At 45.7% G+C, this 65,671-nt stretch overlaps 1 protein-coding gene across 1 annotated transcript; it reads left to right on the forward strand.

The window, feature by feature from the left end:
- Window positions 1–14,803: 14,803 nt before the first annotated feature.
- Window positions 14,804–54,950, forward strand: UBTD2 (ubiquitin domain containing 2). Its single transcript, XM_080353114.1, has 3 exons — window positions 14,804–14,910; window positions 38,006–38,242; window positions 54,386–54,950. The coding sequence occupies exons 1-3, from the start codon at window positions 14,841–14,843 to the stop codon at window positions 54,781–54,783; spliced, it is 705 nt and encodes a 234-aa protein (XP_080209240.1). The 5' UTR covers window positions 14,804–14,840; the 3' UTR covers window positions 54,784–54,950.
- The last annotated feature ends 10,721 nt before the right edge of the window (window positions 54,951–65,671 follow it).

The following is a 65,671-nucleotide window of genomic DNA, read 5'->3' on the forward strand; positions in this document are numbered from 1 at the left end:
TCTGACCAATCCCACACAGGGCTTGGAGACTCTTCCTCCCCACCCGAAGCAGAAGCAGACTCCATCCCTTGAGGTCCACCTCAATGCATAGGAGCAACCACAGCGCTGGAACCACAAAGCTGCTGATCCAAACCAAAACGGGAGAGAGGGCAGCTGGGTTGCAGAGGTCTACCTGCATCAAGTCAGCTTTCATTTGATGTCTTTTTCACATGAACATGTGTGTGCATTTGTACTCAAGCTCAGCATAGCCACAACTCACACCAGCAAACATGACACCATCCAACGGGGGCTGCAAAGCTCATTCCTCCCTGGGGCTGGGATGAGAGAGCAGCTGTTGATGTTAGTGTTTGGAGTTGGAAGGACACTTGGGAAGTGCTTGGGAAGCCTGTCAGCTGGAGGACAGTGGAGATACCAAACTGACAAGCTGCTGGACCACGGGAGGCCGTGCTGTCTCAGGTTGGACACGCACTCGGTGAGCTGCTGAGATCCTGTCCCGCAGAGGCACTGGTGCTATGGCCAAGATGCTGGGAGAGCACAGCACAAGGTCCTGCAGAGCACGAGGGCCACAGACCCAGCAAGCATTCCAGAAGTGTTGGCTGGAATGAAGATAAGCCCAGGAGCTTTCTCATGTTTTTCTTTTAGGCACCTCCAAAACACCCACAACTTGTTCTCTCTGGCCAGCTCTCACTGTATGGGACTTGCTGTAGAAGATTTTAGTTTCTCATCATTCTCTGCAGCCAAGTGGGGAAAAGTGGTTAAAAGCTTGATTTGGGAGAAGGGCTGGAGCTGAAGTGGAGTGTGGGCAGCGTGCTGTGATGCCCCTGCTCCTCTTGGGATGTCGGGGAGCCCCGGCCCTGAGCCACAGAGCCCACGCTGCTGAATGGGCTTCTAAAGCGAAAAGAAACAGAGGAGCTGGTAGACTGGGACACACACACACACTCCCTGGCCATGCTTTACTCCTTTTTAGGAGGACAGCTACTAATCTGGGTTCCAGCACTGAGAAAAAGGCTGCCCATGCACAGAAATCAGCTGCATTGCTCTGCATGGTGCTCCTGGCCTTCGTACCCAAAGCTTGCTCCTATCTCTGCGTCCCCAGAGTCCCCGAGGCACCAAAGTCCCCAGGACATGTTTCCCTTTACCTTGTGTCACATCTCCAGCCGAGCGTCAAGCCAAGTGGCCCCCGCCTACACGTACACATGCAATCCTGATGCAGCAAACTCCAGCTTGGAACAAATCTAAGCATTGCAGCTCATGACAGCATTTGCATGGTCTTGCACCGTGACCCCAGAGAAATAGGTGCCGCTCCACAGAAAGGCAGGGTTGCAGCCTCCCACCCCGCGGGTGACACCTCATGTCAGTCAAGGGACAGAAGTGACCCAGCGATTCCTCATTCTGCTGCCAGTGCTGCGCGGATGGGCTCAGTGCAGAGCTGATGGGAGCACAGGCGGGGAGAAGCCTGTGCCACATGGAAAAGGCTGGATGTTAGAAACTGCAGAAAGAGAAACAGCACCAAAAAAGGTCTCACAGACTTTATCTATTAAGGAAATGTATTGTGAGCTCTCCAGATCCAGGCTGTGTGTAGCTTAGGGCATTTTCACAGTATAGCAGCTCTGCTAGTAAAGAAGACTTATTCACTCTGGTGTATTGTCCAAAACTGGTGAGGAGAGGAAAAGGTTAACTCAGACAGAGGGTTTCTTCCCTGAATATTGTAGGATGCCACATACTGTCACCTGCACCATTTTCAATTTATGCTTTTACTAAGGGTGGGTGGATTGCACAAACATGGGATGAAGATGAGAATAATTTTCTCACCAATAGCAGCAAATTGTAGTTTATGGCCAGAACTGGAGGAAAGGGGGAAAAAGAGATTTGCAAGAAATAAATAGCATCACAAAAAGCAGAGCTGGGAGAGACTGCAAGAGGCCAGCTGGGCTTTGCCCCTGCTCTGAGGCAGGTTCAGCTTCTAATGAAACAGTCCCAAAGGACACATGCTGCACAGGCTCCCCAGGCACCCCCAGCTCATGACAGTCTTCCAAACAGAGTCACTGCCTTGTGAGCACAGAAACGCCATTGAAAACACTGCACACAAGGTGCAGGATTGCTCCTCGAAGGGCAGGCACGGAGGGGATAACGGCATGAGGATGGCAGAGGACGTCACCTAAAGCATCTGATGGGCTTTGCTGCTTCACTCAAAGGAGGAGATGGGGTTTGCAGGGTGTCTTGCTTTCTTGTGTGTTTTAGCCCTCATTTTGCTTCCCTCTGAGAATGGCCACATCAGTCAAAGCATTTGGGACCTGTCAGCCCCAGGACAAAAAGATGTGTAACTTGTAACTTTTCCTTTATTAGTACTGAACATTTCAGTGTTTCCAGTGCATCTCTGATACTCTCATTCCCTCAGACAGAAAAGAGGAAACTTGTCCCATGGTGCTTGTTTGACATCGCAGCTTAGTAAGACAATGAAGTTACTTTGCTGCTGGTGATCTGCTTTCAAACCCCCTAGACTGGTAATAATGTTGTAGTTGTGCCTACAGTTATAAAAGGTATTGCCCTCTATTCCTATAAATATTTCTCTGTCTTGTACAAGAGAGCAAAAGCGAGCACAGTTTCTGGTTTTCTGCAGGAAATACAGAGCTGAAACACATCGATACGACTGATGTGTGTTGGGAAACATACAGTCCCTGGAAAAACCCACTTTAATAGAGGGGCTAACCACTTTGCAGTGCTATAAATGAACCTGAATTTGTTATTGTTTTTAATAAAGAAAACATTCACATCGCGAAGAATTTAAAGTTGTAATATAATTGCATAATCAGGTCTAAAATTATATATTCTAAAGAGAAACGGATAGGGTAATGCTGATCATCACTGGAAAAAATAGCAGCGCATGCTTGGGGCGCTAAAGCAAAGAAAAACAGAGCCCCCAAAATAGCACCTATGAACCAGGTTATATTTTTAGCCTCCTGTGAGTTGAGGAGCTGGGGGGGTGGGACAGGAACAAGAGCCAGGCGGGATCTGCACTTGGGCAAGGCTGTGCTCGGAGCCTCCCGCCCAACAGCACAGGACGAGCAGATGTTGTCCACAGCACAGACGCTGAGCCAGCAGAAGCTCTGCTCCGTTTATCTCTGCTTACCACCCAGCTTTACGGGCACTGCAAGCCAAGCCGGCTGGTCAGCAGGATGGGACAGAGGATGCCTGGTCCAAGACAGGGGAAAAAAAGAGAAGAAATATGAGCCAGTGAGTTCTCACCTCCTTTTGATTTGGAAATGCCACGTAATTGTTAATGGTCTATATTATCACAAAGTGTTTCACTCAGAACATGAAATCTCTTACTAAGGAGGGAACAATCTTGGCTAAGGTTTCCAGAATCCCTGTGGTGCAGTAACAAAAAAGATGCATGCAGGGACGAGGGAGCCTGGCGTACAACTGAGTGTAGATGCTGAAGTGCAGATATCTTGATTGCTTCCAAGCAGGCAGGCAATGCCTGTGGTTTAGGTGTATGAGCAACCCTATAAAACCAAGGGAGCAGCAGTGTTAACCCCGAAAGCCTGACGGCATCAGCATCAACACAGAGAAACATCTTGAAAACTCTGTCAGTTCTAAGCAGAAGGTAGGACCTGGCCACACATGTGAGTGCCACAGATAAAAAAGTATCTATTGATCGCCAGAGGCACAAAGAAATACACAGACCATTCTTGTTATTCTGCTTTAAAGGCAATGAAATGGCGTTATGGATCTGTAGCACTGTGGAGCTGAGGCTAAGCGATGTAAAATGCATCCCTGAAATCGAACGACACTGCAAGGGAGGAACAGGGTTAGGAACTTGGCTGTGCTGCTGGTAGACAGCGAGGGAAATAAGTTTGAGTACATTGGGCATCACTGACTGCAGACACCAGTGATGGACAGTGAGTTACAAAGCCTGCATCCTAACAGACACCTTAAGGTGTTCTCAAGGTCCAAAATGTGTCTTAGCATATGTGTTGTGTAAAAGTCTTTTGCTTATTGAAAAATTTAGTCTACAGCTTGTTTTCTGGAGCTCTGGAAACGCTGAACCAGAGCTGGAACACAAAATCAGGTGTATAGTGTATCCCAGACTCCAAGCTTGAACTTGAACATCCCCTGGTCATGTTTGCTCCAAAGGCAGTCCTAAAAGTCAAACTCAGATACATTTGGACCAAAATGACCCATCTTCTCCCAAGCCTCCATTTACGTCCAGAAGGTTTCCAGAGCTCTGCCAGCACCCACGACGTGCCTGTTTGTAGCTTTGCATCCTCTGACAACACTTTGTCTTTATTCACCTTCTCGGAGTGAAGCATTTTCAGCCTAGGGATAGATGTGTCCAGTAGCTGATGACTAATGGAGTTTCACTCCCATTAAGCCGGTACATTAATCTGCCGAAGATCACCAGAGAGAGCAGGGACTCGGTGCCTCCGTAGGCTCTGTGAGTGCCTGCCAGTCCATATCCCGCTGCCCGAGCTCTGCACACAGGCAATTGCCTCCAAGAAAGCCTCCAGCATGCAGGAGGACAGATGGCTCTGATAAGAAGCAGAGGGATGGATCAGCACAATGTGGTTGGTGGAAGAAGGGGTCTCCTGCAGTGAGACTGCTGTCGGCCTGAAGGACAGGCAGGGAAAGGGGATGTCAGCAAAGACCAAGGTGCAAAAAGCCAAAAGCAGCTCAGGTCACCCTGCCTTTGTGCATTAGGGCTGAATGTCTCGGCACGGGGCACCGTGGATCACGCCTGGGAGACCAGCCTTGCCAGAGACATTAAGTTTGCTCTTTCTCTTCCGAACTTCCACTACACATCCAAGACTTCATCTGCCTTTCTTTCCCTGTGATATCAACCTAATAGAAGTTATTATTTTTCTCTGCCAACTTTGTCTCACTCATACCCTTAGATCATCAGTGTTTCCTCTACAGACTTTACTACTAAGCATTCATGCCTTGACTTTCTTAGTACCATTGAGTCCCTCCATTTATTTCTGTGATAAGCTGTGATTTAGCACAGTTTACCCTGCCGGTGGACACGGCTGATTCTTTATTAGGCTGCCAGGTGTGTGCTCCCACTGGCCAAAGGCAGGCTGTGTACAGTCTGATTCAGCATCAGCTCAGCACCATAACCAAGTCCCAAATTGGAGCTGGCCCAGAGCTGGGTGCCTCAGATCACAGGCAAACCAGGCTCCTTGCACCAGCCACAAAAACATGCCCTTAATCGGGGCAGTTGACACTAAATCCAAACTGAAATGTTCTTCATTTGCTCTTCACATTAACCCCTCCAGCACAGCACCTTGTATCCACTCCCGAGTGAGGTGACAAAGGGGACACTTTGGTGGGCACCATTTTTTCCCTTGTATAAGTCAGGCAACATTAACTTCTCTTAGTTAAGAAATGTGTGAAAACCTTTTAAAATAGTTTTTCTGGCACAGTTGCATAGGCAATGAGAGAGCTGCCTAGACATAGAATGAAATTCGGCGCCTTGGAGCCCCAGGACAAGAAATGGGTGACGTTGGGCAGCCAACGTGCCTCATGCATGAAGAGGGTGGAACTTCCAAAGCACTTGCAGGAGCCGTTTCAACCACCACAGAAGGAGACAGACTTTCAAAGGGCAGGGGAAAGGTGAAGTACCTTAGTTCTAATATGAGGGGCATGAGCTCTAATCACACATTTTGACTTATTGGTTCTGAATGTCACGATCTGATTATGTCATTTCCATTTCACACCACACAACAGTTGGCATTGGCTATGGTTTGGCTCACCCTAGTGGTCTGCAGCTTAATGAGATGTACGTAATGCCCTGTAATTGCTTTGGGTGATTTAAGTATTAATGAAAAGTCATCTAGTCACTTTTGAGCAGTTAAATTAAAAGCAAACTGGATTTTTTAACTATGGTGTGTTTCCAGGTGATAAATGCTCTTTAACAAATCTCATAAAACCTCCTCTTTCTGTTGCACTGAATATAATTTGGATTTTTATGGTTCTTTTTAATAATTCCTCAAATAATTTGATCAGCATAAAATCTCCTCCTGGGTAGAAATTTAATAAAAAGCCGAATTGTTGTGAAAGATATGGGCATGATTTAATCTTGCCCACTTTTATTCCCAGACCTTGTAAATGTATTTTTAACAGTCTGAGAGTTAATAATTAATAAATGTAATAAATTACTTGGAAATTTCAAGCTTACACGCTGCTCTCCCCACCTACCTGGCCAACGATAATTAACACTTTCATGTTTAAGTCAGATGTCCTGATGCCTCTGGCGCAGTGTAACCAGCTACGCTACCCAAAAATGTCCCATGTGTTCATATCATGACTGTGCCAGTGCCTTGGGCACCCACAGGATCTCTCATATTTGTAAAGCTGCACTGGTGTGAATTTGCTGGGTTCAGACCTGGGCAAAAATGCACTGAAATAAAGATGCAGAAGATGCCTCGTCCTTCTTGCAGGTCACGACGTGGCAAAACAGCAGCCCGAGGACATGAACCATCATCTGGACCATGGCTGAATAAGCAAGAGAAGAGCGGCAAAGTTCCAAGAGCAGCGAATGGACTGTGCTCGATATTCCAACTCCTTTTCAAAGTTGCAGTTGCAAGTTCAGAACTTCCAGAAACCCCTTGAATGCATCCACATCCATCTCTGGGCCACAGGTGTCCTCACAGACCACTTTGGGTATATAACCAACATTTTAGAGAGTTTCACAATTCGCTTGGTAATTCAGTAGCACTACAATAGCGTTCTGTATCTCGCATGAATAAACCCATGATCAGGAAACAATCCCTGTTCAGTAGCTTGAGCTTTGGGGATAATTGCTGCAAAACCACTGCCTCATTTTTCCTGCAGATCTGCACGAGAGGCACCATTTATTGAAATGAGCAGGTGTGGGTAAAGCAGCTCGGAGCTCCGTTATGATCGGACAGTCCACGCCTGCTGGGGGACCAGGACTCCCCAGCTCCTGGCCTGGGCACTTGCCCGTCTGTATCTGGGCTTTGTTTTGGAGAGATGCTGCTTCGCTCCATCACGACATCCTCCCTCACATGAAGCATCACCTGGTGCCTGGGCTGGAAAGGAGCTGCACATGCAGGCGAGAATTAGGGGAGAGCACATGTGGAAGTGTGGGGATGTCCTTAAGTTGGCAGAGCTAAAGGAATTCATCCTAGAGCGCTTGGGAACCAGCCAAGGACATTTTTAAAGCATCAGTGGTTATCTCTGAGAAGTGATGGTGGCAGGTCCCAAGGGACAAGAGAAACAAACAGTGCCCTGGCTTTAAAAAAGGGAAAAAGAGCCCCCAGGAGGTATCCACCAGCCCGCCTAACTCTGTTTCTTGGAAAGATACTGGAACAAATTATTAAATAATCAATATAAACACCTAGAAGATAATAAAATGACAAGAAAGAGCCAGCATGGATCTCTCGAGAACAAATCACATCAAATCAATCTAATTTCCTCCTCTGGCAGAATAACAGGCCTGGTGGACAAGAGAGAAGCACACGTGATATATCCTGACCGTAAAAAGGCTGTGTACTCAGTATTACACGACAATCTCACGAGTAGATTAGGGGCATATGAGCAAAACAGGAACATAAACAAAATTGCTATAATTTAAGTGTATAAGCAGGAGAAAAAAGCACTTCCCAAACAGGCCATTTCAAGTGAGGACAGAGGTGTCTGGTTTGTTCATCATGTCCATTAATATCTGATTTGTATGATAGTGAAGATAATACAATTTCATAAGCTGGAAGGCATTGTAAACAATACAGAGGACAGGATCTGAATTCAAATTGATCTAGATAATGGGACGAAATCTGTAAGCTGAAACTCAATGAGGACAAATGCAAAAGAGCGTGCTCAGGCAAGAGAAATAGAATGTACCAATACAAAATGAGAAATAACTAACAAAGCATCTCTGAAAGGATGATGATATCAATTACTTTATCACTCGTCTGCGTGTGGAGGATTTCTTTTCTGATTACAATGGTTGACCTAGAATTTACTGCTATGTACAGATACTGTTGATGTTGACAGAGCTGGTGGAAGTTCATGCTTTTTATTTTTGTCCAAGAAAATTTCTTTTTCCAAGGTTTATTCATTAAAAAGTAACTATTTTGAGGGGAGCTTAGGTGAAGGAAAATAGCTAATGTTGCACAATAGAAGCGATCCCCTTCCTACTGTCCTTTGTAGAGCAGCTTTCAGGTGTGATGTGAGGTGACATGAATCCAGGCTGCGGTGTTAATCATAACACAATGGAGGAAGTTTCCTGGTAGAAATACTGGAGGTCGTTCCTTAGCATCACTTCAGCTGAACTGGCTTCCTCCGAGGTTCCCAACCCTGCCAGAACCGCTCCGATCCCTGTGTCACTTCTGTTTAGACTGCAGAGTACACAGTGCTGAACTGCAAATTAAAGCAACGCTTACTCGTCTGAATTGATGGGTTTTTAAACTTGGCTCTGTGTGTCCCTCCCTGGCTTCCCTGCACGTGCTGGAGGCCACGTCTCCAGCAGAACAGGCCAAGGAGGGTCGTTCACACCGTGCTCCATCACACACAGACGTGTTATTTTCCTCAGTTCACAGAAAGACTATCTAATAACGCAGGAGGAGAAACTGCCTCTTTGTTTATTGGAAATATAACAATAGGATCTTATTCTAAATCCTGAGGCCATACACAGTATAGGGGACAAACAAGAGCTGTCATGAGCCAAGATCTCTTGTTGTCATTATTGGGTTTTTTAATACGCTTATCAAAAGTTCAAAACAGATTTTCAGCCAAGTGTATCATCCCTGATGCAATTCCACCAACTCAATAGAGTTACAGTATATACGAAATAAGCTTCTCCTCTGAGACAATTGTGATAAGAAGAGACAAGCATTTGACGTACATCCAGGCAAAGCCGTCCAACAATTCAGTGTAAGTGTATCCTGCTATGCCAGGGATCTGGTTCAGGGTTTTATTTTCCCTTTCCATGCAAAGCTCAGTCATACAAAAGAAAACAAAATATATCACCTCTGAATACTACATGTCACTATTGGGAACTAAGAGCTGGCAAGAGTCTGAGAGATGTGAAGTTGTATCATTTCTCCTCTTGGTAGCGCCTGGCCAGCGATAGCTACTGTTGTCACTGTTTTGATTTCTGGTTTTACCTCTATGACTGATAGAAATGAATGGGTCTGGAGCTTGTGCTCATTCACCCCTTGCCCTTTTCCTCTCCTTCCGCTCCGTTGTTGCAGGGACGGTGTGGGACATCATGACCCGCATGGCTGTGGCCGGTGGTGCCTCTTTTCTGACGTCCTGCCAATCCACAGAATGGGGAGCAACTGGCGGTGCTGGCGGCCCTGACCTGCCCAGGTGTGCAGCGAGCCCTTGTCCTTTTCTGTGCCCCTGTGTCCCTTCTGGGCCCAGACACACATACTGCTGTGCTGTGCTCCCAGCATGGAGCCGGGAGAGCAACGCAACAGCTCGGCCAGATGTTTCCTACTGCTGAAGAAAGTGGAGGAGGAAGGAATATCCCACTCCCACTGGAGTACGTCTGCAGCCCAAGTGAACACTTCCTGAGCACGTGCATCTTCTTCCAGCTCTGCAGCCCATGAGAATGCCCAAGACACAAAGCTCAAATATTTGGAATATTAACATCTCTCAATTTCACACGTTCCTTAAAGCAGCATATTTCTTGCATGACTGATCCTGCCATATGGTAACATTAGCCTGTACCATTACCATCTGGCTCAGCTTCAATTTTATCAAAAGCACTTTGACAGGAGGTAGTATCTTTCCTTTTCTATTCCCCCTTCTCCTCCCACCAAAGACTGTGTGATTTCTCCTTAAATGAACCCAGGTTTTGGTCCTGTGTGAGAAGTTTGTCTGTATAGTCTGTCTAGGAAGTAGCTTTAATTTCAAATGTTTTGCCTTTGGGAAGCAGAGCTAAAAATCAAGGAACGAGGGAACTCTCAAAATTCTTCGCAAAGGAATTTCTGGTGTTCGTTAACGCTAAGCCAAAAGAGAAGCAATGGGTCATAAATCAGCCACTGCAAAGCTTCTCCTCATCGTCTCCTTTCCTCCACCCCACCGGGCAGTGAGCAGCTTTACCTACACACCTGTTACTCTACCGGTACAATTCTTCCTTCCCAATATGGAGAAGACCCCTCTGTCCACGGACTAACAGCAATTGGGAGGCCACTTTGCACCTGGGGTCTCTCTCATTCCAGCATCCAGCTTTCAGCACCAGCTGCATCCCGAGGAGGTGCAGCCAGCCCCACAGCAGGTACAGTCGAGCCAGGACACCCCTGAGGTGCCTCCAGCTCCACGTATGGACCTCTGCGAGCTTTGCAGAGTCCTGGGTCCTTACGCATTTCTTCCATTCTTTACTCAGTTACCTGTTCCTGAATCAGCTCTGACTTCCCCTGTTCCCATTGCTAGTATATGCTTTCATTCTTGCACAACAACAACAACAACAAAAGGAAATCCAGATCTCTTACCCTGTTTCCTCTCACTTATTCATGGCCACATATATTTCTATCATGCCCCCTGCTATGTTAAACCACATTCTACACCCCCATGTCTTCCCTTTGAAACCTCGGTGTCCTTTCGGGTAGAGAAACAGGATCCTGGGTGAGCCGTCCAGATACCAAATGCAATATTGATAATTGTAGTACATGCAGAAAGGGTAACAACATAACCCACTTGTGTGGCCTCTCCTGCGCTGGTTCAGTGACCCAGCAGCCCATAAAACAGCTCCTGCTGCATCAGTTTGCAGGTGGGGTCGGACCCACATCCACGCTTGATCTTTGTCCTGCTGCCACTAATCCACTTCATTATTTAGCACCCGGACACATAACACTCCCGCACCCACCCAGGTAGAGAATCAATTCAAATGCGGCTGAAAGAGGAGGAGAACTTGTCCACAAACAGCAGGTCGTAACGAGATACGGTTCTCACGGCTCCCATCGCAGCCGATTAGCACTTCACATGCTACAAGAGTACGGTTCGCTCAGCTTTGAAAAGCAAACTTAAATCCAATGCTGCAGCAATAACAGCAGGATGTGAACAACTGCTTGGCTGCAGATTAGCAAGAGAGCGATACTCTTTGAATGTTGTCGGAATAATGAGAACCAAAAATCACTTAAAACGTGCAATTAATTTCTTTTGTCTGTACGGAGCGGCTCGGTGTGCAGTCAGGAAGGTCGCCACAAGAGGGAAGCAGCGTTTCACTTTTGTTTCTTTCGTTTTCAAGGCGATTTTTTATCTTTTGACCATTAGGAAAAGCTCCCTGAAGTGACAAAGCAATAAATATCAACCAGGAAGATTCAGAGAATTTAGGTTGACAGGAGCTGGTTGAGACAGTGGGTTAAAACACCCTGCTTTCAGAACAGCTTGCAGAATTCAGCATTTATTGAAAATGAGAAGCATCTTTAAAGGCAGGAGCAGCAATAAAGCTGTCATGAATCAGAAAATGAAAGCGGACAGCTCAATTGCCAGCTGCCTGCGTGCTTGTCAGCACAGCACCTGCCGGTCAACACCTCGTACTTTCAGATATATGGTCCCTCTACCCAGTTAAAAACCGAATTTGTAAATTCCTGATTTCCAGTGCAGACAAAAAATTGAACTTGTAGTGGAATTGCTTATACACCTTTCGCCTGAAGTTAGAGCAACTCTTTTCCCACAGAAATTAAGTGTTTGAGAGACACAACAAAATTCTGGTTTTAAAGATGTGAATGAAGGGAGAAATATCTGACTAAACTCTGGACTGATTCATTTGTCCATTTTCAAGGTTTCAGGCTAAAAAGGAAAATATTTGCACAGTTGCTGTAAAGTCACATCAGTACTGAACTGCCCAAGGAAAAATGAGCCTTTCCCCACCAGGCCGTTGGCAGAGGGTGGTGCCACTGGTACCTTCTGGCCTCTGGGACTCCTGCAAAGTGAAACTGCCAGCAAGGAATATTTGGGGGAATTTCGTGGGTTCCTGCAGCAGAACCCACCACCCCTGGAGATTCCAACCATTATCTGTGATGCTTCACCATTAAATAGCAATTTTTAGCCTTTCCAGTGATGCCTTTTCTACAGCAATCGAGGAGAGAAACCACAGAGCTTTGCAGAAACGTCCAAAGGAAAGCTGAAGCATCACCATTCCTCCTGTTATTAACAGAGAAGACATACAGAAGCTGCCAAAGCAGTCCACAGGAGCAGGCGTTGGGCTTTGCAGAGGTCCTGATGCCTGATGGGGTCACCTCTCTGTGCAGTAGATTTCTTTCCCTTGGTCATTCCAGGAAAACTCCGCTCAGTTTAACATCGTTCCCACACAGCTTTGCAGTCTCTAGGTGGTGGAGATTGATCCAAGTCGCTTTGGTGTGGCTTTCTAAGGGATGGATTACATTAGCTTGCAATCGGCCTAAAAAAAAATCACTGGTGGGAATTTTGGAATGGCAGGCAGCGCTCCTCAGAACCGCATCTGACTGTGAGTGCTGCGCATCACACGGGGCAGGGAAACCTCCACCACGTCGCCTGTGAAAATGGGGCTACAGCCTCATTAGCTTTCAGGGAGAGCCATGCAGAAGTACATCTGAAAATAGCAACTTGCTGAATTTCTTCAGACTCTCTGAGGAGGAAGATGGGCTCAGCATCACACAGCGGATGGACTCCACGGTCCTTTCCTGCTTCTGCTTCCTGTAGGATCTTTGGCAAATAGCATCATCTCTCGTGTCTCCCTTTCTCATCTGTCAAAAGAAGATGAAAGAGATCTGGGTAGACTTTCACTGTAAGTGATAAGACTTTGATACTACACTTCTGGGTAGCACTGATAAAAAATCCAAATGTTGATGCCTGAGACAGAAGTTTCAGCCTTGGTGCAATTTGTCAGCATCTCATACTAGTTCCCACGCAAGGATGAATCATCAGAGAACAGGGATGTATCATACCGTATCATCATGTGATGGCAAAACCCACCACCATTGACTGCAAGCAAACTGTGAGATCCCAGTTGGAGAGAAAAACTGGTGAAGAACACAAAATATTTGAATATATAGGAATACAAATGTAGATCCACTTAGGGATTTTCTACATGCTGCATTCCTTGGGCCACAAACCCACCACTCTGGCCCTTCTAGCACAACATGCAGTCCAGCACCTTGTGCCCAAACAAAATCCTTCAGCTGTTTGCACCGTTGGGTTTATGACCCACAAAGAATAATTTCCAACCATAGAGGGTAGTTGTACCTATATGGAACAGTCAATTCACTGCACCATTTAATTTGTGAAATGACATTTCTGATCTTCAAAGTGTTTTACATCCCACATATTGCAGGCAGTTAACAAGTAATAAAGAGTAAGAATTAATTAATCCTAGCCATACACCCAAGAGATATGTAGACAAACATTAAGCTACTGATAGAAATAGAGCAACCGAGGTTATGTGACTTGTCCAAGGCCACAGTGGGCGTCTAGGGCAGAGCCGAGATTAGAGCACAGAAACTCTGATTGCAAAGCCCAGTCCTTGCCTCCTCTGAAGCTTATTTTGAGAAGGAATATAATTTTCAAAAGAGATAATACATTTAGAAAAAGTCTTGGTTTGTCTTTTGCACTTTATTAGCACCTCGCAAGTGCTTCCTCTTACCTGGGGTCAGACAGTAAATATTGACTTCGGCCCATCTCGAGTGTTTATATACACACGAGCACATATATGTATATGTATGTTTTATAAACAGTGTGTGTGGAGAGCAAAAATGTATCTAATGAAAGAGTTCAGTACCAAATACGCAGAATAACAAGTGCTGATGTGCTATTGCAAGGCTCAGTTTGGTTTTCTGCTCTTTTACTCATCAGAGCACTGAGCTCTGTGTGTATCAGAGCTTGTGTGGAGCCCAGAGCTGTTACTATGCTTTATTTTTTGCACTGTTTCTCAGTGTTCTGACTTACTGCTGGTTGGTTCAAAGATCTACAATACATCTAAGAGTGCATGAACCCTAACTCCCTGAACCCATGTCAAGATTGCTACTGAAATAATATAACCCGTTGCAGCCCTAAGTGCACAGAAGTCATTTTTTTCTTCTCAGAGGATTGAAGTCAGGTGCTGATTGACCAAGCAGCAGTTTGTTTAGTTTTTATTTTAACAGGCACTGTGAACGCAAGAGGTGGTTGGATTATTAGGATACAGATTTCTCTCTGGGTGCGTGGGTACTTTATTTCCATGTGCAGATGAAATGCGGGAGAGCACGGGAAAACCCGAAACGGCACAGTAAGGAGAAATAAACACATCTCGCCGCCTAAGGCCCAGCGACCCAGCCGGGGGTCCCTGCTCCCCGACCCTTGCGCCCTCCGAGCCGCCCGGGGCCGCTCGGCAGCGCTGCCCGCAGCCGGGGCCGCCGGACCCCGCAGCCCCAGACGAAGCCCGCGGCCCCCGCCCTCCCCTCCCGGCCGCCCTGCGCCAGCGGCCCGATCCCTGCGGCGGGGCCGGTCGCGACGCCCCAGGGCCGTCCGACAACTTGTACCGGGGCTTCGCCCCGTCCCGCGGGGCCGCCGACCCCGCCCGGGGGATGAGGAGCGGCCGCGGGCTCGGCGGGCTCGGGGCCGCGTTCAGGCCCGGCCCGGCCCGGCCCGCGGGGCGCCGCAGCACAGGGCCAGGCGGACCGGCGGGCCTACCCGGTGCGCGCCGGGACCAGGGCGAGCCCGAAGCCGGGGCGGGCCCCGGCGGGGCGGAGGCGGAGCCGGGCGGCGGGAGGAGGCCGCGCCTCGGGGGCGGTGTTGCAGACCGAGGAGGCGGCTCCGAAGCCACCGCGCCTGCCCGGCCGGCGGCGGAGCTCGGCTACAGGGGGAGGGGGGTGGGGGGGCGGCTCGGCGGCGGGTCTGCGGGCCGGGCGGGCCCCATGGGCGGGTGTGTGGGCTCCCACCACGACTCCTCGGGCAGCCTCAACGAGAACTCGGACGGCACCGGAGGTGAGTGCCGGACTCCGGGGCTGGGCGGGGGGAGCCGGGCGGGCCGCCCCCGGCGCCGCGGGGGGACCCCGGGGCGGGCGCTGCGGGCCGGGGCCTGCGGCGGGGCCGAGCCGGGCGGCGGGCGGGGGAACCGCGCTGGCCTCGCTGGGCTCGGGGCGCCGCACCCGCCTCCTCCCCCTCCCCGCGCCCGGCCCCGGGGCGGCTGCCCGGGCCGTAACTTTCCCGGGGCGGCGGGAGTGCGCGGGGGCCGCGCTGGGCTCCCCCGGCCGGCACGCACCGCCGGCGCTCGGCGGGGCCGGGCGGGCGCAGCCCCGCGGGCAGGGCGGCCCCGCTGTGGCTGCGGCTCCGCGGAGCGGCCTCTCGGCCGGCCTGGGCGGCTGCTGACATAGAGACCGGCCGGGGAAAGGGCCCGCCTGGGGCTCCCAAACTTTGTTTTCCTTGGGCTCAGCTCCTTGTGGTGTGCGGAAAAGAATTGTTCAGACAACTTAGATCCTGGCACTGCTGCGGGCTGGTTTGTTTGTTTCTTTTTATTCTCTCCGAGTAACATGGATGCTTTCCTCCAGCCCAAGTTAACCATGCTAAATAATCAATTTCCAGCGACTTCAGATGCTGGAGCAGCCGAGTGTTGAGGTGCACACCTACTGACCGAGTGTGGCTTATGTGGAAACTGCTGCAGTGGAAGCAGCTTTTACCCTTGTGTTTTTCTCTCTGCCTAAATGTGTGAATGATTGCTTTTTCAACGGCCTTGGGTTTGTGGACCCCTGATGTTCTCCTGCTGAGCTGTATATGCTTTATAGTCATTTAAAGGCAGCCTACCAACGGGAAACTTGACTTCTAAGTAGTCCTCACGCATGCAGGGTCCATAGATTTCAGGTTGAAAATTGCTGACCTAGGTCTACGTTTTCCCATGTGCCTTATGCAATATTATTTATCAGCCTGGTTTCATTTCAGATGCCCTAGCTGGTGGGTGTTCTGTCATATCAGTGACTTTGCTGTCATTCCATAATGTAAAAAAATGCAGCACTTACAATTATATCTGAAGCAGCCACCTGCTGATTAATACCAGGTAGAAATGTCAGAAAGTCCAGCTGCTAAGAAGTGTGTAGGATGTAGTCACATCATTGTCATTAAAAGGACAAAGAGTCTTCCTTACTCTTTTCCTTTATTGAAAAAAAAAAAGGGGGGTGGGGGGGAAGAAGTGGGTTATCTAAAATGCATCTGTACTAAGAGGACATATCAACCAGTAAAAAAATGCAAGAGTTTGAGTGTGGAAAGGATCAGAGCATATTAGAAGTCAAAGAAAAAGAATGGCAGGAGTCATCACATACCCAAGAAATCTTGATCAGAAAATACCGTGAAAAGCCACACCGACATTTGTTCCCAAACCTGCTTCAGCAGCTAGGTGTTACGAGGTGAGATCATGTCACAGAAATAACCTCGCTTTAATTTCCTCACTCTTATCTTGCCTGTGCTGCCGAATGAATGAGATGATAGGAGGGAAGAATTATCAAGAGTTTGGCTGATATTGTAGAATAGTCTTTTGCCACAAGCGGTAGCAGCGCATGAGGTGGGCAGTGTCCATCCAAGGGTCGTCGGGTGCTGTCCTGGATGGACCAACTGGGAGCACGTTTCTGCTTGGTGTTTACGCGCCAGGACACGCTGCTGTTTTGGGGTTAAATAACCTATTGTGCTTAGTGCGTTGGAACAGCAGCTGGCTTTTTCGAGACGTAAGAGATGCGAAATGCATGTCAGCTGGCTCGTGTTGATTCATGCTCTAAGGATAATGTTCCTTAAGGTTGTCTCGCTGAAGTGAGAAGTGATGAAATTTCAGTTGAATTATGGGCTTCTTAGGACTGTCTTAAACAATCAGCTCCAGCGTGCAATAGCCTGTTTTGTAACATTACGTATCTGTTCCTGCCTTTCAACAAGAAAAGGGGGTGTAGGTTAAGCTGAAAGAACCTCAGAATATCTTTTATAAACCCAGCACCTGAGATGACAAAGTCCAGTCTGCACTAATTCTCTTGGCTTTACAAATTCTGCAAACGTGCCTGTGCCAAGTATGAAATGGAACTTGCTCTCTCAAGAGAGAGCGCGTGTCTTGAGGCATCAGCAAGTGAACCAGCTGAAGCACAAGCACACACGATGTGGTGGTGACTGGACCTGTGCAGAAAGGTGATTTATTCCTGTTTCCCATATAAGGCTCATTTCCTCCAGCTCCTGAGCCGTGACCTGCCTTGGTGTGTTCACTTTCAGGTTGCTGTCAATGAGCAAGGCCAGATCATTTCTAAATCTCAGGAAGGTATTTTGGAACAGGAACATCTCACTTCTAACCAGAGTGTTCCCAGTGGTGGACTGATTTGGGGAGGCTTCATCTTTTCCCCGGACTGGAAAAGTTTTTGGAGAATTACAAGTGGTCAAGCAATTGATTAGATGGTAATAGCTGCACTTGATGCTGTGTCAAAGTGGGAGCTGCGTCTCCAGTCTGATTCATACCAGTCTCAATCTATTAGAGTCCTCTGAGGAGCTGGTGGAATCTTGCTCAGTTGTGTCACTGGAGTTGAGATGAGGATTTGTCACATCCCCATATTCTCCTCGGTCCTTTTGTCAATCAGTGGCACTTCCCATTAGTTCTGTGCTGCTCGGCAGAGCTGACAGTGTGTCCTGACCGCCTGGGCTTCCTTTGTCTTTTACTGGGGGTATTTTTCAAGGTCAAGATGCTCGTGTGTATCCAGAGAGTCTTTTCATATACTCGGGTGTGTCTCTGTGTGTAAGTTTGAGTTAATAAAAAATACTAGCTCTCCTACATGTATACCAGCTTATTGCACATTTCTGTTTGCATTGACCGAAGCAGGAGGAGTCTGTTCCTTAACAAGAATTAAACAGATGCTTCTCTGCCCATCCTGCTGGAAGTGAAATGGGCTTTGCAGATTGGTACCAGCTGTTTCCTTATAGCTGCTCTTTTTAGCAAGTTTGCATTTTGACAGAACACTGTTTGTTCTAATTGGGAAAAAGTTCCTGTCTCGATGCTTGGTGCATTGTAGTCCAGCGCAGCTCTCTTGTGGTGGGTGGGAGTCGTGGACGGTGAGATTGATTTATTGGTGACACTTTAAAGGAGATAGGAAGAAGAATAAATGATGATCGTTAAGTGCTTTATAGACACAGTGTGTTGTTTGGGATCCCTTTAGCTCAGCTGTCTCCCATCAGATATTCCAAGCTTTCAGGAGCCCAGCACTACACTTTTTTGCGGTGTCTCACCAAAGGTGACCGAGTTTCTGCAGGATGGTGAGACTGGGGGAGAAATAGCTGTTCTCTGGCCGCTTACAAGTTGAATTCTTCTGTTGTGTGTTCAGAAGAGCATCGAGTTTGGAGTTAAGTGCTGGAAAACTCTGCGTTTGTGCCTATAAGAAAGGTTTAAGAGCTAATCAGGTATGTTCAGACCAGCACAAACAGGAGACCTTGCATTGCCAGCTTGCCATCCCCACACACAAGTCCTTTTCGGAGGGTCGTCTGAAATGTGTTTTCTTTCTTTGGAGGGGAACAACAGGAAGGAAAAGGAGAAACATGAACAGGTTCATTTTCTGGCAAACTCTTACCCCTTTTAGAAGTTGCATATTACTTTGTTTTGGTAAATTTCAGCAAGACAGTTATTTGTGTGGAATAAGGAAAGGGCAGGAGATCCTGTTTCTAGGAGTATGGGCATGACAAGTCATTACAGATTAAGCCTTTTGGCTGCCGCTGTCCGATTGCCGCTGCGCTCTCCTTGATGTGATGTTCGCCTGCCTGCCGGTGTTCTTATCGCCCTTCTTTCTTAGAAAAGATGGTGATTCTGGTTGAAATCTGTCGTCTTTACTGCTGCCCCATCATCCAGCAGTGATAACAGGGACGAGCGGAAATAGGGCTGCTCATTTGACTGATGTGCCAGAACAGGAGTTTATTAAAAATACAAGTTCCTCCCGCAGTATTTGATGAAGCGCTAGAGCTTCATTGACTTCGAGAAACCAAATATTGTGCTCAACCGCTGCGTTTGGTAGTTGGACAGCAACTTCTTAAATAATTCCTTTGCAGTGCTGCACATCACATGTCCAATTTGAAGTTACAATAACTGCTTTCATGGTGCTTCCATGGAAGAGTGACCAAGGGAATTTGCATATTAAGCAGTCAGATTTGTTGCTCACAATTGGACTAATACACTAGGGCTATGCACAGCTTGCACAGGGGCTTAAACAAGCGTCTCACGACCAAGCAGTTAAGACATTTGGTGCCTAGCCCGGCTATGGGGGCACACAAAGGATCTCCCGCGCCCACATCGCCTTTTGCAGCGTTTTGTGTTGGTTGGTTGTGGTTGACGATGTGCATGTCCATGCTGGGCTTTCATTCCCATCTGAAAGAGGTGGCTCTGGACTTCAGGTGGTCCCTGCTGAGTCCCTGAAATGCTGCGCTAGATAATGTAATATTACATTAGAGCTGGTGTGACCCCTCGAGGTTATTAGGGTCTGTGTGTGGATCTTCTGCTGGGAACACCTGGTAGTTCAGTCCCAGGTATTTTTGTACTGAATGGTATGATGCTTTTAATTTATAAACTAATAGACTTTGTTTTATTTTCAGGTGATAACAAGTAACTCCTAGAAAATGAAAGAAAGTGTTATTTTTAGTGTTAATAAGGGCTGACAAACGCAGCTGTTGAGTTTCCTTTTTGGCGTTGTTCCTCCATGTAATTGTTTGTTTGGTTTCTAGACTAAGTGATTTGTTTTAATTTCTTTATTTGGGATTTCAGTGTTGAAAGCAACAACATCCTCCTTCGCTGAATATTAAATATAATAATGGAACATTCATTCTGCTTTGGAGATTTTTGATAAATGGAAAATATTATTAGTTGCCTATTTGAATAAACTCTAAAAAGTAATCATCCACTCTTATTGCAGCAGGTAATAGGATAGCTATTATTTTTCATGTTGAATAGTATAATTCATGAATCACAAATTATAATACAGTTGAAGCCAGAACAAAGCTTTGTCTGCTAGTTAAGTTGTGTCAGTTCCTGTAAGTCTTCTTGCAGGTACAGAGAAGGACCAGGTTGGCTACAGCTGGTGCGGTCACCCAGCTCTTGGGGGGAAGAAAAGGAAGAAAATAAATATGTGAAAAACTTCTGTGTTTGAGAAATGAATACAACTGTTCCTTTGGTTTCTAAGCAAAAAATGACTGTAAATCTTACAGGGTTTGATGTAAAAAGCGCTTTCACCCTGTCCTGCAGACAAATGCTGTGTATAAAAATCAGGCACGTCTTTAGGCAGTTGTTTCCAATTTGCTACCTCTGCTTCGCCGCCTTAAAACTCAGACTCTTTTGGTGCAAATACTGGCCTTCATGATCCTTTCAGTTCTTTCTCATCAGATTAAAACTGACTTTGTGAGCGTGGCCAGGGGGTTGTGTCCGTCCTCCCCTGCAGAGAGTCCATCCAGCGGGCTTGCCCAGGCGCTGCTGTGCAGGAGAACGTGGGGTGCAGCTGGATGTTTGGTCCTGCGCTTTCCCCTCGCAGAGCTGCCGGCATCCCCGTCTGGCAAGGGAAGAGTGTTCGTGCCACCCAACAGCCAGGGTGAAGCAGGGCGGGCTGCGTGCAGCCTCTCACGGATTTGCAGTGTCTAAGTGGCAGCTTAAAAGCAAGAGCCATCAGTTCACCTTCATCTTTTCCACATACAGGTGCTTCGGGTGCAGTTTATGTGGTTTATTGTCCCCAGCTGGAAGCTCTTTCCTTTGCAAAAGTCACGTTATGAAATCGAGCCTTTTAAATCTTGCGAATTCTAGTTTTAAACACTACTGCACTTAGCTGTAGTCATCATAATTGTAGTAAAAATAGAAAAAGCAAGCGGATGAGGTGGATGTCCTGCCTCTTTGGGATGCTGAAAGGCGCCGACCTTGGGTGATGAATGTTGCACGTGTACAGTGGGGCTTCCAGTGGTGTCTGCTTGCTTTGTTTGGCACAAACCTGTGGGCTCTGGTTGCTCTCAGCGATGCGAAGCCTTTGGCACTTGAATTGCGACTTGGCAGGGCTGGTGAATCCTCATTGGGAGTGAGTGCGTGGGACATGTCGGATCCACTCACCGGGCCAGCATCTGTGCCACACTCGGCATGGGAGTGTGGAGAGAGCAACAGGGCTCGGTTATCCGGAATCAGAAGGGAAAGGCTGGGAAGTGACCCCTTCTGTGAAGCAGGTGGAGCACAAGGAAGAAGGAGAAAGCTGGAGTCAGTAACCTGGTTTCTGGCCGTTGACTGGAATGCTTTACTTGCACCCTGAGGTTTTCACTTACAACTTAATCTGCTGCCTATATGTTGTTTGGCTGAAATCTGGGGTTTGAAGAAAGAGAATTGTTTTGCTACTTGGGAAGCAAAAGAAGTGCAGGTTTAGGTTTTTTAAGAAGAAAAAACACCCATAACTTTTTGCTCACATCATGATTGTGTTTCCAATGTGAAAAGTGCAGAATCTAATTCAGTGTTTCATACTGGGTTGGCACATCCAAAAGCAGCGAGTGCTCATTGCGCTGCTTGTACGGTCAATGGACAACACCCATAGCATAGGATGTAACTTGGTATCTTACCATCTTGACCTGTGTGCAGTAAAATAAGCAGGCTGCCTAATGCAGTTTATTTAAGGCTCAGCTGGAACGTGAATTTTGCATTTGCTGCCTTCTGCTGACCCTGGGCAGGTCTTTCACTCTTGGGCAGGTAGGAGGTTTCTCCTTGCACACTCAGATTAGGTTTGTGCAAATGAGAGGTGGATAAAAGAAGGGGCAATGCAAACTGTCTAAAGGGGTTTTATTCTGTTTTCCCACCATTGAAGTAAATTAAAAGCTACATCTTAAGTGCTGAAGGAGGCTGGAGTTTCTTAGGCTACCTTAAATATTTAAAATGACATAAGTAGCCTGTCATCCTGAGACTTTGCAGTGCTGAGAGATGCAGGTTCTGCAGGTGATAAGTGCATGAGCAATTCTTATGTGCTATCAATTTCCAGGAGCTGTTCTACATCCATTTTACCTGTTAGGACCTATTAAGTAAAGCATTTGAAAATTATACTTTGTAAAGCAGAAATAGTGGTGGAGATGGGGATCCTTGCTGCCGTGCTTGCATATTAAATCACTTAAACAGCTCCTCCCTTCATCCTTTTCTCAATGTCTGCTTCTCATCTCCCCCTTCCTTAGCAAACATGGTTTAAAAGGAAAAATTCAAAGCCCTGCTTGAAAGCCATTTGTGGGAGGAGATGGGCACAGCTCTGAAGAAATGATTCTTCACTTCTGTAGATACTCAGATGTGCTGTAGGATTTTATATATGTGGATATATAAAAAGACATCCTTGTGCTGAAGGTTAGGTAGAAGGGAGGGGGTTTGGGGAGTTTCTGATCCATCCCGTGGTTTTACCGCATCTCAAACGTGAAAGAAAAGGTGCTTTACAAATGGCAGTGAATGTTTCAGTAGTTTTCAGCAAGAACAGGAACTGCCCCGGGGGAAAAGATTAGAGACTAAAATGTATCATATGATGCTGTCGATTGCGTGTTATCTTTGCATGTGTTTTATAGGGAAAGTTCACCCTTAAAACATACAGCTATCCAATCTACTGTTATTGACACTTCTCTATAAATAACTAAACATTTATAGTTCATAACAACTTACAGTTTATAATAACTTATAATAAATGCAGCAACTATAAATAATTCTCTTGCCTGGGATGGCATCGGGAGCAGAGTACAGTGGCTTGGGGTTGGAAGCTTCTTACATTTTTAGTGTTAAAATTCAGCCATGTAGCTCAATTTCTGCTTCCACGCTGTGATCAAGGGCACTCTGGATTCATGAGCACGTTCTCTCATGGCATTTACTTTGTCGTTTTACTTTTCCGCCACGGAACTATCATCTCCTGTGATTTCTTGTCTGTTTAGGTAAATACCATCTTTTTGTAAAAGAGCACCTTCGAAATAGCAGGTAGATCTGCAGCTGCTGAATGCCATTTGCTTCTGCCAATTTTTTTCTTGGCAACACGCTGCTGCTGGAGCACCTGAAGCTCCTGTAGAGCATCAGCAATCACAGCGTAATGGTTGGCTGGCGAAAAGGTAAATGGTTTGAGTAAAAATTGCTAATTCGCACACTTCATATGTACTGCACAAAGTATTTCTTGGCAAAGGGGGGAAACATTGTAAATGTCATAAATGCAGGACTTCTCAATTCCTTTGGGGTGGTTTCAAATGCATTCGCTTCATCTCTGATGCAAGTTAAAGCTGTGGATGTCAAAATAACGTCTTTGATACAGGATGTTTAGCTTTCAGTTGGGCTCGCACCCGATAAGAGCATATGAACCTCTATTGCATGGGTCACTGTGTTGCATATACGTACCCCATGGGGGACAAAAGGACCTGTCCTGTGTGCAGGAACGTGCTGGAAGTGGAGAGGGGACACTCGGAGTCTCTGAACGTGGAAGCACATTTTAGATGGTTTTTTGGTACGGGACCACAGTGCAGGTACAAGTCCCAGATCTACTGATCGCCAGCTCTAGTTGCTCCAAGCTCGTTAACACACGGGCTGAAGCGAGGGTGAGAAGACACAAGCAATAAGCAGTTTGGAAGTGTTAATGGGAGGCAAAGTGTAGCACACGTGTTAAATAGTTTGGAAAGCATAAACGTTATGTGAAGCTTGGACTAACAATTTCCCCAGCTCTCGCTGGATGCATTCGCAAGCAGGCTATATTTGGTAGTTAAACATACGTTCAGATGAAGCTCAGCGCTCCAGTCCTTCACACCTCCACGTTGCAGCATCCTTCGCTGTGCCCGGATCCGGTTTGGAGTCTGTTTGGGACGTGATGCGAACACCCCACGGGTGAGCAAATCCCTTCCTTTGCCCCAGCATTCTATACATCCCGTGCATGTGATGAGCAGACCCGTTGAGCGCTGGAAGTCCCAGGTCCCAGCTGAGAGTTGGCGCTTCGAGGGGTGAAGAAGGGGAAAGCTGTCAGATATCTAGTTAAACTTCTTTTTAAGATTTGGAACTTGCTTGTGAATTGCATGTTGATGACTTGGCTCAGTAAAATACAGAACAGACTGATTTTTTTTTTCGCTATGTGCCTACAGAAGTACATTAAAAGAACATGGGTTGCTATAAATATAAGCAATTATCGAATAAAAATATGTGCTGTAAAGTGCTTATCAGTATCAGATATTATTCTAAGACAGGTTTAAATGCTCATTTGAGATAAGTTTTTCACATCTGTAGACCTCCATTGTATCTTCATCCAAACCTAAAACTCGTTCTGGTGCCAAAACAGCTTGAATTGCAACAGAAACCCACATGAGTATTGAAACCACGTTGCTCGATGAAAGTCCCATGCTTTAAATCAGACGTGTATTGTATAGACTTATGCTGATGGTACTCAATGCAACTTCCCATCGCTGCCTTAGTAATACGACAGAAACAAGCAGATTCGTTGTACATATCCAGGACACTCCAGCTGCTGCAATGATATTACAGCACAAAAAATACCTCCAGAAACACTATAGGTGCGGGTTTTTGCTTTAACCAAAGGTCCTTCGGAGTGGAACAAGGGAAAATGCATAATTTTAGTCTCTCTGGGAGAAAAAAAAAAGGAGCAGCAGTGTTGTCAGGACAAGTGGGCATGAGTATTGTGGTTTGGTATTGTAAAGCAATACCAGAATGAGAGTCCTTTAGGTTTAAATAATCCTCTACCTCTTGAACTGTGGCTCATGATACAGACTTTCTAAACCAGTGTGAATGGGAAACAACAATCCAGCATGCAGAAAGATTGGCTGTAAACCTTGAAAAACAGTTTAACTGTAGTTGGATGTTCTTTTTTTAATGGTGTGAATCCTTAGGAAACAGCAGGTGTTTCAGAGCTGCCTGGGCCACCAACACCTTGGAGAGGTCGTGACATAAATAACGGCACGTGTCCACATCCAGGTTTCCATCACCTTTTCTACCTGTTGTTTCTTATGGAAAGAAATGTGACCAAAATACACCTTTAAAGGAAAACTTCACAGTTTCATGACCTTGCATATCTGTTATGGATTCTGGTCTCTTCTTAAAACCTCGTTTCTTTGGGGGAGATGCTCTTACAGCTGGAATTGTGCAATACCCGAGTACAAGTTGTAGTCGGGGTCTCTGTTGTGCCAGCTCATGAACACAATAAATTGAACCTGGTCTGTTGTACACCTAATTCTCCTAAATACCATTTTTCTAGTCATTAGCTTTAAGTTGGGGAGGAGGATGAGAAGTCATGGTTTGTGATTGAATTACCACTCCAGTTCTTTAGACATCTTGGAAAGTGAAATACTCCACTGGTTTTTGGAGAGTCAGTGCCCAGCAGTGGGGAAAACACAGGGTTTGGATTCTTCGTTCATCTTTAACACTATGGGTGTCATGTAGTGTGTTTAGTTTAGCCCATCGCTTCACCTTGGAGAGGCGATTACAGGACATGGTCCGTCATGGTCTGTTCCCAGAGAGCAACTTGTTCTCAAGAATTTCTAAGTGATCATATTTAAAGCAGCGTTTACCACAGCTTCCTCAAAACACTGCATTGGAAAATAAGCAAGTATTTCTTCTGCATTCCATATAACTGTTCATTTATGGAATTCACTTTTTTCTGGCTTTATCCATCCCAAAGAAGACAGGTCTTTTATCTTAGGAATGTAAGTACTATTCTTTTACTCCAATTATGTTCTTTCTGATGATTATATTCAGAGAAAATCGTATAAATGGTATGCCGCAGGACTATGGAAGAAATGACATTAGCATTGTATCTTACTGCAGTGGGAAACTTATTAGCAAGAGTTAATAATTTGCATTGAGCTCAACTTTAGTTAGGAAAATATTACAGATGCTTGGGGGTGGGGAGGCAGCGTTTCGGTCCTGCCGGTGTCCTGCATTGTCATCATCTCTCGGCAGGTGACATCCAGAGAGATGCCAAGAGCGCCGCTATCCAACAGTCACACCTGTTGAAGAAATTGTCTTATTAAGCGGTGACAATTCATCTTAAAACAAGGTTGTGCAAAGTTCAAGGTGACGGTGCCGGCAGAGGCTTCTGTATTTGCTAGTTCAGTGCTGTGTCAAAAAGGATATTCTGTCTTAGAAATTCTACCGACTGATCTAATCTTGTCCTAAAGCTCTTTGAGGGCTGCCTGCTCGGGTGTGCTGTTGCTATCTGATCCCTCTGCCTGCCAAATTTCCAAGCTGAATTCATCTCCTGTTGATAAAGTGAACTTGTAGCTGCTCAGGGCACTCACCTCCCTTCCTTCACATGTCTCACTTCACTATTAGAAATTAACGTGAGGGTTTTCTACAGCTGAAGGATCTTTCGCCATGCAATTCAGATTTAGGTGTCCACACCGTTTATTTTCGTGTTCTTATTTTGAAACTTTGTTCTTCTGGTTCCTCACTGTTTGGGAGCACCTGGAGGCTCATTTAGCTGCTGTGGTCATAACTGGTTTGTTAATGTGGCAAATTGCTGTTAACTGATGGGAAACCAGGGACAGCAGGGGAGGAGAATGAGTCCTGTGAGGTAAAATATTGTAGCATGTGGAAAAATTCTCTGGGGACGAAGAGCCGTTTGTGCTAAGGGCAGCTGAAATATAGAGGGGATCTTGTTAGATTGAGGGGTTTTAATGTTTGTTTTTAATCAACCTGCTGCAGAAATGAAGTTTTCCCCTTGCAAGGCTTTGGTTTGTTTTTGGTTTTTTATCCTCTGGCTGTAAACTTGCCAGGAGGGTCAAATATTCCAAAAAGATAGGCTTGTTGGTAGGTGGCAAACCAGGTCCACATTCTGGAGGAGTCTCGAGTGATGCTGTGGTGTCGTGACTTGTGCTGTGTGACCCTAAAGGATGAACCTCAACAAGTGAGGTATGTTAATTTCTGCTCCTAAATAGCTCTGTGTGCTGGGCATGGCAGGATTGACTTGGCAGCTACTACAGAAGGTGTTAACACCTGCTGTTAAGAGCTGGGTGAGAGGCTGCTTTGCAGAGAGAAGCTTGACATCTGAGGAGCATCGAGGGTGCGTTATCCTACGTTACACATCTGTCTGCAGCTGCAGGTGCTCAGCACAGCCATGTGCCCCAGGTCTGCCTGCTCAGCTCACACTGCCAGAAACATTTCTCAGAAATTACCAGGGAAAATGAGTAGTAGGTGTTAGACAGCAAGATAAAACGCTTCTTTCAACACCAGGTTGAAAGCATCTAAAAATTGATACAGAAGTCGTTTATAATGGGTGTGAAATGGTAATTTTATCATGAAAAACCACCTTGTAAAATAGAGCTTATCAAAGCAGCAAGTATCGTTCCAAGGAATACAATTTCTTAGATTAAATCTTTAAATGTTTGCTTAGGCGTCTTTCACCTGTTCCTTCAACTGAGCAGTTGCCTTCCAGTTTTCCAACTGGCACCTGTGAAACATAATACAGAACTGTAAAATTAAATCATTAAGATAATGTATGTTTGGTATGTGTGTCAGGTAAGATTCCTATTTTCAGCTTATACTGATCTCTTAATTAACTGATGAGCTTAAGTAGCTGAGATACAGTAATAGTGCATTTAGTTAATTGGCTAATGTGAAACTTTATCCCTGCCAAGAACTGTGACACTGGAATAAATTCAAGACATGGTGTTAGATCCTGTAACTAAGCTCATTTAATCACTGGTCATTGTGAAAACAGTTACTGACTTGGAGGCTTTTTTTGTTCACTCTCTTGTGGAATTTGTGCCTGCTGTGAATGGGAGAAGTGACATGGCAAAGTAATGCCGTGTTCACCTGGTATTCATTAGAAACATCACACTGCCCACCTGGCTTGTACGTTATACCTTATATTACACAGACCGTGTTCAAGTTCAAATTTTGGTGGAAGGATTTAATGCAACAGAGCCCGGTGCAAATGAACAGTGTGGTGAGATGGGATCTGAAGTCGTGCTGACTTCTGCAGCTTCTCCTAAGCAATTTGACTTTAGGGGAACTCTGGATTTCTAGGGTCTCTGTTGGTTTTAAATTTTTGCCCAGGTAGCACTGAGCTGTAGCGGTGACCTGAAGAGGTTTAAATGATATCGAAACTAGTTGTGAATCTCTGTGGTGCTGACAGAGCTTGTTTCTTTCTGTCTTCCCTTTCGGTCCTTCCTCCCAACCCGGTGAAGAGCTGCACAAGTCTGGGTTTACTTGGTGTAATGACCTAAATTCACTGGTAGCGTCGTTCAGAAGTTGCAGCACCATGCGCACACGGTGCACGTGGCCGTGCCGAGGAGGCTGCTCCAGCCGACTGGGTGGAGCCGCTGCATTGTTTAAAGAAAATTATCACTTCAATATTTTTGAATGTTTTGGCAGGATGAAAGATAAGGCTGCCTTTTTTTTTTTAATGGAAATTGTGCTAGAGTTGGGAGCACTCGTGGTGTGTTAAACATAGACCAGATGTACAGCAGATGTCCCCGTCTGTCACTTACCAAACCCGGAGAATTTGTGCTGACCTTGTGTGGTCCGGCTGCGTGACAGGCTGGCACTGGCTGCCTTGCTCTCGCAGTTTAAGCCAACAAAAAAGCAAAGCTTTAGTTTTAACGCCGCTCAGCCAGACTCTGATTTGTGTTCTGCTCAGACCGCACAGAACTTGGCTGTTGACGTGCAGAGCAGCACTTGCAGTTGTGTTTCGGCAGGAGGAATGTCAGCCTTTAGTAAATGTCTTTAAACCTTTCCTTAGCAGTTCATATAGACGCTTGTTATGCAGTGGACAGAGGGAGAATGTTATCAAGGAGGACGGGGCCTTCCGAGCCAGGACAGTGTTCATTTGCAGCTGGGAATGCTAGATGTTGTGTTAAACCTGCGCTGGCAGCCCAGGCAGGTGCCCGGGTGAGGGTGAGACACCGGGAACTCACTGCTTCATGTTTTTATCTGATGTGTCTCAAGTTTCCCTGTTAACTGAATCGAGAGGAAGACATGAGGGGGTTCTCATACTTCAGAAGTGAAGTTGCTGAGTTGCATTTGTCCTCATGGTGGGAGATAGAAAGCACCAGGGGTGTTTTTTTTGGGTTTTGTTGTTTGAGGTGGTGGTGGTGTTGGTTTTTGTTTGGTTTTTGTTGTTTTTGGTTTTTTAATAGGTAAGTTCTACACAGCTTCCCGTTGCCCTCCCACAACCGTTGCCAGCTCCGCTGTGCTGCGTACCGCGCTTGCTTTGGTTTGCATGCTGCATTCATGCCAAGCTCTTGGCTGTAATCACGTCTTAGCTTAAACAGAGCTTTACACAAGTCAAAAGAATCGTGCACATTATGCAGCCTATCTCAAATAGAATATTTTTCATGTTGCTGACAGCGTCCTTAATGTTGCTTGTCATAGGCTTCTGAAAAGCTAGTCTGGTTGTGCACTGTAGATGGTACAGAAGTCTTGGTGCTTGCACACCGTGTTTCATGAATAGGTAAATCTTCATCCTGTTCTGAATCCAACTGAAAACATGCATCTACCAGAGATAGGAACACCTTAAATTCTAATGTAAGCAGTGCTGAGAGGTAATTGCATTGATAATGTGTGTCCCTTGAAGCGGTTCCACTGTGGCACTACCAGAGCTTTCTTGTGAGGCTGAAGCTAATGCCGAGCAGCCAGTGTGGCCACTGCTCCTCTGACCAGCTGAGGAAGCAGGATTTGTGGCTCCAGGACTCCTCTCATGGGTGATACCAGGACAGATGGACAGTCTGGCATGTTCCTGCTTCACCCGTGGTCACCCTGTGACTGAGGTGCTAAGGATTTGAGGTGGTGATTGTAACAAAGGGGTTTGCTCCATTCCGTGTTCTCAGTGGTTAGGAGAAGAGCTGTTGCATCATGAGCTTAATTGAGGTGATTGGAAAACATTATGTTTGTGCTTCCAGCGGGAAGCTGGTGGGTGTGCAGGGCTTGGGAGGAACCATGGAGCTTTTGTGAGCTAATAACAAACCCATAGACCTGATGCTAGAAAATAGTGCTGAGCTTTTGGTGGGAGACCAGTGTGAAAAATTACCTTTGAAAAGCTGTTTGAAATGTTGAGGCAATAACTGTAGAAACTTCACAGTGGCTTTGTTTGAATTATTGCTTTATCCAACACCGTTTACTCAGAGTGTTTGTAACCACTTGGCTTTGCCGTCCTGCTCTGACAGCCCTGGGAGCAGAGGAATCATCCTCATGAAAGCTGCGTGAACAGACGGGAGGCTGAAGTTCATCTCTTGAATTGCACCTCAGGTTAGACAGAATACACTGGTGTGGCGACCTGTGTTATCACAGGGTGTCCCAGCACAGTGTGTGCATCGCGGCTGGGCCGTCTGGATAGATCCGCGTGTGCTGGGGTGAGGGGTGACGCTGGGATCTGGTTGTACCATCAGGGAGCAGGTCTAACATGTGAAGCTTTTCTTCCTCACTGCAATACTATTGGCTGCTTTGAAATGAAAGGAGTGATTAGTGACGAGCTACCTGGGAATACCAAGCTCTCTCAATTTCTTCCGTACCTCCTGTTGAAAATGGTGGGAGAAATGGAAGAGACAGTGTAATAACTGGTAATTAGGGCCAATTTTGCTCTTTGTCCAGCACATTCATATGCCCTCATCCTCTCACGTGTGTTATGTCTCATGCTGTGAAACCTCTGGATGGACTCGGCAAAGCTTTAGTGCACTGTGTACACGGAGAGGCAGGGAAGCGGTGAGCACGGGTGACTTGTCCAAAGCTGCCTGTAATTACCAGTGTAACTCGCATTTTATTCACTACAGTTTCTCCTGTGTCATTAACTCCTTTTGGAGGAAGGTATTGGGCAAGAGTTGAGGAGAAAACAAAGCCTCACACCACAAGTTCACTTCATGCCTGGCTCAAAATCAACTGCTTTGCCTAGAACACCATAACATGCATTTGAGTCTATAGCCTGATGTTTTATTATAGATCTGTTTAAAGACATAACTTGAATTTCTATCAGGAACTGTTTTTCTTGCAGCGTTCATTTTGCCCTTCCCAGTCTCCCTTCACAAAAAAAGCCTAAAAGAATTCAGTTTCAAGCATTGTCTTTATATCTGTCCATCTGCATCAGTCTGTCTGTCTACACACAGAACTGGGAAAGCTCCCGTCTTTCTCAGACCACAGGACCACCAGAAATATCACTGTGCTCTGAATTCCTCCACACTGCACTAATAGAGATTTCCTTTGGTCTTCATATGAAAAAATCAGTGCTGCTTCATTTCCTTGTTAGGAAAATTTAATTATTCAGTGAAGTATTTCATTTGTAAGGCTGGAAATCTTTTACTGCTATCCAGGGATGCTTCCTTTCAAAACGACTCTTCTTGCCTTGCAAAAATGTAACCTTCTTAAGAAAGAAAAATGCCAAAACCTAGCAATAAACAGATAAGATTCTGCCATCTTCCTGTTGTTGTGTAAGGCTGTTCTACTTAATGTAATTTAAATTGTGTAAGCCAATGCTACTTAATGTAATTCAAATTGTCTGCCTCTTAGATGCCGTATTTCCCCATCCCCTCCCCAGTTTCGCTGTTGTTCTGCACCCATCCTTGGTACTGACTCTTCCTGTTGTAATTCAGCGATTGAAAGGATTACACTAGAGAATGAGGCAGAGAAAATTATGGAGATGAATTGGATCTAGATATTGATAGCAAATTACAAGATACCTTATGAGGAAATTGGAGCAAAATAGATTTAAATTGAGACTCATTTGATAAAGTAGAGTATAACTTGCTGATTGCAGGGAGGGGAAACCCTTGGGACTATTACTAAAAGAAACTTTATGGGTAATAAACCGTTACCGTGCATTTAATTTGTCTTAGAAAAATACTTTGTTAGCAGCTGATCCTCAACAGGGAGGCAATTTTGTAAAGAAAATATTTTTGATCATTAGTTCAATTTGAATAATATTTAGTTAGCTTCTCCTGCCTGTCTTCAAATAATTACCCGTGGCTGTTTCTCAAATTGCACATCCCCAGGAGGATATCGCTTCCCCTCTTGAAACCAGGTCTTTGGTTTAAGCAAACCAAACTGTACCTGTGTGCCACGTTTTCCTCGCTGGGCTCAGCTCTGCAAGTCTTGGTTTTTGTGGTTTTCTTGACCACTTATCATTTCTGTCCTTCCCCCACGAGCCGACAGTTGGCAAATCCCACCCTCTGCACATCTCATCTTTCCCATTCAGATAGGCTCTGGTTTGGTGTGTGTGGTTGTTGTTGGTTGGTTTGGTGGGGTTTTTGTTGCTGTGTTTGGGGCGTTGTTTGATTAGAGTTTTAGTCGTTTTTGTTAGTTTCTTTTTAATTTAATTTGATTCTTGTTTTCTCCCTCCTTCAGGACTTCTGGTCGCCGCTCCTGCTCCTTTCCTCACAGTTCATTCAAAATCTTTTTCATCTCTCAGCTCTTAAGCTGTTTTCTTCTTTTAGATATTTTCCTAAACAAAACAAAGGGGGTGGGAACCACCACCAACAATTAGAGTATTACCAGTTCTTGTAATTTCAACATGTTGATGTTCTCTTCTAATACCTGCCTGGATCAGCTGTTACTTTGTGCCCCGCAGGCAGAGGGTCCCTCGGTGCCACCCTTCCCCGCCGCTTGTTCCTTGTTGTGCATCCATCTTCATCCATCTCCACACCCACCTGCAGAGCTCGGAAAGCACACACAGGTCCTGTTCTTGTAAATCCAGCACACAGCTGCTGGTGGATTCACGGACATCAACAGCTTTGGGCCTCCGGTCCTAGAATGGAGCATGTCCAGTCCAGGTGTCACCTCTTGGGACTTGCTCTGCCAGGCGATCTGTGCCCGGGGTGGGTTGTGTGTGCACATGGAGACTTTTCCAACACACACTTGGCCCAAATTGGGACGTTTTCTCCCACCTCTTACAAGAGCAGCAAAACACCAATGCCACAAGCAACAGATGCTTTTGTTTCCAAGGAAAAGGAAGAAATTCACTGTGGAGCACTTCCATGAGTTCAACATGCCAAATTTTATTCTGAGCATTATTTGAAGGTATAGGTAAGATACTAGAAGAAATGAGGTGGGAGGGAAAAGCCCACGTCAGGCTGACTGTCATCAAAGGAGGCATTTCCTCCAAAGCTTACATTTCAGCTCAGTTGCTGGAGGTAACTCTGGGTTCTAACAGGGGATCAGACCCCATGGCCCCTCTTAGAGGGGTCGCCCGTGTGGTCAGTAACTGGGAAGGAGGAAAATCTGATTCCTGATGGAAGCAGAGACCCAGCTGCCCTCAGCAGGGGCTGGGCGCTGTCTGATGTCTCATTCAGCTCTTGCATTTGCTTTATCTGATTTGACAGTAAGCCCTTTGGGCCAGAAATATTATCCAATTTGATTATCGAGTGCTATATAGTTCATGGGTGTATAAAGTAGGAATTATGAATGCTTTAGCTGGATATTGGCTTTTAGTATGAGACTCTTCCATTACCAGCTGCTCCTGCTCATCTGGGCTGCTTTAGAGGAGGCAGCAATACTGTGATCCACAGTGATAGCGACACAACAGACACCACAGCTGTTAAAGAAAGAGCCCTGCACAGACATTTTTTTGACATTCTGTTAAAAAACTGATTTAAATATCTGGAGTTATCTGCAGAAGCTCACTCAAAAGAAGTGTAGATAACCTTACTGATTCCATTGCTTTGATGGGAAACTGTGAGGAAGGGAAACAAACCTTTGTAATTTGGATTATAAGGTAGTCTGCAAAGAGTGGAGAAATATGTCTTTGCTTCTGAAAAATCAGACTTTGTAGTTTTGCAGGAGCTAAGGTTAGTGGGTCAGACGGTAGTAGATGCCTCCAGGATACTCCTCCATGTGTGAAGGGGAAACACGTTATATGCAGCCAAATTCTAATGGGACAGAGCCAGCCAGCCAGCTGCTCATCCCCCACTGGTCTGGTGTCACTTTGTGGCATTAAACAGTCTAATGAGGGACCCTTGGCTGGGGAGGGGGCCTGAGCAGTGCTTGGATTTTGTGTGTGAGGGAACACCTGAATGGCAGCCGTGCTGAGTTCGGACACGACAGCCTCTCCTCGCCTGCTTCTCCAGCCCATTGCTGCCGTCCCCTGCCCTGCCCCGGCCTCGTGCCGTGTCCCTAACGGGCTGGGTTTGGGATTCTCCTGTGCACGCTGAGCCCTAAGTTCGTTATGCAGCTGGTAATTCACAGGACTTCTTACCTCCTTAGCCATTGCTCCTGCTGCTGTTGACCTGAATGGACCTCAGCAAGTCCTACAGGTGATGTTTGGAGTTTGTGCTCTGTGTGCCAGGCAAGCAGCAGGTGCAATTGAGACTGGAAGGGAACAGGAACAATGTAGGAGGCATCTTTAAGGCAACTCTCAGGCTAGAAAAGGTCAAATGTCCAGGAGGATGAAGGACATCTATAATCTGTTTGCAGTAACTCCTCCGAGCAGCCTAGGAAAATCCTTTGTAAGGCCACATGTGTGGTTGCTCCTCACTAACAGAGGTTGTTGCTCTTGAGCAGAGTCCTTCAGGTTGTCAGCAGCTTCTCACCCCTCTTTGAAATGCATGGCACCACCCGAATATCTGTGAGCTACCGGAGCAAGAACAGCCTAAATTATTTTGAATCAGCACTAATGTGCTGATCTTTTCCTTGTTGAAAAGTAGACTGGTGGTTGTCTTGATATTTCCTTCCAAATAAATCTCTTGCCAAAAATATCAACCATTGACATCTAGTGAGATGTGCAACTTTCAGTGTTGCTTCAGAGAGAACATGCCTTTTTGGCATTTGTAAAACTCTTCATATTTTCAAGCAGTGTATTAATAATTTCTTACTTATGTTGAAGTGATGTAAGATGAAAAATTAATGTGGCTGTTACTTTCTCTTCCAGATTTTGCAAGCTGGTTGTGCCTCTGATGTGCTTGGTCTTAAATGAAGTCAACATTTTCTTTTGAGCTCTAATTTACTTCCAAAGTCAGGAGTAGAAAACTGACACTGTGAATACTTGACAGTGTATTTCAGGCTGCTGATGTTGGTTTCATTGCCTAGTTTGACTAGTCTTTATCAGTCTTATTACAGGAAGGGGAAAGTCCTCTGGTGTGGTCCAACACTTTGTAGAAATTACTGTAGTGATGTTTCTCTTTAGTGACTAAAACACAAGGTGGAAAGTGAAAGATTTGGGCTCTTTTACATATCAGGGTTTTATTATGGGTCTTAAGTTTCTTGTATCCCCTTCTGCTCCATCTGTCCACACAGCAGAAGTTTTTAGGGGATCCATGAAGCACTTCTAGGAAGTGGTAAACACACTAAAGACCTTTTTAAATATTGGTTTGTGGTGCCAAGTTGTGTTTAAAGGCTTAGTGCTGGGATGGATGGCTTGTTAGAGTGGATTTGGCTTTAGAGCCATTTGTAGAGTCACTTTCTTCCACCATCCTTCTTTACAACAGGGAAAAAAACAGACTTTATCACAGGGTTTATCACCACTGCTGTCTGTGCGGGAAGGATTGTATCTGCAGGGGGAAGTTATTGGAGGCTGTTAGGATCTCTGTCTCCTTAGCCTCTCCCCTGCTATTCTTGTCTAGTGCAGAGCGCTATATGTGGATGCTGTTGGGCAGAGCGATGGGCCGTGGCGGTTTCTGCAGCATCAGTGGGTACCGGGCAGGCGGGTCCGTGTCCCTGGGGACTGCGGGAAGCGCCTTTAACCCGCTTCCATAATTAATGTTTGGGGAGAAGGAGAGGGCCCTGTGGGATAAATTAGCATTCATTGAGTGTACATGCAAACAGATGTTAGCTGAAGTAGAATGGAAGAAAAGATGCCCACTGACCCAAATTTCCTACAGTATCCTGTTCAATCTGTCTGTCTGAAATTTTCATGCTTTGGCTGCCGGGCCTTAATAAGGAAACAATTCCTTGTTGAACTGTTTTAGCACATATGTTTTGGACAGTTTCATACTATAGTGTTTAATGCACAGTGCATCTCGTCTGGGCTGGACCACCATGGGCTGCCAGCTCGCGTGTGCTCAGCTGGGACCGGCGCTGGGCTCTGCCAGGGAACTCCGTGCTTTGCAAACACTGGGTTTGCTGGTCAGAAATCTGTGAAATGGGCAGCGCTGCTTTGAGAAGCAAATGGAAGCAATCCCATGGAAACAAAAAGCAATAAATGCTTGCGGTCACTTGAAAGGACTCCGAAGTTTATTATTGTTACTTTCTGCGTGGGATACATGACACCGGGTGGAGACAAGGCGTGTGTGCCGTGCAATTGCCGTTTGCTGCTTTTAATTATGATCTGACTTTGTTTCCACTCAAATATATCCTCTATTATGCTTTTTGAATCAGAAGGCTCATACCTTGACATAGTTGCCAATGTCACCTTACCATCGAGAGTTCTTTTAAATACACTATTTTCAATTACTTAAGTCTCACCTTCTGAAGTGTGAATGTCATTCTGAGTTATTAACTGAAGTGGGTAGTTCTTTGATCACATGAAGTCAGAGTGTGTAAGGACGTGAGGTGTAACCTCGTGTGTGGTTTGGTCTCCTGCAACACCAGGCACCGATGGTCGGCCCTGAGAGCCAGCGCTTGGTGTTGGCTTTGGAAACAGCTGAATGCAAAGGAGAGGGAATGTTTGAATTAAACACTGTTTTTGCAAATGTTACAGCTCACCTGAAACGAGTGTTTATGATACATTGACTCTGCCATGTCCCTCATACACACTCTTTGCCATAAATATGTAGTTAACTGTGGAGATACAGTGTAAGTCTAGATGAAAAACTATGGAGAATATTTAGACATTACACTATTCTTCAATTGCAAACTGAGTGCTGGTGTAAGGAGATTTTTTTGTCAGCTATTGTCAACTTTCTGGCAAAAAAATAAGAGGGTCTGGAGAAAGGAAATGTTCGTTTTTATCTCTAAGGGTGGACATGGGCTACAGAATGCTGAATGTGAACCCGTGTGTCTGCTGGTGCTCTTCCGTCCTCGCAGACAAGATAAGCAGCAGCTGTGGTGTCTCGTTCTCCAAAGAGTGGCCGTGGGTTGACAGACGGTGTCTGTCTGTGGTCCCCTGGCCTGGCGGCAGCTGGGGCTCCCGTGACCCCTTGGGACAGCGAGGGCTCTTCCCAGGGATGGATCCCCAGCAGCACATGTGGTGGGATCTTTAATTGCCCTCAGTCCTCTGTAGCTCATCTGGATTTGAAGAGCACTCAGGACTCATCACCCTGTTTCTACAACATGTCCCATGGAGGGGCTGCTGCTTTTCAGCTGCAAATGCGCTGCAAATGCAACAGAAATTGAAATAACCCTGTACACACAGAAATAGAAGAGGAAGTTTTAGCACAGTCCTAGCAGTGCTTTAATTTAAAGCGAGCAGGTAGTTTTAGTCCACCAGCATCACACCTATGTGATTATCCTAACTGACTATTACACATAAATAGCTGTAGATAAAATGAAACAAGTGCTCATTGTGAATGAGGTAACCGCTTTTTAAAGCTTGATAGATTCCTGGGTTATTCTTTTGTCGCAGTTGAGATGGACAAACGACATAGACCAAGTTCTTCCAGGATGAAAGTAGTAGATGCCATTTATTGCCACAAGTGCATTTTTATACAGTTTCACCAATTCATGTGTCTCTTCACTATTGGTTCCAAGTTACAGCAGTAACATCTCATTGGCTATTTTTGCTGTCATCAGTGTTATTCTTTCACTCCCTTCTCTCTCACAGGTACATCCGTAACACCTCCAGATACTCCTTTACTCCCATCTTTCTCATGGGTAGGCCTTAATGTCTTCAAGGCTAATTTCTGTTCCCATGCCTTCCATCAGGGAATCCACGGACCCACCATAGTCCCCCACATTCTTTATAGATTTTTCTCTGATGTTTCTAGCCCTTGCGCATCTTATTTGCCTTTCTATATATACTTAACTCTGAATTAAAACTGTTTAAAAGGTGATGATGCAAAAAGAGCATCCTTAGCCTCTTAAAACTCATGTATTACCAGAGTATCATGTGGAGCCCAGGGAAGTGAGGCGATGGCTCGAAGAAGGATCAGCATTGCTCAACAGGAAATTTTAGCTCCATAGATACTAAACAGAATAACTAAAGGGCACTTCAATCATTTTGTGCTGTTACATCTTTTAAATTGTCCTTCTCTTTCTCCTCCGCAGTTGCGCTCGGTCGTAATCAGCCCTTGAAAAAAGAGAAACCGAAATGGAAGAGTGATTACCCCATGACAGACGGACAGTTGCGCAGCAAGAGAGATGAATTTTGGGACACGGCGCCGGCTTTCGAAGGTCGCAAGGAGATTTGGGACGCGCTCAAGGCTGCCGCACACGCGTTTGAGAGCAACGATCACGAACTGGCACAGGCGATCATTGATGGTGCAAACATAACACTACCACATGGTAGGTGCATCGAAGGTGGATGTGGCTTGGGAGAAACAGTAGGTTAAGGCAAATGTTCTTAGGTGCAATAGTTTGATATACCTGTATTTCAGTATGCACATCTCCCTGTTTAGTGTTTCAAAGCAAAATTATATTAGTGTGTAGAGTGACCAAGAAATCTGCCTTTTTATCATTACCTACGTGTCAGTGTATGATCAGGTACATGCTGCAATACACAAGAGTCTCATCTCTGTAGGCAACACTTTTTATGATCAAACACCTTCATGCTCAAAGGTACAGTTTGCTCCATTCTTTTCCAGCCTCTCTTTGTAATGGAGTAGATTGTTTTCCCCGATCTTATGGGTTTATTTGGCACTTGAATTATCTTGCTTGGGGTTTTGTTTGTTTAATTGATTGGGGGTTTTTTGTTTGGTTGTGTTGGTTGGTTTTGTTTGTGTGTGTGTGTTTGTTTTTCTTTTCTGAAGAGTGTGAAAACCTTTCCCCAAAGCTTGTACAAGACCTTAGAGCAAATTGTCAGCATCAGGACGAAGTGTGAGCACGTACTTCAGGTGCTTTCCTTTTCACCCTGTTCTGGATTCTGATTTATTTTTCAAGCTCTCTTCTCCCTTTATCAATCCCCTTTATTCCAAATTGAAACACACTTCAAGTTCTGCACTAAAAAAAAAATATGGATGGATTAGTAGCTCCAGTGACCTGAAAGAATCAGAATGAAATAAAAATACTCAAACCACAACCAAAACAACCCACACCAAACCAAACCCCCCACCAAGCCGTGACAAACGTTCTGGGAGGTTCTGCTGGGCGCCCTCCCTGCCAGAAGGGGCACGAAGAACGTTATTGTACCAAGTAATGAACTTGTTCCAGACACGTGCAGCTGAATGCTGTATAAAAGACATTATAAATATGCGGATTAGGGGAAGAGAAAAAGGATGATACGGAAGATTGCCTGCCTTGCTTTCCAGGATAACTAGTCTTTGTGAGATTGACAGCCCATATTAACCTCTACTTCCTTAAGTAGTTGCAGCTGATCATGTATTTAGTTTGGAAGGGGTGGATTTGGGGGTCTGTCTTTTCCCATAGTTGGGTGTGGAACACCACTGGTTGTTGGCGCTTGGTGTGTTTTGTTCCTCCCCTCTCCCATTCAGCAGCGTCGCTGAGAGGTGGAACCTTCAGTGCTGCAACGCGACCTGGCTTTTCCATAATTCATGGGCGATCTTTTGTGCTCCTCTGGATCATTGTTTTCAAGGAGGTTTGTGTTTTGCTGATTTGACTGATAAATGGGAGAGGTTTTGTTCAGGGCAGTTACACCAATGGAAATGATTTCTGTAGTAGCTGTAAAGAGAAATTTGTCAGCTGTTTCCAGAACCTGCTAATACCAAGAAGACATAAGTCTTCTCTGACAGACCTGCTGGAGGTCTGTGTACGTTCTAGTCTTGATCCAATAGAGAGAGACAAATAATTTCAGTGCCATAAGCTGGTGTGGTTTTCAGAAGGTGGAGAAAGGAGTTGGGTTGTCTAGTGTGGAACTGGTACCAGAAAACCTCTGCCTGTGCTTCTCATACCATGTTTCTTTCCTTGCACCAATACATAAAACTGGTCGGAATCTGGAAATCCTAAATTAGAATACCTACTGGGTTTCTTGATTTTGTTATATACCAATAATGAACTTTAAATAGCATTTTGTGTCCAGAAAGCGACCGAATATTCTCCTTCTAAATCAATAGTATTGCTGGATTTTTGATCTTCCAAAACATCTCTGTTGCTGAAAATGTCCCAGAAGAAGTTGGGTGTTTAAGCAGCTTGTGAGCTGGAGATAATTGTATAGGTGAGAGGGGTCTGGCAAAATAATAACAAACATTACTGGTAATTTTAAGTCCCTATTCAGGTAAATGGAAATAATTTCTTGGAGAATGAGTATTTGCAGACCTAAAGTAGTCGCTGCATTGTTTTGCTTAGTTGCTACAATTAAAATAGTAGAGGTCAGGAAAACAGAATGTTATATATGGGGCAGGTTTCACAAAATACAGATTACTGTGGTCACTTGGTGCTTACGTGAGTTGGTCCTCAGGTCAGACTTTGGCTTAGCGTAAAAAATCGTGTCTTTGGGTGAACATTCAGGTTCTGCAGGGAGGGTCGGAGTCTGACATCAAAGACTGATAGAACATAATTCACTTAGTAAATGAAAATTCAAATCCCAAGCATGCTTTTGCAGTGAGAGGGATATTATTTGTATAACGTCGTTATGGAATTTGACGAGACTCCAGTAATGAGGTATTTTGACAGCATTTGATTATGTTTTCAGTTGAAATGCTGCACAAGTGTTCATATGAACAGCACTTCCAGAAGAAATGTTGAACTTACGGCATCAAGGCATGTAAAGAAGCCGTTGGACATGTTGGGTCTCTGCTTCCTCTTGCTTGAGCAGCGTAACAACTTGTAATTGTGGAGGAGGATTTGATTCAAGTCGGAAGGTTTAAGTCTGCGTGGAGGATGCATCCTTGGGTTCGGAGATAAATCGCTTGTACGTCCGTGCTCCTCGCTCACAAGAAGAGAGGATGGGTGATGTATAGTTAGAAAACAGCATTTCTGACTTTCTTGAATCACTGCTTATTAAGCTTATCCAGAGTTTAGGGCTTTGAGTCTCAGCAGTTTCTGGTTGCAAGCAAAAATCTGAAACTGGGCAAATAACTCGCATTTCTTCTCTCTGGGCAGTCTGAGGAATGTTGGATGGATGGTGTGCCCTGGAAATTAGCCCTTTAATGTCATCCAGTGTAACACTTAAGGGGGAAGAAATATGTGAACGCTTGAACTTGGCTTTTCAGCAGACAATTTGCCTGGGGTCCTGCCTGCTACTCACAGGCTGCAGGCTGCTTTCTAATGCCCACATGCAGAATACTCAGAATATTTCCGAAATAAGTCAGGAATCAAACTGGTGTCAGAAGCTCCGTTGTGAAAACCTGAGTCCCAATTCCAAATACAGAGTGTATGTTGGATATCCAGGATCTCAAGTTTAGTAGTGATTTTTATACCCACAAAATTGCATTCTTTGTTATCCAGCTTTCTGCTGGTGCCAGTTGTTCTGTGCATCGACTGCTTCCGGAGTGCTCTGTGCAATGTGACCTTTCCACGACACAGAAAGCTGCTGCTTTTAGAAATGCAAGTATTTCTTAGTCATCAAGCTTTATTAGCACCATGTGTGAACAGATTATGGATAAAAGCCTTCAATTTATGGGCTCAGAATAATGTCTGTTATCAGCAAACTGAGCCTTTCTTCAGTCAGATAGAACAAACAAACTGTCCTTGTTCCAGGTGACACCAAAAACCTCTGTGTTTTTGTTTAACAAAGCTTACTTTATGCAAAATTTAAAAAGGCGGAGGAATAGTTGTTAAGAAATCCAGGTGTGGCATTAATGAAGCGACCTGTGCTTACCTGACTTGCACAACCACCTGTATTTACCCTGGATCTGCTGAGCTGGGCTCTGCGCAGGACCTGTATCCCCTCTAAACTTCATCTTTTATACCCGTTTTGGTGTGTGTAGAAACTGCTCAGGGGTACCAAAGATCCCCTTGGAGTTGAGGCTTTGTGTCTTCAGATGGGAGGAAAGGGGAGAATTTACTGCTCAGGCTGTGCTTGTAAAACCTTTGTATTTCCCCAGAGAAAGCAAGCAGTTGGGAAGATGACATCTAGAAATCAAGTCAGCTTTGTTTTCCTGAGTAAATAACTTGACAGTGTAGCTCTGGCATTTTTGTGCATGCAAACTTGTATATGTGGTGGGGGGGGTGTCAAAGATGCGATTGATGTTCCTCCTTTGGTTTCTTAGCTTACCAAAGAATCTTAATTCCTAAGGAAAACTGCGTTACCAACACCAAGCTCAATTTCTTTAGGTCTTCTGCAAAATGATGCAATAATATGAAACCGTTTCCTCTCATTTATTTTCTATGTGTGCAACCGAGGCTTAAAAAACCCCCAACTGAACTCCTCCATCTCCATTTTCACTGTCCCCGTGTGCTCAGCATGTTGTGTATGCGTCCAAACTCTGCATTACTTACAAAATTAAACCTGGTGGGAAGAGGCAAAGGGAATAAGGACTAACAGAGGTTTGCAGGTAAAATTCTGGTCTAGCTGATGCTGCAAAAATAAAATTGCTCTTTTTTTATTCCAGAAACCAATAGGAAAGGAAGGGAAAACCCCCATCTCTTAACACTGCATTCAGGCAGATACCTCACTTGTTTAACCTGTTTGAGGAGGCCTCTAACCAATGTAATTTTTCTAATGGATGCCTTTTGCTGGCTTCTGTGGTTAAAAATAGCTCGTAAGAAGTATTAAATAAATAAATAAGCTTGTGGGATGGGCTTAGCACTTCTCATCTATCTTGGTACCTCTGTGGGATGTATTTAAAAATAGAAATAACGTTATCGCCAGTTTATACTTTTTTTTTGTCTGATGTCTTAAGGTAGCACATCCTCAATATTTTATTAATGAGTCCATTTAAATGTAATGAAGGACAGTTTTACATATTAACTATCAAAAAGGAAATGTTGCAGTGTGTAGTATTTCATTAGAGTCTGCACCAGATGTTAGTGTTGAGCTGAACTTGTCCTGAAAGTAGTTAATATTAATTGGAATCTGGCTCAGGTTAAGTGGAGTTTTAAAATTTCGGGATGGACATTTAATCTGCTATAGCATAGTTACCAGTATATTGCTTTTAACTCCTTTAATGCTGTTTAAATGATAAAAGGGCCTCTTGTTAAGCAGCGGCTTTGTGCTGGGGAGCAGCCGACTTGTCTGTGCCTTAAACCAGCTCCCATAGGATGTTCAGCGGGCAGTCAGCGAGCAGAGCTGTCACATTTACTGTGTGTAACACCTGAGGTTATGAAAAGCGGGGATGTGAGTATTTATCTTAAATGCTGGGGAAAAAGCAGGTGAAATTACTGAAATGTACTTGCCATGAATAAGGCGTTTTTTCCCCCTTTGGGTGAAATATTCGACAGAAAACCATAAAAAATCCCCAATGCCAGAGCCAACAGCAGCATGTAGAGGAAAGCATGCTTCACCTCTGCTGTTCACCCCAGTCCAAACGCAAATTCCTGATTCTGGCAGAACTCTTTGTTTCCCTATTGACCTGTAACTGTGCATCACACTGTGATATTTGCTGCCTTTGGGCCTGATGTTTCCACACGGTAAAGAGTGGCTTTAAAAGCCAGGCCTGCAGCCCTGCACCCCCTGTGTGCTGCCCTCGTCCCGTGTGCCGGGGGTTCAGAGGCTGTTGAGCCTGACCGGACACATTACACAACATCACGTGGAGCACAAGTGTGATGGAGCGGCTGAGGGACCCGGGGGTTCAGCTGGACAACAGGAGCTGAGGGGAGACCTTCTGATCTCTGAACTGCCTGAAAGGAGCTTGGAACCAGGGGGGTCGGGCTCTGCTCCCAAGTAGCAAGTGATAGGACAAGAGGAAATGGCCTCAAGTTAGATATTAGGAACAAATTCTTCATGGAAAGGGCTGTGGGGCATTGGAACAGGCTGCCCAGGGCAGTGCTGGAGTCACCATCCCTGGAGGGGTTTAAAAAGCGTTTAGACGAGGTTCTTAGGGACACGGTTTAGTGCTGGAGTGAGGTTATGGTTGGACTCAATCCTGAGGGTCTCTTCCAACCAAAATGATTCTGTGATTCTCTGTTCCTGCAGCAGCGTCTGGGTACAGGTCTGCGGTTCCGCAGACCATTGGGATGCACACACTCGCTATTTATCAGGTTGGGTTTGTTTGCTTTTGGTCGTCCTTTTTTATTAGTTGTGCTCAACAAAGAAATTTACCCTCTGCTGTGTTGAAAACTCCATTTTTTGGGTAAATGGTTTCACGCTGTTGCTTGAGACCTTGGGAGTGCAAGGTGAGGGGAGAGAGGGTGATAGGGAAAGCTGATGGAACAGGATGATTTGGGGTGAACAGGAGAGCTGCCCAGAGCACGGCTGCGTTTGGCAAGATGTCAGCGTTGCTTTTAGCCTTGATTGCGTTCGTTGTGCGACAAGTCCCAAGGAGGTTTTTGTGCGGCTGAAGTAAATCACAGGGAAGGCTGGAAAACTTCTGCTCCCTGTTTGAGCTCCTATTTCACCTTCTCTCTTTGGCCTCAAAGTAAATCAGAAGAATTATTGAAGGTTTTTTGGAAACGAAATGGGTTATTGATGGTGGGATCAGTGTGTTTTCATCCTGCCCGGTGCTGCTGGACTGTCTGTATGTTCCCTTTACTAGGATGGCATTTTATTAACTTCAATCGCTGGATGGTTGTCCGTCCTTACTGAGGGTGTTCTGATGGGGAAATTTCAGGCTGACAGGTTTTGCCTTGCTCTGACTTCTTTCCTGCAATAGTTTCATGAAAACTTTACATACCAAGATCATGCCGGTGCGAGAAATACAGCATTTGCATAAAGCGAACATTTAAAAAGGCAGAAGTCAATTATCACGCCGATTATTTCACCTCTTACTGCCCTTTGGAAAAGGAATTGAGAACTGAAAATGTAGATGCAAGTTGCAAATGTTTGAATCTTTTCTAAAGCCTCGTTTCACATTCTCTTTTACCACTTTCTGCTGTTGGTTGGTTTAACAGCGCTGTCAAGTCTGAAAAGCCTCAGCATGTGATATTGGCACAGTTGGCAGCCTTAGCTGCATTTTTCTTTTTAAACTGGAGCTTCAAGGAGGAGATATTCAATTTATAAACATGAGTGAGAAAACAGCTCTTCCCGGCTGAAAATACAGCATGTTATTTCAGTTCTTGGATGCTTAAAGCAATCCATTTGTTTACCTTCCCACTGAAAAAGGGCAAGTTTGCAGCATTAATTTATAGACTCCAATGCAGTAGAAACACCTTATTTCATAGTAACCACTTCAGAGCTGGGAGCTGGAAGCTTTGGAGAAACCTTTGATTTGGTTTTGATGTTTTAAGTGGAGTTGTGAATGCTTACACTCCTGAGTGCTTTCCCCATTTCCCTTTCGAAAGCCTTCTAGGGGAGAGGGGCAGGGAGTTAATGGAAATAACCCCATCTTGCATTGACCTGGAGTCTCAGACAGTTTTTGCACTTCAGCTGCGTTTTGTTTTATCGTCACTCCGGTTTTTACTCTGAAAGGACCCATGGAAAGCAGCACGTTACTGTGAAGGTACCTATAAAGCACAAAATAAACCTCCTTGTTCCCCCTGCTCGTCTCTGGAGCTGCAGGATGCTGAGCAGGGTCAGCGTGCATCTTTGGGTTTAAAATGTCCTTTGCCACAACGCTGGGTTGCTTTTGACATTCACCGCTTCCCCTGTTCAGTTTATATCAGGGCAATTCGATGGATATTGTGACAACAGGAATGAGCAGGAGCTGAGAGTCAGACCATACTGGGATGGCTTTGCTGCTCAGAAAAACCTCTGTGAATCCACAGCCTCCCAGGTGGTGGGAAAGGACCATTTGTGAACGGCCTTTACTTTCACACCCAGTTGCATGTGTTTTAGAAAGAGAAGGGTGTAAACCAGCAGTGATTTTAAAATGCGACGCGCTGCAGAGGAACCATCATCTGCCACATAATGAAGTGATTCTCAACAGCACCGTTAAATGGCTTATTCATTTCCACCCCCCTGGACTGGCTGGGGCTCCAGGTTTCTGAAGAGCATCAGGGTGTTGCCTCCGTGTCCCGGGACTGTGCTCAGCTGGATGTGGTTGAAGTGAGAGGCAGAGATGTGTGGAATGTCAGCCATTGCCAGGCTGCCACCGTGCAGCTTGTGGCTGAATGAAAACCGCGTCTTTGTGTGGTACTTTTCATTAGAGAAATGCCTCTTTTAAAAGCGAGCTGTTCAAGAGATCCCCTGATTGAAAATTAGAGAAATGCCAATAAATTCTTGTGTAATCTGCGAGTTCCACGTGAGAAGGCTCCACAGCGTTGGTGTTTCTCTTGTTCTCAAGGAAGCAAATAACAGCCAGGCTAAAGTTTGGCCAATATTTGTGTTCTTTCTGCATTGCAACCGCTGTGCGTAGCGTGTGCTGGAAAGCTGAGCACAGAGATTTGCAAGCTGAGAATGAGGGGAAATTACAGTAGCTAATTATTGAGTCTTCTGAAGATAATCATTGGAATTGGGTTAGCAGATCACTACTGGAGGTGCTTTTATTCTAATGGTGCGCTCCTTTCACTTATTTTTGTTCTCCATCCTCTTCAAAATTCCAGATAATTCCAGCTAATGTGCTTGGGCCGGTACCCAGACACTGAGGAGTAAGTACACAAATTCACCGTGTAAAATGCGGCTTGTGCTGATTTAAAGCAAAGGGTTACTGTGGAAGATGGTGAGAAGACCCATCCATATTTTGCAATTGCTTTAATTTCCTTACCCCCTCACAGCTCCGTGTGCCCGCGGGTGCAGCGCGTCGGTGCTGGTGCAGGACACGTTACACCGTCCTGCTTCACCGCACTCCTCCTCACCTTGAAGCTGAGTCTGTTTGCTCAAAAGCCTCTTCAATCTGCAGCTACAATTAAGATGATTATTTCCATCATTTCTGCTGTGATTAACGTTTTTAAAATAGATGCGCAACATCCTTTCTGGGGGATGCTGGATTTCCGTGTTTTCTTCAAATGGAGTGTTGAACCAAATCATCCGGATGAAAAGCAGTTGTGCCTGGCTGGAGTATTTATATACCTTAAGTGCAGGTTAGAAACTATGAACCCTTTAAATAAAAACCCACTTATGGCTACATCCTAGAGTTGTTTTCCTTAAATATTTTTAACTTTTGCTTTTGTTATTTGAAAGGTATTTTGAGGAGCTTCATCAACCACAATTGCTTGACTCAGGTCTCGTCCCCTAGGCCTGTGTGTTTCCTGTCTTTGGTTTCGCTTTGCCTTTTCTGGTGCAGTGAAGGTGCCCCTACAACACTGGTTTCAGAACTGCCTTTTTTTTTTTTACCATTAATGTGCGACCAGTAAAGTGGAGCTAACTCATTTAAAAGGAAAAAAAGATATTACTGACTCTACATGATGGTCTTTAAGTGCTCAAAATAAACCTGGACTCATGACAAAAGAACATCTCAAATTCTTCATATAAGAAGCTGCAGACTGCTTGCTGATCTTCCAGACAGGAATATGTTTAAGTGACTAATATTCCTCTGGTATCTGATAGTGGTCAGGATGTGATAATCTAGTTTATTAGGTACTCCACAGGAGTGGACATTTGCTCCATCATTGGCTGCTTACAGTGGTGAATCTAGGTATCTGTTTCTGCATTGCTGTCTGCTGGTAAAATGAGAAAAAGAAATATGAAGTGTTTAAAATTTATTCCTCATTGGCAATTTCAGTGTAAGGCAATAAGAGCCCCCTAAATGCTGCCTTCTGTCTGAGAAGATGATCTTCAAAGGTGGTACCGCTTGCTTCTGTCATTGCTCGTGCTTGCAAAATGCCCCATGTCAATGTGTGTTTTGTAGCCTTATTGCAAAGAAAACTCACAACAAAATGAAGTGTGTGTGTGTGCATGTTCCTACTGTTAGTTATTATACAGAAGTAACGAAATCTCAGAGCTGCCTTAATTTGTTCCATAACAATCAAGCAGGTTTTTTGTAGAAGGTCATAACTGCAGCAAGGCCTTGAATTCTTAGTTTGGCTGGGATCTCGGGGTCTGTGCAGATCCCCAAAGCCTCTGCTTGGTGCACATGTAGGGGATGATGCAGGTCTGACTCGCATGCAAACAGACAACCTGGTCACCCCAGCCATTGCCAGGTTAGCTGTCTGTGCAGAGGTACGGTGCAGGCTCAGGTAATTGTGATACAACGCTTTATTTTCTTCTGCAAATCTCCCCACCCCATTTGACAAGCTGGGTAATAGAGAAAAGCAAATATGAATGAAGAGGCTATACAGAGAGGCTCTTTTACCAACCAGATATTTTTTTACATTTTTATCTAAGAAGCCTGTCTAGACAGACATCTATTTGAATGACATGCAAAGCAGAATTGTACATGAATACTTCATTAGTAAAGACTTGTTATCATTGAACCCTGATGTAATGTTTCTTGGAAGCTGGTACCTTCTTGCAGTATTAGATCCAAGTTTAGAGAGCAGTGTGGAAGTGGCAGTACATATGGTATTGAGAACATGACAGCTACCAAGTGTTAATAAATAATTGACTTTCTCTATCAAACATCATTTGGATAAAGAAGGAGCCATGGATGAATTGGTCTGTTCTAGAGTTTGTATTGTAGCAAAAACCTGCGAGGAAACGGATAGGGAAACTTGTCATAAAGGATTCCATGACTGGGTGACTGGTTATCTATGGTCACAGTTAAAATTCCCCGTCTTCTTTCGTTGTTTAGTTCATAGTTGTTGTTCAAAGCCCTGCAGTGCAACAGCTGAATCAGTGAACCAGCTGCGAGAAACAGGGTGGGATGATACAAAGGCAGTAGCAGAGTGTATTAATTTTCTCCTCCTTCCCCTTGCTGTAATGCACCAAGCACAGTTCCAGCCTGTCTCGTGCCAGTTGCCACAAGTGGGACTGAGCTGGTCCTCGCACACCAAGCAGCTCCGGAGCACTGGGATCTGCCGGCTCCGGGAGTTGTTCTGCTTTGTGGAATTGAGCCAGACCAATAATGTTCCCATAATGGAAGAGCTGGTTTTCAGCGATTTGGAAATGAGAACTGTTAAATGCTTAACACTTACTATCTACTAAACCCACTCTTTATTACAACAGGGAGGCTGAAGATGAGAGCAGAGCTGTTCTGTGTCTGCAGTTGTGCTGTGGCTTAGGAAACAAACTTGTGCCTTTTTAAAGGCTTTGTACAGTATAATAGTCTAAGTTTGTACAGATGATAGTCTAAGTTTGCATAGCCCCTGGAAGATTAGTGTGGAAGACGCATAAGAAGGGGCTTATGTGTTTACTAGCAAGTGTATGTACACAATTAATGATTATAGCCCATTGTTGTTCTCTGTACGTGGTGCAAGACACAGGCTTGCACGAGTCCTCCCACGCGTTGCCCTCCAGAAAACGGCAAAGCTGCAGTTGTTCACTGCGGCATTAAGCCATTTTAGTCATTATTAAGTTATATGGGGTTTAATGTGAAAGAGCTTTTTTCCTATTGACTCCTCCCAGTTCACGGTGCTTGTAGGTGAGCTGGAACGCAGCACTGCGTGTTTGCACTTGTCCCGATCCTGTTCGTGTGCTGAGCAGAGTCGCCCTTCGTCACCCTTCATCACCCTTCATCACCCTCGCGTGCTCTTGACATCAGTACGGATTTTATTTTCTTATAAGATCCCATGTTTCCCAGCCGTGACCTGCAATCAGTGACTAATAAAGATTAAGAGATAGTTCAGCTTTTCTGTCTCAGTCATTGCTCTCTAGGAATTGCTGTACTGCAGGACCCACTTATTTTCTGATGCTCATCATGAGATTCGGGTGTTAGTGACCTATATTGGATCCAAACCAATAGTTTACAGGTGAAAGCTTGACTATTGCCAAGTTATTCAGCAATCCAGGCTCAGCTTGGGTTTGGAATGGAGCTTTTCAGTAAGAAAAACAAATGAACCAGCTGTTCCTTTGGCAAATGTGTTATACACAGACACTTAGGCTCCTTAAATTAGCTAGTCTCATTGCAATGCTGGGCTTTGGTTTGTGTTTTAATTTCTTTTCATGCAGCAAGTCTGTCTGGGGGAAGGGAAGACGAGATGGAAATCTGCTCCATTTTTAAGTTTTGGGCTTTTCTGAGCAATCAGTCTCAAAACTGCTCGAAATCTTAAAGAAACAGAAGGCAGATCATGAACAGAAAGCAATACATTTGCTGCTTTTCCTGAAGAGAGAATGGCGTGCAGCTTTAAAGTGCATTAAAACTTGTTGTATTTTTGGATGAATGTGGTCATATATGCCTGATTGCAGAAGCTTTGGAAAAAGTTTAGATTTGTTTCATTTAGGTCTCTTAAATTGCTGGTGTTTTCAAGCATGGAAGGGTAAGTCAGTCCACACTTGAACCGTTTGGGGACGGACGCGGTTTTTCAACCAGTCCTCCTTAGTGCTTTCCCTTGCTAATCCAGAGAAATGTCTCCATCCTAATAATCTCAGTAAAATGAAGTTTTATGGCCTGCAGGGCAATTAATTTCAAAATGTTCCAGTTCCGTATGCTTGATGATTATCACATCGGCTTGTTTTCCTGCCTGAAATGCTCAAGCTGTCTCCTACCTGGATAGCAACCAACAAGAAGCTCTGCCTTGCAGCTCCTTCCAGAATTCCTCAGTCTCCAGGTTGATACTGCTTTGGAAATATTGCAGTAATCCCGTCCGCTGTGGTTCTAGCATTGTATCTTCTGTCTCGAATCAAGCCTATAAAGTTAACACCATACCTGTGTTGCAGCCTCGATAGTGAACGGCTCTGAAGCTTGCTTGGCAGTGTGTTTAACTGGGAGACTTTCAGAGAAATGAATTGGTCAATGAGATGCTCACAGCAGTCCTTTGTGTGTGCTGTGGCAGCTTAATTCTGAATGATAGAAGTTAGAGAGGGTTAGAGCTTGGGTGTGCGGGCTGGTTTGTTGGTTGGTGCTGTCACTGGCTTTCCTCAAAGGCCGATCTTCATGTTGCTATCAGGATATTTTGCGTCTGAGTTTATTAAAGTCGTGTCAACATTTAGAGGAGTGTTTAAATACACAAGGAGACCTCAAGTATATGAAGTACCGGTAAGCTTAACTTGTCCTCTCCTCATTTAAGATCTCTTTATAACATCTTGGCCTTTCCCGTCCAGTACAGAATCCCCCTGGACCGTGTGCCTCCCGCCCGTCCTCTCTGCTGCTTCCTTCCCCAAATCTGCCCCTTTTGCACAGTTTCTCTATGCGATCAGCAGTGACAATTCAAAGTACTGCCTCACCCTCTAGTTCTTAGCGTCTGGTGCAGGGTTGGGCTGCGGTGCCTGGGGTGGGCGCGGGGCTGAGCCGCAGCACCGCTGCTTGCTATGCTTTTTCCTTCTTCAGTTTACTGGAGGCTGCATCCTTCCTAAGCCATAAATGGCTGGTGAGGACTCTTGTTGCCTAGGTAACGGGGAAACCGAAAAAAATAAAATAATAATAGTAATTCTTTTTTTCCTCTGTGTTTTCTCATAAAAACCTGACATCTTTTCAGCGCCGCTTCCTGCTGATTAACTTTTGTGGCCCAAGCTGATGTATCTTGCAGGAAGGATTTATGGAGCCAGGCTCTTCTCGGTGACAACCAATAAGACAAGGGGCAATGGGTACAAACTGGAACACAAAAGGTTCCACTTAAATATGAGAAGAAACTTGTTGGGGTGAGAGTGTCAGAGCCTGGCCCAGGCTGCCCAGGGGGGTTGTGGAGTCTCCTCTGCAGACATTCCAACCCGCCTGGACACCTTCCTGTGTAACCTCATCTGGGTGTTCCTGCTCCATGGGGGGATTGCACTGCATGAGCTTTCCAGGTCCCTTCCAACCCCTGACACTCCGGGATCCTGCGAAGGATCAGAAATACGGCTTTCAGTTACAGAAGCAAAATTGCAAAGGGTTTTTGCTCACAAGACTCATCTTCTCTGGTTTAGTCAATATATCCAGTCTTGAAAGCCATTGAGTGGTCTGTAACAGGACTTGAGAATCTTAGGGATGTTTTCACCAGTACAGGTGGAAGAACGGAATTACCAGGGAGGTTCATGGGAACCCGTTGTTACATTAACAATGTGTTATAAACCATTTCTCAGCCTGGCATGGGACTGTGCAGATTTTATTGGCAAGAGATTTCCCCTACTGTGTCTTTTGTTTGTTGGGGTTTTTTTGGTTGTTTTTTCTTTGTTTAAAATAAACCTCCAAGTTAACTGCTGTTTCAGGGGATTTTTGTTAATATTGCTTATCTGATTTTGATTAAGCAATCCACTGTTTATAACATACTTAGTTCAGCTTCGAATACCGAAGGAATTCCTTAGCAAGCTGACCCCATTGTATTTAAAATTAACTCTTTGATGTGCTGTTGTAAAGCGAGAACATTCTTTTTGAGATACATGGCTTTTAAACAGAGATACAAGTTTGGCTGTTCTGGCTGAATTGAAAGGCTGTTTGAATTTTTCTCTGTTTCTATGAACTGTGATCCAGAGTTTAGTACCGTGACATTTACTAGATAGATCAGGCGTACAGAACAAAGTGAGCTTAGAAAAACAAAACCGAAGGATGGGAACTTCAGGACTTGGTCTGTAAATAACAAAGTACCACGAAAGATATAGATCCAGTACACTTTTGATAAAAGCTGGTTTGCTCTGAGATTACTGATGATACAAGACTGTAATCAGTGGTATAATGATCTTTTTCTGCATTTCCTTTTTTTGTTCTGTTTTCTCAGTAAATCTCTGGCCACAGCCACTTTGGTTCTGCCTGTACAAAAGCAGCTGCACCTAAAACATTGATCTTTTAACCAAATATTTCCTCTGTGTGTTTTCATCAACACAAGTTATCCTTAAGAAAGGGGGCTTCTGTCTAAAAGAAAGGTTTCCAGTGCAAGATGCTGCTGTGACACTGGGCTGAGTGACACAGTGTGTCCCCAAGTTACCATTTTCACAGGATCCCAGAATGTCAGGGGTTGGAAGGGCCCTGGAAAGCTCATCCAGTGCAATCCCCCCATGGAGCAGGAACACCCAGATGAGGTTACACAGGAAGGTGTCCAGGCGGGTTGGAATGTCTGCACAGAAGGAGACTCCACAACCCCCCTGGGCAGCCTGGGCCAGTGTCCATCACCCTCACTGCAAAGAAGTTTCTTCCCAAATTTAAATGGAACCTTTTGTGTTCCAGTTTGCACCCATTGCCCCTTGTCCTATCACTGGTTGTCACCCAGAAGAGCCTGGCTCCATCCTCCTGACACTCCCCCTTTATATATCTGTAAACATTAATTTCTATTGCAGTAATTTTGCTGATCAAACAGCAAAGTTTAAGACAACTCACTGTCGGCATGAAAAAATCTCCGACCAAAAAACAACCCTTAGTTTCTGCCAAGGAGCCGTTGGGTGTTGTGTGCACAACTGCCGAGTCAAACACTTTTTGATATATTGTGTAGCTCAAGGACTTGGCTCCTCTTCAGACATTTCCAGCTACAAGGGGATGGGTGATCTTGCAAGTGAATGTGCCCCCTCTAGGGGCAAAAATGTGGAAATCTGTTACAGCAGGTAAATCCGAGACAGGGAGAAGCATTTGCTTGGAGTGTATCTGGGTTTTTTTAGTCAGACTGGGCAGGGATTTCTGCTGCGATTTAGGACACAGCTTCTTCTGCATCTCCTCCTCCTGTCTCTCTGGTGTGCTGTACGCAGCAGGGCTCCGCTTTCGGGCTTCTCTTGCTCCTAACGCGTTCTGAAAAACCTGCTGTTTTAACAGGGTAGTTCTTGAAACGTCTTTATAAAGTGTGTGAAGAAGGCAGCTTGAGTTTGTTACTTCAGCAAGTGTATTAATTCTCGTCCTCAGCACGAGCACCTGGGTTATCTTGAGGAACCTCCCAGGAGTCTGGGGAAATAAAAATCACTCCTGGAAACTTCAAGGCTTGGAAAATGGGAGTTCCAGATGCTGTGCAAATGTGAAGTGTGTGCTGGGGCAGTGACACTGTTCTGTGTGCGGAGCCGCAGGGTTGTCCGACTTGGGTGGTCATGTTTGTTTGTTCTGGCAGCGCTTGCTAAAACACGAGTCCTGTGCGAAACCGTTTCAGCAATTGCTGAATGTTTGAGAAGTTAGAAAATCTCTCTTTCATAGTGGTCATTTGCCCTTGGCCTTTGCCGTTTTGCCTTTTCAGAGCTTGGGTTTAGGATCGTGTCATTTATCCGAGTGCGGTTTTCTGGGTGCAAACGTGGCCCAAACCTCAGGCTGTGCCGTGGGTGAAATACTCCAACGTGGGGAGAACGTCATCCTCATCTCTCCCTTCCTGCAGCTTTTGAAGCTTATCCTGATTTATCTGGAGGGAGGGATGTATTTGGCTTTTAGGGGATGCTTTTAACTAAACCTCAAGTTTCCACATGAAAATGAAGTGAAGCAATTTTTAATGAAAACTTCATATATATATAATATATATTTTTAATCAGTCCTTTAAAGCCTCAATTCAGACCTCAGCACTCAGACGAACAGTGGGGTCAGCGCTTCGACGTTCAATGTGCGACGCATTCGTGTTAATCTATTCCCTTCTTACCTCTCCCAGGTGCTCTTACGGAGTGTTACGATGAACTGGGCAACCGGTACCAGCTCCCCGTCTACTGCCTCGCGCCACCCATCAACATGATAGAGGAGAAGGGCGACCTGGAGACTCTGGATATTCCTGATCCCCCACCCAATTCAGGGCACGAATGCCAGCTCCGTTTGCGCCTGTCCACAGGCAAAGACCTCAAACTCATGGTCCGCAGCATGGACACCGTGTACCACATGAAGAGGCGGCTGCACGCGGTGGAGGGAGTGGAGCCGGGCAGCCAGCGCTGGTTCTTCTCGGGCAGGCCGCTGGCTGACAAAATGAAACTGGAGGAGCTGAAAATCCCAAAGGACTACGTGGTGCAAGTCATCGTGAGCCAGCCCTTAGCAAATCCCACCCCGGTGGAAAACTGATTTCTGCTTGTTTATTGATTCTTCTTTCCTCCGTCTCTGTCGTGGGGTTTGTTTTCACTGCCCTCTCTTCTTTGGGTTTGTCCTGCTAATGGATTGGTTCCAAGAAATGACCAGCAAAAATTCCATCTGTGATGGAGATCTGCAAAAACAAAACATAAAAATGTAAACTGGCCTTTGGGGTTTGCCTGATCTCATATCTAATGCAACAGCAAGCAGCACGGGGCAAGGGCAAAGGAAGGGGAAGAGAAAAGGGAGGAGGTACAAGGAGGGAGGGAAAAGATTGTAGTTCACTTGATACAGAAACGTAACGATTCCTAAAACCGCAGGTGGTATCCTGATCCACAGAGCCAGAGCAACAGAGAGCACTTTTTAAAAGTATTAATCAATTTATAAGATTTCATATCAGCACCACACACAGTTCATGCAAGAACTGCAGCTGCTCCAGGCAGGCCCTGCATTGCGTGTTCACGGGTTCCTTTCTGGTTCTCGTGCAGCGCTGGGCTGGGCGCTCGGGCTCCATCCTGCGCAGGCAGCTCCTGGGGATGCTCACACCGAGCGATTGTACATTCCAAGCTGGCAGCACGGTCCTGTGCCATTGCTGGCTCCCGAGCTGGGCGCACAGCCCTCCGGAGCCTTAGGCAATAACTTAATGTATACTCTCACGTACTGTACTGTAAACTTACTTGCTACAAGACTGACTTAGCCTGAGGTTTACTGGCTGACCGGCAACTGCCGAATTACTCTATATCACTCAGATTGTTAAACTAAGCTTTGAGCAGCCTGGCTGAGCGGTGCGCTGTGCTTAAGCATGAGGTGCATCGCCTTTGTCCCGCGGCACCGCCATGACAGGCACAGGTTACGCTGCATTGACACCCAGGCGCAGTGGATGTTTGCGGCTCCTCCTGCTCGGTTCCTAGAGGACGCAGAGTACGGAAGATGGTGAGGAGGACGTGGCAGCTCACGGTTTGCAGCTTTTCATGGGAGCGTTGTGGGCGGCAGCAACCGGTGTCCTGGCTCTGGTGACCCTGCGGCCAGCACAAGCGCAGTGTCCTCACCAGCACACCCCGCGGCCCAGAGCGGGACGCTGCCGTTTCGCAGCCAGTGCTTTCCCTTCAGAATGTACGAGGAGCCCTTTTGGCAAACGACAAATCCTTTTGTAGTCTCAAAAATCTGAATTGGAGCATGTTTTTTGGGTAGGGGTGGGTAGTGGTAATCTAATTGCTAATTCCCTCAGTTAGAGATGCTCTCTGTGTTCCTTTGGCTGCGCTGCGCCCCTCTCTGGCAATGCCTTTGGTTGAGATCAAATGATCTGTTCCTTTTAAACCTGTTTTCTAGTTTGCTCATTTTTTCAGCCATCATTTAAATTACTTCACTTCTTCCATGGCCGAATAGCTATTCCATAGCCAAATGTTCTATTCAGCTATCAATAGCTTATTTTTATTGCTTTCTGTCTTCCCTCTCTGCATCAACGGTCTAAAGCTACAGTTATCCCGGCTGCTTCTTGTCTGGTGGCAAAACTGGTGGGTTTGAGTGAGAATTTTAAAGTTGTTACGTTTGCTCTTTCATTAATTCTGTAGAACTCAGTTTCTTGGACTCAATTCTTGCTCCATGAGCATCAGCGCAGAGCCAGAGCGAGCAGAGTCACTCGTGCAACGTCGCGAGTCGTTCCCAGCAGGTGGAAGCAGGCGCAGAATTTATGCTGATGGTTGGAAAACAGATCCATGTTTTATATGCGTTTTTCCGCGCTGCCCCTGATAAACACGGGTTTCATTTTAGTCCCTGTGTTGTATTAAGCCTGCGGTTTTCTGGCAGCTCCTTTGGCCCTGATGCGGTACAGGACGACTGACGAGCAGCGGCAGAGCTGTGCGAAGGAAAACGAGTTCCCTGTTCTCATCAACACCAAAGTGACTTGGTTTTCTTTTTTCTTTTTAAATATTAAATCAAAACTAGATAAATACTGATCTTTAGCAAAAGTTTTCTATTGTGGGGTTCTTTTAAGAAAAATATCATTTACTATACTGGCTTTTTTTCAGCCAGATCTTTTGCATTCCAGAGGAGGGGAAAAATATCTGATGTATAAACAACTCAAAAATCCCTTGGATTTTCACTGGGCAAAGGGTGGTTTCATGCCAGGAAGACACTACTTGTATGGCATAACTGTATAAATGGTCTTTACGATGTCATTTCCCTGCAGTCCCTTCTGGAAGGGAGGAAATGACAATAGATCAAGAAGTAGCAAACTGGGGTGACAATTCTGTAACTGTGAACACTAAAACACTACGTTTTTCTTTAGGCAATTGTCACCATGGACTGTTTTCAAGATTACGGCATATAGGGGCTGGGAGAGCTCCTTCTTCTCCTCTGCCCTCTCTTAGTTAGAAAAGGTTCCGTTTTGCAATGTGTAATAATGACTATGTTTTATATTAATTGCTTTTATGCTGGGGAGCAAGGTGATGACCTGAAGGCCATGTGGTGAGCAGCCTTTGAGTAGAACAGAGAACATGTTCATGAAAATACTCTTTTCTCTAACAGCCTCCCCCGTCTTGTCCGTTAAACTCATCTAAAACTGAAAAAAAATCAAGGATAAAATGTTCTCATTGGTGCAAGTTAAGAATTTTAACCTCTTCTGTATAAAGTGACAGATGTGCAAAACACCCTGTCGGAAACAAATTTTACAAGATTTGTATTAGGAGAAGATTCTATGTTTCAAAATTTTAGATATATATATATATATTAAAAAAATACCAGTAATGAAGGCATACAGCATGTTGACTAACCTATCCCATTGTATATAGCTAGAGGTTGCAATGTACATTGAGAAAACATTCATTTCTGTCCCTGAAACGCCTGTTCTTTGTCCTTCGAGATGCAATTTGGTGCAAATGCTGGTGCAGGATGTGGGCCGGGGCTCCTGCGGGACCCGAGCTTGGGTATAATTGGAGCAATGCAACAGGTTTTTTAACGAATGCAGCCATGAACTGCAATGCCAAGTGAGGAGTAAGAGATTTTTTTAAGTTTTATTTTATTTGTTTGACACTTCACCCCTTTGTGTCACTCTCGATTAGCCCTGGCTACGAGCTGATGCCAGCAGATCACACTTCTTACCATGTCAGTGAGAAGCCTGTTTGATGTCATTCAGATTTTTATCCTCTTCATTGTTGCTTCTGCCTGACCCAGAAGTAATAACCGGGTGAAAGTCCCCACACCTGAACTGCTTGAAAAGCAGAGAGGGGTGAACAGGCAGCATCTGGGGCGAGGGAGCTCCGGGAAGCTGTGGGTGCTGTAGGGACGTTGTTCGGGCTGTGGGTGCTGTAGGGACATTGTTCGGGCTGTGGGTGCCGTAGGGGTGTTGTTCGAGCTGTGGGTGCTGTAGGGGTGTTGTTTGAGCTGTGGGTGCTGTAGGGACATTGGTCGGTGCTACGGGAGGATGCTTGGGGTCATCTTCCACAACCAAGTGACAGCTGCTCCTTCTGAGCGTCCCACCCATTTCGTTGGCTTCCTCGGCTCGCTGTGCATCAGAGTTCATTGGTGTCCTCTGCAGAGAACGCAGCGTGGAATAGCTGCACTGCAAGCATTTGGGTTAGTTTTCTGAAAGCCTTTGCTTCTCTGGATCTAGGAAATATTTTGGAAAACTAAATGGTGCGAGTCAGCAGTGTAATAAGTTGGGGTTTTTTAATAGACCCCCCCTAATGCTGAAAGTAGTAGTAATAACAACAACAAAATACCCACCTCACCCCAGGAGCAACCAAACCAAACCCCAGCTCCTCTTTGCTTTCACAGAACGTTCCTGAATGAGGAGGAGAGGAAAGGAGCTCACTGGAGCAACAAGGCAACCTTTGGTAAAGCAGATGGCTGACAGACAAAATATTGCTGTAGTATGACGTGCTTCTGCATATATATCCATTGTTAGTAAATAATGTAAACACTTTTTCAAAGTATTAAAAGCAAATAAATCTTAGTTTGTTACAATGGCGGGATGCTTCTAGCCATGGAGCTTTGAGAGCGCTTTAGCTGTGTAAGTGTTGATGAATTAAATGCTGTGTGTTTCTCCATTTCTCTCTTTGGAAGCGTAAGCCGTAGCTACGTTTCTGACTCTTGATCTGTATTTTACAAACTCCTTTCTATGTCACTGTACATACATCCCAGACCCTGCACCTTATGCAGAGAATGTTTACATTTAAAAAAGAGAAAAATATGGCTGGCTTTTCCACTGCGCTGCTCAGCTGCTGTTGTGTTGGAATGAAGGTGGTCTCTGTTGGAAAATGGGCTGATTTTCCTTTGCCCTTCACCACTTCCCGTAATCCCAAGTCCCTCCTGGATGGTGCCTGGTGGCTCTTGGACAGTTTGCATCCACCCGGAATAGGCTGTAGGGGTTATATGAGAAAGGTGCTTTTGGAAACTTGCTTTGGGTGAGCTTCATATGTTCTGCAAACTTTTCTTGGGAAAAAGAACAAAATGTTCTTCAAGCCCAGGAGATGCCGATGGGCTGAGATGCCGATGGGCTGCCGTGCAGGTTAATGCATCCAGGAAGCCTTTGAGTTAAACTTTCCAAGCTTTCTCTCCCAAAGAAGATGAATGTCCTGCTGGTCCATCTGCAGCTACAAACACTTGCGTTGCTTAATGACTGTATATACAAGCCTGCCCGCTTTAAGACTCTTCATAAAGCGTTTTTGATTGCTCTGCTCTGCAAACGACTCTCCTCTTTCCACCTTTCATCCGCTTAGATCCTCCGTAGCCGCGTGTGTTGCTGTTTATAGGCGATGGAGCTGTAGCTCTCGTTCCGAGGGGCATCCCGCTGAGCCTGCAGAAGTGAAACCCTTGGAGGATGAGCTGTTTTAACCCGCAGGCTTCTGACTGTGGGTTTGAGACTTATCATCAACGTGTCCACTGGACTCTCCTTGAAAAAGCGTGTTCCTGCCCTCCCAGCAGGACCACTCGTTGGGTATTTATCCAGTAGGACTCTATTTGTATATTTTACAGATGAAGACCATTTGATCAGAGCCATGGGGCAAATAGAGAACTTAAAATCCTGACTCCTGCCTTAAAACGTCATCTTGAGCTCCAAAAATTCTGTACCTGCTCACTCCCAAGTCCCTTTTCTTTTTCCTTAGGAAATTTGAATCCAGTGACGGGCTGGAGGTAATTCAAGGAAAATTAAAACAGAATAAATTTTAGCTGATGGCTTTATTAAAATAACTAACTGGTCTTGCATTAAAAACTCTATTTGTGCCTCTCTTAAGTCCAGGGAATGTTTAGAAAGTGAAGGTGGCTTTTGAGCATTGATGGAATGGCTGCGTTAGCTGGTTTGCGAGACACTCGCTTTCCTGTGCTCTGAGCAAGAGACGTTGTGTCCTCTCTGCCTCATGGGAATGGCTTTCAAAGATGGCTGGTACCATCAAATTTGTACTTCTTGAATAAATATCTTCATTTTTATGGTAAAACTTCTTGTATGCGGTTTGTGTGTGCCACGTAACATTCACATTACGTAGGATACGGTGCTAGACACAGACAACGCACAGCTCCAGCACACGCTGGAACAAGAACAAGGGCATTCCAGTGTGTAAATCATGCTCTTTGATTTGTTTTCCCCCTCCCTGGCTCCTTCAGCCAATGAAGAATTCTGGGACAATATAAAGATGCTGTGAACATCAGGTAATTTTTAAGATGCATTATGTATTTTTATGTTATACTTTGTGGTTGACACATCATAGTGGTGTGTGCACGTGTTTCTAAATCCACTGCAAAGCACAAGCAGGTTGTCTTTATACTGTTAAATTATGTCCTTTTTTTATCCTAGGGAAGATCCTTTACCATTGGGCACAAACCATCATGCACTTCTATTGGAAATGCTGTACAAAATTCCTATACTTACAAAAGAGAAACCATTTTTCCCCCCTCCGCTTAGAAAAATAAAAGTAATCCTGGAAATGCCATCCATGCCTTAAGAAATAAACTCAGCGTTGGTTTTGCTTTTTACATTTATTCAATAGGGCTTTTAATTCTGAGCCGGAGCTCCACAACTTTCATTACCCGTCTGATACCCTAGAGATGCGTTTTGGTATTAATTTGGGTGTGTGACAACGTTTTCTCTTGTAAATAAGCTGTGCAGTCCATGGGGAATGGATCTGTGTAATTGTCCTATAATTACATTAACCGACATGTTGTCTTAATTCAGGTCACCTCTCTTACAGTCTTGATTAACTACCTGATGGATCAGAGGAGCAGGAATGATTCTTTCTGTAGGCCACTTTGGTCTAATGCTACCACAGCTAAACACTCCAATTCTTTTTTTAAGCTTAGGGCAATTTCATGGTAGAATTTATGACGTGAGTTATAAAACAAATAAGCATGTGATGTCCCTGGAATTTTTAGCTTTTCCCCATAGATATATATATATATTCCTTTCATATGTGTAAGTATATATAATCTCTTTTATATATGTGTATTCCCATTTGTTATGTCCACGTATGTGTAACAGAACAGGTGCAAAGCCTGTTTGTACCCTGGAAAGACAATGGTTCTAGGCTGAAAGTGCACAAGAGTCACAAGTTTCTCAGTGAAATCAAGTGCTGCTTCCCACCCTACAGCACAGGAGCCTGGGGTAGACTACTGTGTATGATTTGCAGAGCTATGTTTATAGATTATGGCACTTCCATTCCTAATTAACACGTAATTAACACTATATTGTGTTTATATTCAAGTTGCCTTGACCTATTGCTATAGGATGTTGCATAACGTTCTGCAGCCATCACGAGGTTTGTGCCCCATGGTGGATGTTGCTCCCGGCCCCGTGCCAGCACCACTTGCCTTTTGCTGCCTGAAGCTGCATCCCAGTGTGGCTGAAACACCCGTCCTGTTCCATCTGTGCTCATAACCGGTGCTCAGCTCCAAAGGCAGCACTAAGGGAAGTGATCTTTAACTCTGGCCCCACCTTTGCTGCTTTTTATGCTGGAACAACAGCGCCGGTCAGTGCAGAAACCCCAAAGTTACACTGGATGCTGTAGGGAGCATCTGGCTGAACACTCAGCGTGGCTGGTCCCTCTGAATCGGGGCTAAAGATATCAAGGTAACCAATGGAAAAGGCATCGGGCGCTGCAAGGATTGGCTGGTTGTGTTCTCTTCTTCTTTGAATAATCCCGGAAAGTTGGGATTTCAGCCACCCAGTTTATTTTCTCTGGACCTGGAGCGGTTGCGGGGGCCTGGGGGGTGGGATGCCGCCTTGCAGCCGTGCCGAAACCTCGCTCCATGGGCGGTCAGCAGCTTGGAGACTGGAATGTTCTGTTCTAATTAGTCCCTTATGCTGCAGCCATGCTGCTTCGTTAGAGAAGCTCTTTAATTGCAGTGAGTTTGGAGGAGGCTCGGTGATGTGATGCCCTGCGTGTATGGTGAGAGGAGGGAAATAAACTCACTGGATTACTGTGCCCAAAGGGTAAACACTTGATGTTTAGCAAGAGAAGCTAAACAGCCTCTCTTGCTTTCTCTCCACATGGACTTAATTAGGTGGTTTCGTTAACAAAGCAAACAGCGTTTCCTGTTGCTGGGCTGTTCCCCTGGTGCGCAGCAGCACGGACACAGGAGCTGCCCCGGCCCGGAGCGCTGGAAGATGCTGGTGTGAGGGTCTCCAGCTCAGACACACCAGTCTGCCCCATTTCAAACCAGCCTGGCTCTGTGTGCCTCTAAACATGGCGAAACCACACCTGGAATCTTGTGTCCAGTTGTGGCCCCTCAGCTCCAGCAGGACAGGGAACTGCTGCAGAGAGTCCAGCGCAGCCACCAAGATGCTGCAGGGAGTGGAGCATCTCCCGTGTGAGGAAAGGCTGAGGGAGTTGGGGCTCTGGAGCTGGACAAGAGGACACTGAGGGGGGACTCATTCCTGGGGATCAATATGGAAAGGGGCAGTGTCAGGAGGATGGAGCCAGGCTCTTCTGGTGACAACCAATGATAGGATAAGGGGCAATGGGTGCAAACTGGAACACAGGAGGTTCCATTTAAATATGAGAAGAAACTTGTTCCCGGTGAGGGTGTCAGAGCCTGGCCCAGGCTGCCCAGGGGGGTTGTGGAGTCTCCTTCTGTGCAGACATTCCAACCCGCCTGGACACCTTCCTGTGTAACCTCATCTGGGTGTTCCTGCTCCACGGGGGGATTGCACTGGATGAGCTTTGCAGGTCCCTTCAACCCCTGACACTCCGGGATTCTGTGAAATGGCAGCACTGGGGAGGAGAGTGATGGCTAAACCAGCGTGTAATGTCAAGGAGAAGAACATGCTCTCTGTAAAATACTGAGGAGAAGCACCTGTGGTGCTGCATGGGGGAAGGCAACACGGACACCAGCCCCAGTCCCTGTGTTGGGGTATGATGTTGTAGTCCCATTTGCATCGTTCCTTCCTCCTCCTCAGCCACCCCGCTGCTCCCCTTGGCAGGGCAGCGGTGCTGTGCAGTGGAGAAGACAGAACAGCATGTTGACTCACTCACTTTCTACAAGTTTGGTACATCTATCTGGGGGTTTTAAGCTGAGCCCAGGGGGATGGGGATGGGAAGCAAGGCTGTGTTGTTCCCAGCTGGTGAAGGTTCTTGTGCAAGGCTGTCAGGAGCTCGCTGGTCTTGCTGAGAGGCTATTCATGATCCCCTTCTTCTTTTTGTTGTTGTTTGTCAATGCAGATGACTTCAAACGTCTTGAATTCCCTGTGGATCGGTTGCTAGTTTTGGAGCGGAGATAGATCCCTAGCTTAGCAAGGCAGCCTTGTGCAATATGAACAGTGATTTCAGAGAACACCCCCAGTCCAGGCTCTTGTCCCCTTCTCCAACTCGCTGTAGTTTCCTGACTCAGGAGAAATTAATTCCAACTGGTTGCCTGCGGCTCATCCCGAACACGTTACAGGCTCGTGGGGCACCTCCCTGGCATGGGGCTGGCTCTCTGCCGTTCGTAATGACTTGCAGATGTTGGAGTGATGGGTAACAGCTGGAGGGCGCGGGTGCCCTCGCTCTGTCATGGCCACGCTGCTCCTGTCGAAGTGCCCTTTTAATCAGGCAGCCTTGAGATGAAAGGATAGAATCAATGCAACCCAGGGCTGAAACAGCTTATTCTGGGAAAGGACTCTGAGGACATTAGAAAACTGTGTGCAGGCCCTGGGCAGGACAGCGGCTTTGATACCCACCACACTGAGACACCACCCAGGAAACAGGCTGCAAGTCCTGCAGGGCTGCAGCAGAGATGGAACAACCATCTGTAGCAAATAATCAAAGAGGTGGTGGAACATGGAGGAGGAGAATTATCAATAAAAAACAATAACCCAAGAATCTAGTAGCAGAAAGAAGAAGAAAGAGACAGGATCTCCCTCGGTTGTCTTGCTAAATGTTCTGGAGCGTGCTGAGGTGCTGACACCATGAGGAAGGTGTCAAGCTTGTGACAGAGATAAGAGGTGTCTACAGCCCAGTAATGACAGGTTCCCTACAGGTGTAGCTGCAGGTGATCATCACTCAGAGAGCACTTTGGAGCTGGGGGGGATCTGAAATAGCGCAGGAGTGCAGAGAGGGACACGGGTGAGCTGGTGGCAAAGTCAAATGGGAGGGATGGGTGCGTGTCCTGCCGAGGTGCCCCTGGCCGGCAGCTCTGAGAATGGACCGCTGAGAGCAGGGAGAGTGGTGAGAAGCTACAAGTGCACTCAGAAGAAAGAGGCTTTAAATAAAGGCACTTCTGCCAGTCCTGCCCGCGTCCTCCACTGGAGTCTCCTCGGACAGGAATATGCCTGCTTAGTCCCCAAAAATTATATCTTCCTGTTCAAACACTTTCAGTTCAGACCGTGCAGTAAATCACCAAAGACCCACTCCTGCATTCCCCAGGAAGAAAACTTTGGGCTTCAGTAAGAAGCAGCTGTGGTGCAAAATGAATCCCAAGGACTGATTTTGAATTGAGGGGCATTTTCACACCCTCTCTTTTGACTGTAATTTCTCTGATTTCACCTCATTTCCAGGAATGTCCTTGAATGTCTTCTGGAGTTTTGCTTTCTGGATGTTGAAGAGAAACCTTTGTGGCTTCAAACTTGTTAAAATCAATCCAATTAGCAGTTGAAAGGCAGGTCCCGGGCGCCGGTGGGTGAGCTGCTTTTCAGGACGATTCTGTTTTGGGGCAGAAAGGTCTAGAAACACATGACAAGCACCCATTTCCTGCTTGGAAAGGATAAGCGGAACACCAACCAGTGGTCGTGTCCAGAGCACAAATGTGACCTCCCGCAGGAAATAACAAAACCCGGGTGTTTCCTGCAGCGCAGCCGCGTGGGAGCACACGGGGCTTCGGGCTGCAGGTGCTCTGCTCTCTTCTCCACAGGTACCCACAGCTAAGGGCTTGTTTTTTGGACAACTCCTTGCCCAAGTGGGCAACATGAGCCTGGAGAAGCGTTTAGACGATTCCTACCTGGCAACAGGTCCAGAGGTGGATTTATCCCAGAGGAGTGAGGTTGTTGTTAACAGGGGGACTGCTCAATTCCCTGCTTTGCTTTTCAGTGCAGCAGCACGGACCCAGGGACCCTCTCCACCCCTTGTTTGCAATGAGTAAAGATCAGCTCCAGTGAGCTGATTCCCCCACCGTGGGCACTGGATGGTGCGGATGTCCCTGTACCGGCCCCAGGACCCGCAGGCTCCGCACCTCGTGGGACAGGAGCCCGCATGCCATCGTGTAGAACGCATTGAAGCGAATCCTCCCTCTCGTGTTTCAGTCCAGCAAATCGACCAGCGGCATGATCTGGTCCTCGTTCAGGTCACTCACATCATGGACAGAGCAATAAAACTGCGGATCTGGAGGACAGCGAGCTCTGAGGCATCGTCTGCGCAAAGCTAACAGCAATAATTAACAAAGTTTAATTTATTTTATTTCAAATGCCCACTAGCTCCCA

This window comes from Nesoenas mayeri (genome assembly GCF_963082525.1).
Source record: "Nesoenas mayeri genome assembly, chromosome: 14".
Lineage (NCBI taxonomy): Eukaryota > Metazoa > Chordata > Aves > Columbiformes > Columbidae > Nesoenas > Nesoenas mayeri.

What these genes read in the sequence shown, in the direction of transcription:
- UBTD2 (XM_080353114.1), top strand. Translation starts at nt 14,841, where the DNA reads ATGGGCGGGTGTGTGGGCTCCCACCACGACTCCTCGGGCAGCCTCAAC. An exon ending in GAACTCGGACGGCACCGGAG is followed by an intron (nt 14,911 to 38,005) that starts GTGAGTGCCGGA and finishes TCTCCTCCGCAG; the next exon opens with TTGCGCTCGGTCGTAATCAG. An exon ending in AAACATAACACTACCACATG is followed by an intron (nt 38,243 to 54,385) that starts GTAGGTGCATCG and finishes TACCTCTCCCAG; the next exon opens with GTGCTCTTACGGAGTGTTAC.